The sequence below is a fragment of the Desmodus rotundus genome, chromosome 9 (genome assembly GCF_022682495.2).
Source record: "Desmodus rotundus isolate HL8 chromosome 9, HLdesRot8A.1, whole genome shotgun sequence".
In the NCBI taxonomy this organism is placed as follows: Eukaryota; Metazoa; Chordata; class Mammalia; order Chiroptera; family Phyllostomidae; genus Desmodus; species Desmodus rotundus.
The window spans coordinates 21,197,091-21,269,179 of NC_071395.1; the positions used below are offsets into that span (position 1 = coordinate 21,197,091).

Sequence of the window (72,089 nt, forward strand, 5' to 3'; positions counted from 1 at the left end):
AAATAAAGTCCTTTTGAAAAAGTAAATCACTTTTGAAATGGTCTTTTACACGTCTCCAGCCTATGACCAAAACAAAAATACATTAAAAAGATATAATTGTTTCCATTTAAAAATAATGAAATATAAAGTATTTAAGGTAATACACATGGAAAAATACTTAGGCATTTGAAATGCTAGAGTTTAGTCCTATTTTGTTAGTATATACTAAAAACATTTAAGACATAATAAGACATAATTTTTAAAAGTCACCAAGACAAAATGACATGTGGTCATTAAAATGTAAAAAAATATGACAATTATTTCATATACACCTAGGAAATATGCAAAACTGTTATTGCATGACATAAACAAATTGTAAATAACTCTGAGTTCAATAATTTGGGAATACAATCCAAACTAAGTTCTAATTTCCATTTAAGTCTTAACATCCTTAATAAAAGACAAAATTGATGAATATGGTGAGAGAAAATGAAAAGAAACTTTCAGGAAAGTTTCCGAAATGTTGTGAGTTAATAGAAATGAACAGTGATTCTCAGGGTAAACCGCTTTCGTCATACTCTATTTCAACATGGTGTTCCGGGCTGACCTGTTTGGCTCCCCCAAGCTGGTGCTGCTGCCCTTGTCCGATGGTGAGTCTGTTGAAGGGAATTATCTTCATGGTGGTTTTCTTCATGGAATACCAACGAGACTTCCAGGTGGCCCAAATAATGCCATTATCATAACCATTAGGAGTAGATGCTTTTGAGTAAGTGCCACCTAAGACAAATTGTAGATGGACATATCATTGCTCCTGTGTTTCCGTACCTCAGAGGGTCTGTAAAGAACTGTCAGTTATGATGCCCATTTTCACATCAAATTTATAGTGCTAGCAATTAACTGAAAATATCCCTAAGGATTCCTAAAACCTCCACTTACAATGAAAATAAATGGATTCTTAAACAACCCCTTACATCTGTGTTATACTTTCTGGTCACATTCATACTTTAAATATATTCCCTACTAAAAGGGCTAGAACCCCAGTTTCCCCAGTTGGTCTCTCTCCCTGAGTGTGACCATCTGGACTCAGCTACTACGGACCATCTTTCTGCAAGTAAGTTGGAATGGCAGGAGTCACGATTCCTGATCAGATGGTCTCAAGTCATCTGAAAACACAATCGTACTGCAAAGTATGAGGGACTTTAGAAAACAGTTCCAGAATGTTATTTCACATCTCCACTATACAGTGGAGAGTAGGTTGATGGGCCTTATCCTTGTCCTTGGGCAGCAGATCTCATGTAATTTTGTAACAGAATATCTGGGTCCAATACTGGCCATCAACATGGCTACTCCGGGGCATACGGGTCAACTCCTTCCCTGAGAATGTCTTCTAATTACATGGTTTGTAGGTGCAAAGATAAACTAGGTTTTTAAAACAAACAAACAAACAAACAAAAAAACTTGTGAAAGCGAGAGGTGAATTTAAATCATTTTTAAAGGACTTTAAGGCATCTATTGGCCAGGGCAATGCCCTGAGGAGGTAACTGCTCATCTTAATGGATCTTTTAGCATCAGTAGGGCTTCCTCGCACATAAATGTTGTGTAATAACAATAGTTTGTCAGGAAGTAAAACCAGTGTTTGTAACCACTCCAGCCTTAGCGCAAACTATAGCTCGCCTTCTCCCATCCTGAAGTAAGGGTCTAGACTCTTAGGCTGGACTGTTCTCCTCTCAAGCTCCCATGGACTCCTGTCCTTACCAACACTTCCTGCTCTTTACTCCATCCCTCTGGACACCGGTTTGCTGCTCACTGGTTGTACCTGATATACTGCTCATGTGTAGCTGAGCCAGGCTAATGTGTTAACTAGTATAAATACGGCAGGGTTAGTCCATCCAGGTCATAGATATGGGAAATCTGAAGGAGATACCATGACCCAACGTGTCAACTCTGATGGTGGTAATTTCAGGCGCAATGACAGACCACTGGCTGTTTTGCAGCAGGTGGATGGAGTTCTGATAGAAGGACCAATTTGAGATATAAGCATAGTTATCCAATTCCAGCTTAAAATCAAGAACTATATAATAAGCCCCCTAATATCTTTACTAATTATTTCTCACTTCCTTTTATCTATGTATACCTTTTATAAAAATATAGATTACACATTAACTCATACATCTAAGGAAGAAAGTCATACCTTGGTAATAGTTTCCATTGAGGTGACCAGCATGACACTTGTTCATCCACCAACCAGATCCATCCTGTTCAGCACAGTTACCATCAAACTTATCATTGTCATTGTCCCAGGTACTGAACTGCATGCCATTGTGGGATGTGAAAAACTTGTCGCTAGGATCATCACCAAAATCAAAGCCATCAAAGGCATCCCCAGCATCTCCACTGATGAAGTAGGCATATGTCAGGCGGTATTTGTCGCTTTCAGGTCCCACCCTGAACATGGCATAGTCCGCAGTACTATAAAGAAATAGACACATCATATCGTGAGCCTCATTCGGGACCTCAGAAGTATCCTCTCCTATAGGACAATTGTTTGGAATTTTTAACTTTGCTTCTTAAGTCTGCAATGTGCTCTTTGAATGAAGTCTTCTGCAAACTTGGTAAGAGGCAATGGCTGTATGAGCCAGTTCAGAGCTCATCAGCACCAACCAGAATGGTCTAGAAGCCTTCCTGGCATTTCAAAGAAAACTAAAAACTTCAGCCATTTTAATGCTTTTTGCCTATAGGATCCTATTATCAGATGTGTGGATGAATTTGACTGATTTTATATTTTCACTTTCATCTAAGTGGTTAGCATTGTTCACACAGTTATCATAAACCACAGTAATTAGCTGACACTGAGTAACCATTAACTAAAGCAACAAACTCAAAGGAGCTACAGCCCCTTTAGCTACTCATACAATTTGAAGGGTGAGTCTTAAAGGGACTGTTTTTTCCCAAGGCAACATGGTAGTGGCAATAAGGAGGGCCTCCTAGAGGGCCACACAGAAGAGGTGGGCCCTGTGTGGCCCACAAAACATGAACTGGGAGATCAGAGAGAGATTCTCCCCTGGGAAAAACAATATGAATAAGGGCCAGAATTCTATGGAGCTCAGGGAAGAATGGGCCTTGGTACATGAACATGGATTTCCAGAGAACATTCAGCTTCTTCCCTGATCTCCAGTACTTGTGAAATGGAAGATGTTTTCATAGGAGCAAATGTACTGACTATGGCACTTTCCAGGTAAAAATTTAAAATAATAAAAGTATGTGTTTGGCCAGAAAGCATAATTCATTATCTCATATAAAGGGAGTTGGGTATTTTTCTGAATTTTCATTAGGTATCCAACGCTCAAAGCCCCCAGGTAGCTCTGAGCATAGAGGGGGCTCCCCCTCACTAAAGGAGCCAGCTGATTTAATTTTAAGGTATCTGGGAAATCGGGAAAGGATGGATTCACTTTTCAACCAGGATAGTCTTAAGAAGACAATCTGTAGAGTCAAACTACCTATGTTCAAGTCCCACCTTTACACTATGATAGCAATATGACCTTGGGAAAATTAATTTGTAAAATGGGAGTAATACTATTATCTGCTTCATGAAAGAGTTATTAGGACTAGATTAAATTATAATTTCATGCTTGATTTCTGATAAATACTAAGTGTTCAGTAAATATCAGTGATTATTCTGTACGGTTCCAGGGTGAATAGATTGCACCAAAATACTCGGATCCATCCTGCACAGGACCTGTCTCTTTGGGCTGCCCAAGAACCAAAATGCCTTGTGGGGGAAGTGGCTGGCTGTGCTCTTGGCATGTGTCAGAGTGTCTTTGCCATTGGTCCATCGTTGGTTGGAGAATGCACATTCCAGACAACAAGAAGCCCTTTCTAAAACAGTACCTGGTTCTGCCAGTCCAGTCCTCCAGCTGCACTCTTAACGCATATGGGATGGTAGACTGTGTGCTTATCAAATGAATCTTCTCATTTCCCAGCCAAAATTCTGTGGTGCCATCAGGAGACAGATGTCCAAACCCTTCTTTGTACTGAATCCAGTTTTTCTTGAAATCCACACTTCCATCAAGCCTCTGATTACACAAGTGCATAGGCAAAAGGAAAGAATGGGCGGATGATCGGCACACATAAAGAAAATATTATAAACATTTGTTGAAAATGTGGACAGTATGATCCCATCATTTATTAACTAAATGACCTTGGTCAAGCTGCCTGGATTTCCTCATCTGCCAAATAAGAATGATGATGCTTACTTCTTAGTGTTGTTACAGGATGACATGAGACCATGTAGGAGAAACACTTAAAGGATGCCTGGCACATGGTAAATTCTAAATTAGTGGTAGTTTTTAGAAGACACTTAGAGGACCTCAGAACTTCAGCTTGAATTTGCTGATTTTTGTACCGATGGTGGAAAGGTCAACTCATTGCTCAACCTGTCTGCCAACCAGAGGTTCGATCAAACACGCCCTCTGGGCGCCCCCTGCAGGATTAGTTGTAACCGTGGTCAGAGGTAAACAAGAAAGCATTGCCGAAGAGGCCAGGGACTGGCAGATAGGAAACAGGGGGTCCTTCCTTGGAATAGCCCAACTTTATCCTCTGGGGCACGTTATATTTTTGGAATTGGCAGCCATAGGTCTTGATCTAAGTGATGAAACAGGTCCCTTCTAGTTTATTTTTTGTCACAATGATTCTGTGACTATGTGGTATCATGTATCTACAATAGCACTGAGAGCAGAGCGTCGAGTCAAAGCACAGGCTCTGAAACCAGACTGCCCGGTTTCAAATCCTAACTTCGTTACTACTAGTTAATTGTATGATCTTAAGTTACTTTACCTCCCGTGCCTAAGTTTCTTCCTCTGTAAATAGAGGTAATAATTGTGCCTACCTCACAGGGTAGTTTCGAGGATTGAGTTAATGTTCACAAGGCACTTAGAAAAGTATCCAGCATAAGGCAGATGCTTATATAAGTGTTTATTAAATGCACATGGTGAGGGAAAAATACCTTCTGAAGCACCGTCCATCCATTTCCAGATTCATCAATTTCACAGTAGACTAAGAACTGCTGCTTAGCTTTCAGAGGTTTGATAAAGTACAGCCCACTCTGTTTGGCTCCTTTATAGGCAATGTCTTGACAATCTGAAGAAGAAGAAGAAGAAGCATTTACTATGGCTTGAAATCCAGGTAAGACTGTTCCAGCCTTGAACGTGAGCTTTTAACAAGCTGCCAACTATTCATTTCCCATGAAGTTTTCTGTTACTTCTCACATTATCATTCCCTTTGAACTATTTTTAACTACTCGAAAAAAAGTCAAAGCAATGGGACGTTTTAGATTTAATGACTGGGCACTTTCAAAGTTATTCCTATACATTCCAAAACAGGAAATCTTTTCGCTTTGATGAAGGCGACCCCGTATCAATCTGTCACTTACCTTTCCCTGTTATATCATGTATTTGCACTGTGTCTCTGCAAGGTTCCTGACACTGATCTTCAAGCTGGGCTACTTTCTGTTTCAGGGTAGCGATCTTCTGACTGTTTGAATTATATATGTCCTGCAAAAATCTACAAGCCGAAGAGTGAGATAATAATAGAGCATTCCCTTCAGAGGTATAACTTTGCATTTTCATTTAAAAACACTACCTTATCTTTTCGGGAATTACTTTCTGATGCATTACTCCATTTCTTGGGAAAACTCTAAAATGGTGTTGCTTCACTGAGGGAAGTTAAAATTCTAAGCAGTCTTGGAAAGAAGATAAGGAAGGCCTTGTCCATTATCATTAATGCCATTGTCATTAAACAGGGTCATTCTGATGTTTCCCTTCTGTATCGGGGCAGCAGATAACGACCTGATTGAGTGAGAGCCTGGTTAAGAGGAAGGCTGCCTGGTGATCGTTCTTTAGACCTGATATTCTCAGGGAAGAAAAGGCTTTGTTCATTAATTCACATGTGCTGCATTATGCTTTTCACTTGTGAGTCCACTGAGGACCTCTTTAAGGTCTGTAATCTATAACTTACATGGGGAAAGGACCTGGGACATTATCTTACACGTAATAAGACAATAGACACTTTCCTGACCACCTTAAAGTTTCTGTTTACATGGCTTTGGGGAAAGGCTGGGGGAAGTAAAAAGCCTGCCTCTGTAGTTCGTGCAAGGTTGCCCTACATATTCAGAAATGCACCAAAACTGTCTACAGTGCACAGACTATTGTGTCTTTCCGTGAAGACGGATGCAAAAAGTATTTGACCACTCTTACATGACACCTTTCTCTACTACACCTTAGAAAGTTTCTGCATGCTAGCCTTCTCAACTTCAATGATGGGCAACAATAATGCAACTTATAACATTACTAACCATGGCCCTCTGATACCAGAAAGAGGAGTGATCCCTTCTGGGCCATTTCTCCCAAGCCACCATTTATCGTTATTTCTGAAGCTGTTTTGAAAACAATGTAGAAATAAAAATTGAGGAAATTACAACTGTCTCTTAGACTCTATGTTCAGGAAGTTAATGAGTCTCCGGGAAGTTGTTAATAAAGACATTTTACTTTCAGGGGAAGGCAGGAGAGTACATAATTGCAGGTTCATTGTGCCATGACCAACACAGCTTTATATCATGTTTGTTACACTTCGACTTTTAACTTTTGTAGCCAATATCTTTGCCATGCCTCCGCTTGCTTATTCCTCACCATCAATTTGTTGACAATCTTATAAAGAGAATTTTAGTCTCCACACCCAAATTCTCATTTGAACTTATTTTGTGAGACAAATGGTGGTGGGGGGAAGAAACATTTTGATAAATAAGGCCATGAGAGCATTTGAAGACATTTGATTGTCTTCAAATGTCTTTTCCCATATGACTGTTAAAGAGCGATTAGAACCCAATCCAATTCACAGGGCACTAACATGCTTGCTCCACCATGTGGTGGAGGTGCAATGCCACTTGGATATTAGAAGTGGAAAAAAATTATTTTCCCCGTAGTGTGCAATATTAAATAAAACCTCAATCCCTCTTGGAGAGTAAGTTAAAACAGAAATGCGTACCGAATACTGGAAGCATGTGATATAATTGATTCTTCAAATCGCAAAATATCTTCCAGTATTTTCTTGGAATTCTTGGTGGCTTTTTCTACACCATCTGTAACATGAGATAAGAGACAAACATGCTCAGGCAAAGAGAACCACTAAAACAACAGCAAAAGAACTGTATAAATTATTTCCTCGGTCAGTATTCTCCTTAAGTCCCTCACTTGGTTGTGATGGCTCATCGGGATTGTAGTTCACTTGGATGGCTCTGATCAGTTCTTTGGCTTCTGACGTTTTGTTTTCAACTTGATTTAAGATGTCTTCCAAAGACTGCAGATCCTTTTCTACTTCGTTTTGGTAGTTGGACAGGAAATCTGCAATTCCACACATAGTCGGGCAATAACTACCCTGAAAGTTCAACAACAGAGTGATTTAAAATCTTGATCCAGGCTGCACTTAAAATCTATTCATAAAAATAGATAAAAGCTAGACTATGTTAAAAGAGTTTAAAATGCCAAATAATATTTGTGACAGAATTCCTTTTATTCCTCTGCCCCTCTGCAGCCCAAACACAGCAAGAAACATAAAAACTACTTACAAATCTTTCATCTAAGATGCAGCAGTTGTCTCTGGTGGCAACATACTAGAGGAGAAAAATACAGAAATTTCACTAGTTTACATATCTTTTCCTGTTTTTCAGCTTTCCATTGAAAACAAATGCGCTTTGGAGAGAGCACACTTACAGCTAGGCATGTTGAAGAGAACAACAGAAGAGTGTAGAAGCAGAAGATTAAACTCCGGGGGTGCAAGGACCAACTCATGATGCCGGGGTGCCTTGTGCTCCAACCTTGTAAGTATGAGCACTGTGGCCTCTCAGGCTCCACTTGTCCCTTTATGTAAGCTCTGCGGAGGCCCAGGACTGCCACTGGCTGGAGCTGATCACGGGGCCTTCTCACCTGGGGGATGTCTCTTTTCCCTCATCCCAGCCCCCAGCCTATGCTCAGTCAGGTTCCCAGATTTTGCACACCAGTTTAAGCTCCTCCTTTTTTGGCTCAGTTCAACCTTTCTCCTCCGCAGCCAATTCATCTGCAATGGCTAGTGAAGCATGAGCCATGGCTAAGAGGAGGGAGGAGCACCTGGGAAGTTGCATGATGCAACCTCTTCCAGTATGCGGTGGGGAGAGCAAACACCGACAGCTGACCTCCACCAGAACAAACCCAGCCAGCTGACCTCGACCAGAGCAAACCCAGTCCAACCTTAAGATGGAGCCTGGTGCCATAACCCAATTCCTGAAAGCCCTTTCTTAGCCCATGGATTAGGTCATATAATTATTTTTTAACCTGGGGCTATGGCAGGAGGAGACTTTGCTTTCTACCAGGTCCCAATTTGTTCCCCAAACAAATGACCCTGGAAATATATCCCTGCCCCTCTGTGTTGATCGTTATCTTTTTCCTTTCTTTTTTAAAAAATTGAGATGCAATTGGCACATAGCATTATATTAGTTTTAGCTGTACAACATCGTAATTCAGTATTTTTATATACTGTGAAATGATCACCATAGTCAATATCCATCACTACACACAGTTACAGATTCCTTTCTTGGAATGAGAACTTTTAAGAGCTATTCTCTTAGCAACTTTCAAATACACAATATAGTATTGTTAAGTATAACATGATATATCCAGGGCTTACTCCTTTAGTAACTGAAAGTTTGCACCTTTTAACCCTTTCCGCCCCTATGTTGACCATCTGCATGGGTTTTCAGCCCTCAGTGCACTCCTGAGCCCAACTCTCCCTTGGTCTTCCAGCCCTGGGGGCACAGCAGCACCCGGCAGGCAGAGGGGAGCCTCTCAGGAGCCTTCTTTGTTTTTCTGAGGTTCCATCTCCTCACCTCAGGGGAAAGCCTAGATGCAGGAGGTAGGGGTGAGAAAAACACACCTCCCGTCTTGTGACTAGAAGCCTAAACTGGAGGAAAAGGGGTAAATGAGCTACCAGGGAAAGGCCAGCCTGTTGGCTCTGCCCTCACAGCTTCCTGGTGTGTTGGGAAAACACATTTGTCACCATCTCTTGTCGATCATCTGTAATTGTGTATCAGTGCTATTGTTAATATTCCTGTTCTGGTTATCACTCGTTTCCTCCCCTGAAACCAAGCCTCCTGCAGATTTTGGTTAAATATATTAGTAAGAGAAATATGTCTAAGATTGAAAGAAATGCTAACACTTTACTTCTAAATCTTTACAAAGGAATATTTATGTGTTGACTTGAAGCAAAGATAATGTTCCTACTCAGTAAATAATTAATGATATTATAACAAGGTGAACATATCAAAACCAGATTTGTGGCCTTTTCTCTCCTCTTTAATGGTTCCTCTCTCTGACTTATCAGTTATTGCCAATCATGTTATCGGACCTCCAGCCAATTAAAGTCCACAAACTTCCTCATTCTCCTTATCTACTCATCTAATGAGTTGTCAAAGCTTGTTGTTAAAACTGTTTTCACGGTGCCACTTGCATTTTATTCCTTCTTTCTATTTCCACTGCCGCCATGCTGGAGGAGGCTCTCTTATTTCTTGTCCAGACTGCGTGTCTGTGCTGCCTGCTGACTGGTCTCCCTTCCTCCACACCAGGCACTTCCTGCTCCAAACTGTCACCCTGATGACAGAATAGTTTTCCTATAATGTAGCTTCGAGTATGACATTCAGCTGATCAAAAGCCGTCAGTGACTCCCTATCTCCCACCATAATGAATGTAAACATAGTCATTGTCCCTTTGCTGCTTTTTCCCTCTCGATTCTGTTTCCTGCATCCTCTAGTCTAACCAAATGGAATCACATAAGTCCCCTCAACGTGCATTGTGTTTTCCTTTTTGTATGGGCCACCCTCTACCTGGGTTGCCTTGGTACGCGCTCCTGCATCTCTGCCTGTCAAATTTCTACACAACCTGAAGGTCCTGTTTCATGATTCCTATTCCCTCCAAATAAAACCCCAAAACTCTGCAGGCCAGCTCGGCCTCTTTCATAGCATTTATAGAAACCTTGTAATATATATATATATATATGTATATATATATATATATACACATATATACACACACACACATACATATACATATGTATATATATGTATACACATACACACACACATATGCAGTATGCACCTCATTAGATGGTAAACTTATTTTATGGGTGCCACACCTAGCATATAGCAATATTTAACACTCAATAATGAGTTGATGGTATTGAATTGAATTGAGCTAGAAATAAGCCTTTAAAGTTTATACTTCTAATATCCCTCAAAACGTTCAAATGCAAAAAAAAAAAAGACTTTGTCAAGGATAATTACGTAAAAATAAATAAATAATCAATCAGAAAGTACCTATGGATAAGGTGAGTGTGTAAAAATTACTAATCAGAAATCAATAGCCATCTTCTATTAAAACAAAGCTCATTTGGAATATATAATGGAAGAAAAACATCGCATGTAATTTCAACCATACAAATATGACCAGATAAAATATCTAAGGAAAAATGTAATAAGTAATAGAATGAATATCATTAAAAATTCCAAACAATGCTTTAAGGTTATAAAATAAAAATTGGAAAAATAAAAATCATGCTCTATTTCTAAATAAAAAGAATCATTAAAAATCTCAGCAATTTCCATAATTTAGAACTGTATTAATATTCCAATAAAACTATAAAAAGACTTTTTTCATCTTACTTTCTTCTTTTTTTTAAAGAATTAGATTAGCTGTTTCCAAAACTCAAATAAAAAAAGAGAAAATCATCTCAGAAAATTTTAAACAAGAAGACTGAGGACCAAAATATCTAATATTATGTCAAATATTAAAACATATTATAAAACAATATATTTAAACAATATGATACTGGCCCATATTAGGTAGATAAGTATTATCAAGATATTGGCCTAAGTATATTTTGATGTTTTGTATGATAAAGTTGGTATTACATATCAGTGAAGATATTAAAAATTATTAAATATATGGCATTAGTATGGCATTAGAACAACTGGGAAGTTATCTGGGAAAAAAAATTTGGCATGCATACCTAACTTCTTATGCCAAAATGAATTACAGACTAAATAACTATTGGAATATAATAGAGTAATCCACAAATATGCTAGAAGAAAATATGAGGAATGTTTTCTAATATTTCATTCATAATATTTGAGCATGGAAGGTGTATCTAAATATGAGATGAACTCCCAGCAAAGATTGATGAATTCTGACCACATTAAAAAAAAAGCCTTCCTAGCCAAACCATCCCCCTATAAAAGAACACGATACACAACATCAAAGGCAAAAACCCTAAAAGACAACAGAATACATAAGCACACATGTCAGCGTGTACATTGAAGATCATTTCGAGATTACATGCTAGAGCCTACCACTGTTTGCCTCTGTGGAGAGGGATGGGGCAGGGAGTGAAGCGGAAAGTGAGGGAAAGGCTTCATTTCCCTATATGAGCATCTAGGCAAAATACATACCATTAAATATATACTTACTGATTATTCACAATGATTTATTTGTTGTACTAATGATTATTTCTTGACTATTTTTTATTCGAATATAAAAGGTGACTAAGGCATTGCTTTTCAAGGAAAGGATAGCTCAACCGAAGAGAATATGCGTCAGTAGTTGTCAAGAGCTCTGGAGCTCGAAGCCCATTTGTACAATTTACCAGCTGTGTCATTTAGGACAAGTTACTTAACTTCTTTGAGTTGCAAAATTTGCATTAGTAAGATAGAAAAATTATTTAAAATAATACTTCATAGGACTGTTACCAGGATTCAATGGAATAATGTGCTGAGCACATTGCCTGATTCACAGAAAGTGTTAAGTGAATGTTTATAAGGCTTATGAGTCACCAAATGTTTTAAATTGACAAGTGGAATTTGTTTAAATAGGTATTTTATTACATGGAATTGTAGAGGGACCACTATTGGTAGATCTGGCTTGTGGGGACCAAGCTTCATTGTTCCAAGTACAAAAAGTTTTCTCTGATGATGAATGATCTGCCACTACTGACTGCAGACTGGTTCTGTCACACTCTCCAGAGAAGAAAGCCTCTGGTGTCTAATTTAGGCGGAGATTCCACCTCAATTAACTCCGCCAATCAAAGATGAAATGATAACAGGAGACTGCACACCTTGCAAAAAAGGGTCATTATTATCAGAGTTTAATCAAAGCGTATCAAATAGAGCATGTTGTCATTGTGGCTCTTCTTGCTGAAGACCATAAAATATTGATACGCTTTGTTGCAGTTAAGATACTAATTCATAACTTTGTTTTACATCTTACACATGTATTATATATATGTATATATACACACACATATACATGCATACATATATATATATAATCTCATATGCATGGGGTTGGTAAACACTTAAAAAAATTGGAAATTCTATCTTTTTCAACCCCAGAGGTATAGTGCCTGTATTCCTGGCTTTTCGCTGACTTGCATTGGAATCTGAGATGTGTTATCACAACTTTAAAGAAAAGACTTGATTTGAAAAGACTTGCTTTTTACCACAATCTCAAGTTGTAAATCTAACCCTATTAGATAAGATGTTTTCTGAGAGAAAACGGCCAACAGTGATTTAGTGGCCTACTTGGCCCTACTCTCAGTCACTGGGTTTGTTAAATTTTAACTTGTTCTCTTCTACATTTGAGCTTGTTTTTTTTCTTCTGATAAATTATAAATGATTGATGAATTCCAGGAAAAAGAATATTTCTTAAATCAAATTTCCTCTACTTCCAGGTTTGTCTTCTGAGAAAAGAGCACAGGTAGTATTTAAGCCAAAATAATCATTTAATCATTTAATTCAGAGGTCAATGGGCTTGCTTACTGAAATGATAATTTCTCAAATTGCCTATCAACCATTTGTGCTCTGATTTGAAAATATAATATTTACTGCGAACAGTCTTCACGTGCATGGGCAAGTCACTCTACGAACTCCTTGTCTGTTTTGTTCATTTATGCTCCCAAATTCTTTGCTGAATTCAAATTTGATTTGGAAGAGTTACTTTAAGACTTATTGACCTGGGGAAGAAATGATGTAGGCCTGAAGGAATAATAGAAAGAGCTACCAATTTTGAGCATCTTCTTAAGGCTCAATGTCATGCTCTAGTTTAGTTGCTGCTATTTTGTATATTCTCTCATTTAATCCTCACAACAGGCCTAGAGGGAGATGTGATTATCTGCGTCTTACAAATGAAGAGAGCCTTTGAGAGGTTATGGTGATATATGCAAGGTTATTGCATCCCAACAAGGACTCAGATCCATGGGCCCAATGCTGCACTCTTAACCATGCCCCTAAAGTACTCACAAAGCCCTTCTTGATCTAAGGTCATATACAGATACAAGATGTTACTATGAAAGTGATTCATGGACAGAATGAGCTCCTAGCAAAGGTTAAGGATTCTAAAACACCATGTGTGTATGCATAAGTGTGTGAGAGATTACAGGAACATATGTTGACATCTATCTGTCTGTCTGTCTGTCTGTCTAATCTGCCTTTCTAACTCCTTCTCTGGGTTAGAGACAAGGTAGCTGGATGGTCTTTTACAGTCTTTCTCAAACCTGGGTTTTAATTGTTTTATACTGCTTATATTGTCTGTCCAATCATAGACAGAAAGTTTTTCAATGCTAATTGCATGATTCAAGTTCAATAGGACTTCAGTTCATCAAGTCTTTCAGTACTTTAAAGAAAGATACATCCATTGGGAGATGCCAGGAAGCTCCAATCAATGCTGACAATGATATGTCCATATTTCTAATAAGTAAACCATTTATAGACTCGAGCTAAATTTACAACCTGACTCCTCAGAATTGGATTTCCTCAAAATAGAAAGAAAATGATTTGTTGGCATGTTGAAAATCAGTCCAACATAATAGTAAAAATACCCCACTAAGGGAAACAAAGTTATCTGTTCGTCTATTTGCTTTGTTTATAAAAATAGCACATGGAAAGTGAAAATAAAATTTTTTTGGAAGTCTATGAACAATGTGCTTTTAGTTTCACTGTGTAGTAAATCAAAGACAGAAAAACAACATGGGCCGTGTCATATGGAGTTCTCACTGGGGGCAGGGCAGCCAGCCATAGGGTGGGTCTTGAACTTCTTAACCTCATAAAGCTTCATCAGATGTATCAATTGAGCCATCGGGCCAAGGGGCAGGGGAGTTCAAAAAGTGCTTTGATTAGGACTTAGAAAATTAAGCAAGCGAGTGTGCCCAGAAAAAGGATTGTCCTAATCAGAGTTATATCCAGAAACAAAAATGGCCAAGAATCATCCATGTTTAATATTGGCTGGAGATTAAGGGATTTCGGAGGCCGCCCTGGATCGAGACAAATTGGAATGGAGATGTTAGGTTGCAGTACCAAATTCGTCTGTTACTGAGTTCATGGCTTGTGTTCGTTTCTAGCTTCACAGAAATTACAATTTGAGACCCCTAAACCTTTGAAAGAATTTTTGCCACTAATGTGATCAGCAGAATAATAGCTGGAGCAAGTAAGTGTGGGAAAAAGTAAAACAAAAAGGCATCAAGTTACATTTCTCTGTTTGATAAAAATTCTGGTGATTTTGTCAAATAAATTACCTTGGGAGAAAAAGAATTATGTAGTATTCCCAAAGAAAGAGGGAGGGTAGAAAGAATAGACAACGTTATGAGACAACAAAATGACATCTTATCTTCCTTAATGCCCGCATTTGCTTGAAGCTTCTGACTTGAATGAGGTAAATGAAATACTTATGAGACTTGTTGCTGTGTGTTAAATTCTATCTAACTCCTTGGGTTAGTTTACTATCTAACTGGGATTGCACTACAGTCCTTTCCATTCAAAGTTAAATCCAAAAGAATAAGTGATGTGTAAAAGTTAACTTTATGTTGACATTTTGAAGGACCTTTCTTCGCCTGTGAAGGTGACACAGATCAGCCTTCCTGAAACCGGGGCTGCTGTGTGTGCTTTACCTTGAGTGGCGGAGCAGTGACCTCCGAATGGTAAGCCATGGCACGATTTGTAAAAAGCCAAACATTTACTGAATGTTTTGCAAGGAAGACCAGAGTGTCAACCACATTCTTGGCTGATACCTTTTGTGTCAGTAGGTTACTGAGCAATGGCCTTCCTGCAGGACTAACCAGGACACACTCATCCCTAAAGAAACAAATTAAGTCAAAATTCAGAACACAGTGTTTCATCTGTTATAACCGACACAGCGGAAATTCTATTTACCCAAGTCCAGGAAACCAGTTGCTTAACTGTGTACCCCTCTAGGTCAGAAAACTACCCTATAATCTAATATCAATACTTTTTGTGGATCTTACCCATTATAATTTATTAGGTGAATGACCCCATTAGCACTTTATGGGTATGCAATACGGCATCATTTCATTATGGGATGGAAGGCTCCTTTCTCACACCCTCTCTTCACATCTTCCTGAAACGAACTGTCTGTAGCTCTGATACAGAATCTCTATAGAATTATCCTAGGAAAATTCCTGAAATAATACTTAATAAAATATGCACCCCCTCCCCCAATTGGTTAAAGGGTAGTTGCACACTGTCCCATGATGTTCCCCTGCAGGGTATTCAAACCGGATGTTTATCGGGCGTGTACTACTGGCTAGGCCCTCCTCATCCCGCACAATGAACAAGTTAGACAAAATCCCGCCTGTCAAGAGGTTTATGCTCTGGTGGAGGGAAAGAGGCAGTAAATAACATACATAAAGTCAACGGATGATAGAGGCCGTGATTAAAAATAAAGAAGGTTTAAGGGAATGATATAGACTCCTGCCAGGGGCTGGTTGAGCTATGGTGGTCTGGGAAGCATTCTACTATAAGGTGACGTAAGATGACAGGTGACTTACGGTGATTTACGGTGACTTGTCAGGTTTAGTGTGGAGGTTAGTTACAAAGCTCATGGCTGGCTCACTACTGCCACCTGCAGGCCTCTCGGAATGTGGCCAGTTTGAAGCCAACGTGTTTACAGACCGGTACTTTTTTATTTGGGGCTGTCAGAGAATTGACAGTCCAGATAAGTGACAGAGTGAAAGCAAAGCAAGCAGAGGAGCCCCGTGAAAGCTGGCCGCCAAATACCACGAAGCCCATCTGTACACTACCGTCTTAGCTGGTGTCCTGAGACGGAGCCCTGATGATGTCATTCTCCTCATCAAAAACCAGCAAGGACTCCCTATCTGCTAACCAATTAAGTACACACTTCTCAGCCTTGCATTCCAGGTCTCCCCGCCCACCCCCGCCCAAGAAATACATTCAATATAACTTACTAGCCATATATTCTAAATGAGGTAGCACAACCCCATAAGATGTTAAGATATTATTACAATCATGTAAAACTAAATTAATTAAAATAAATTTTATGGAAGCCCCATGAAGGCAAGGGTTTTTATCTGCTATTATCTTCAGCACTTGAAATAGTACACTCAATAAACATTTGTTGAAGGAATAAGGTATATTTTAGTAAAATATTACTAGATACTAAATACTACTAAAACACTAAAATATTAAAATGCAATGTGAGGCCAAGCGCATGACCATTAAGGCCTTACAAGATCAGTCAAGAGAAGACAAGGCAAAGTACACCAGGCTCAAAAGCATCTGTCTCGGAGGAGAAGCTGTTCTTGGGAGTAACATGGTCATCAGATGCCACAGGGCCGGTCAGCTACGGAACTGGGGCTGAGCAGTGAGCGGGCCACGGACAAACCACAGTGATGTTGCTATGGTTCCACCTGAGTGGCAGCAGGAGGGGAGAGAGACATTCTGTGTGACTTTTTGACTAAAGGGGACTTCACATGTATTTAATGTTTGGGAAACATATAATGCTTTAAAACAAACCCAAGTTTAAATGGTATCCATAAAATGGGCTGGACAAGTCCCAGAATGCCACAGCACTAGGAGGAATTTCCAGGGGCTACTGGGCACTGCTTCTGACCCACTATATGAAGGATGAGGAGGGAAGGCTATGCCCAGGCCCCTGAGCTACTTTCATTGTCCGGAATAAGTGGGCCCGCACCAAACCGTACAACCTTAACAAAGTTAAATAAAATCCTGGCAGGTGGGGAAATGAAGGGAGTGATATAGTATTGTGTTTTGGAGCTCTATCAGGCACTTGCCCTAACCTAAGGAAAACGTCCAGAGCACACAGGATCACGTAAAGAAAGGCAAGAGGCCTTCACCTGCCCCTTTCCTTAGCTTTGTCCTGGTCCCATGCCTTAGCCCAACTCACTCACCCATGTCCCATGCCAGCACTAGTGAGAGGGGTCATGGCCTACATTTGGGAAGTTCTTGCAGGGTGTTGGGTTGCAGGATCTTGGGTCCCTCCCCACACACCCCTCAACTACAGCTTGGAATTGAACCTCAGACCCCACACTTCTGTCTGTTGTAAGGAAACCTGCCCCTGACTCCCGGCTGGGCCCCAGCATCCTGCCCTAACCGGGTGTGCAGTGGTACCTTCTTCCTCCTTTCAGCTCTCCAGAGAATAGGACCTGAGAAACTCACACTAGTGAGGTATGAAGGACTGATCCGGCCTATGGTGGTACTTCTACCAAGATTGAAATTTAAACTTGAGATAAAACTAGAAACCAAAGAGATGTGCTTCTACAGATAAAATTGAAGGGAACAATCAGCTATTGGGAGAGAATTATAGGATCAAATAGCACAAGTTAGGTGACTAAGAGTATCTGTATGAAGCAATTTCATGATGGAAGGACAATATTCTAAGTACTTAGACTTTTCTTCTGCACAACTGTTTCTTAAGATGATTCTTAGGTTTTTCTTTTGTTTAAAAATGCAGATTCCTTGGCCCCTTTCCAGACCTACTGAATCAGAGATATCTGGGTGTGGACCCCAGGAGTCTGCATTTTATTAACAAGCTTCCCTAGGGGATCACTACACCATGTGCAGGGAAGTAGGAGACCCACTGCCTTATGCTGTCTGCAGAGGAACCACACCTGCTTTACACGAGTAGTCTTTCTATTCAGCAAGTTCAAAGCTCACATAATTCCTCTGCTATATTTTATACTGAAGGCATGCTGAAATTATTTCTTGTTACAAACAGAACCTTTAAAAGACCAAGCTATATCAGTTTCTCCTATTTAAGCTAAAAATTAAATTTTGGATAATCAATTTACTGGCATGTGTTGCTTTAAGAGGATTTCTTCAATGCTGTCAAAAGAATGGCATGCAGACTGTTACCGAACCCAATGCCTTAACATGCCACAGAAGTCCTTGCACACGGGAGGCGCACAGGAAATAGTTTGGAAACATTCCAGCACTTTATAGGAATAGACTAGAAAGAACTAGACCATTTAGGAAAGGGTCGAGTTGTGAGGAAGACACAGGGAGGAAAGGGTCGAAGATAATAGCTCTGAGGAATCAGAGAGTTGACAATGAACATACATAGCAACATAAGAAGGAGGAACTGGGTTAGCGGAGGGAGAAAATGAGTCTAGTTTCCAACATGTTAAGCGTGGCGAAACCTCTAAGGCGATGGCATTGGAATGCTGAAGACGGATTTAGGAATGAGATCCAATGTTGAGTCAATGGGGGACATGAGAGTTTCCAAGAAGAAAATACAACGTGAAAATAAACGGACCCGAGGACAGAACTTGGACCTGAATTTACAGCTAACTGCACAGACAGAGGCTGAAGGAATGGCTCTGCCCATGCCTCATGCCCCAGTCCTACAGACATGCCAACGCCTTGCAGATCACCTCAGTGAAAGCCTGTGGGCTTGAGTTCACCCGTGCATAGGCCTCGGAATGCTTTCAAATGAAAGAATGGTAACGATATCCAATGGAGAATACCTCTACTGTTGGCTCATATGTCTCATCATACAGAATGACCAGTGGAAGAGCCATTTTACTTATTTCATGTTCTGTGGACCCAGAAGCAGGGGAGCTGGCTAGTAAATACATTTTGTTCCTTAGTGTATTCTGTGAAGTTAATCCCCTAGTTGTGCCGAATTTCCTGAGGAGCTTGGAGGAACCTGTTGGATTGCACAGTGAACGGGGTTAATATAGCGTACATCATTATCGAGAGCTATGATTACATAGCACTTCCTGCAGCTAGTGACAAGAATATAAGCCATTTAGCAGTATGTTTTATTTCAGGCCCTATCTTGGGAGCCAGACCCTCTCTGATACATAATGTAACAGAGACACCTGCTGGTGAAGTTATTTCACTATTAGGTAACAGGCACAGGAGCGTGGACACATACAGACCTCTCCACTCATGCTGCCTCATAGATTCATGTAGGTAATGTATCCTACAAACCATTCCTTTTGTATGTGTATAATTGATTGTCTGAACATTAGATTCCTCTGCTTTTGTGCTGATGAAGGAATAGCAATGTCAGAATGAATCATCAGCCAGCGTCAAACACCAGCATTCAAAGTGCGTCAGTCAGCACCCTGAACTCAGACTTTGGGTGTGTGGCATGCCTGGGAGAGGCTTGAGCCTGGTGGAGCTGAGGATTCTGGGTGTGTTTGGGTGTACTTCCTACTGAACCTTAGGATGTTACATTAACAAGCCAAAGATCTCCCGTGTATTGGTTCCTGGGTTGTTGATTTCTTCACAACAGGCTGGGACCCATGAATGCAAAAGCCTTCGGGCAAAGCCAAATGTTCTTTAAAACATATGCAAATGTTTTAAACACAGCCCAACTATGCAGACCTTTACTATTGAGAACCAGCCTGCTTTGCATACCCTGAGAAACTGCATCCAACACCTGATGGCCATAGATGAGATAAACTTGGTAGCTATTAAAGATCCCACTCTGCTGCTGGCCTTGGGAGCTCCCTGATGCACAGACTCCCCAGGGGTAGCTGAGCAGCCTCACCCAGAAGTATAAGTCCCCTCTCGCATTCCCCTTATCCCCCAGGAGTGTTCCCTTACCTTCCGATTCTTCTGGATGGTGGTCCCTGTGCTGCCATAGTCTCTGGATGGTCCTATGCTGCCTGGGACTCCTCTCTCCTGCTCCTGCAAGAAAACTGGCCAAAATGTCCAAATAAAGCTTGCTGCGTGCTACTCTCTCCCCATGGTTGTATCTTTTTCCTCGATCATCCCCAGAATCCCTCAAACTCATCCATTGAGCGAAAAAGGCCTGGCCTCTGCAGGGAGAAAGAAATGAACTTCCTGAACTGAGATAAACCAAGCTGCTAATTTGGGCATGGCCTTACACATCCTCTGTGTCTGCCCTTCGATGGCTCTTGTCTCAGAAAGCTACGTTGTTTCCCAACTAGGAGCAAAGAGGGTTTGGTGGTACTGGTGCCCCTGGTTACCCCTTCCCAAAGCATCCTGGAGGCCTGGCCACGAAAGGGATGGTGCTCACATGTGTAGGCACTTTAAATGTAGTATGCCCAACTCAGGGAGGAGTTGTCCAGCTATTGGCAAAATGACCGGACCTTGGTGTGGCTCTGCATTGGGTCTAGGGCCCCTTAAGGTATTGGCAAGGCCGGTGGAGTGCAGGGATGGTGGAGCTACTTGGACAGGCGGTCCCGCCCTGTGTTAGGCCAGAGGAAGGACACCAAGGGACTGAGCCTAATGCCCAGGGACTCAGTATTTGAAGGTTATGAAAGATTCATACACGTTCTAAATGATTCCTTCTCTCTCTGTATGAGCAAATATACAAAAATTGCACCTCCCCTCCCATGGTAGTAGTTAAGGATCAGACAGGCTCCTAGCGTCTTGCCTGCCCCACTTTCTAGCTTCCGGTTAGCATGTCTGTGCCTGGGTCTCCTTGTCTGTAAGATGGAAACAATACCAGTACCCACCCGGTAGGTTTGTTGTGGGGATAAAATGAGATTGTAGTGAATTTGTTTCTGACGGAGGCAGTGTAACTTCAGAGCTGAGAGCGTGGGCATTGGAGCCGACTGCCTAGGTTTCAATTCCCACTTTGAACTTCTAGCTGCGCCACCTTGGGAAAGGGACCGACTTCTCTGGGTCTGTTTCCTCAACTGTACAACCTCGCTGGGTTGTTTTATTTAATGTGTTAATAAATGTAAACAATCTAAAGCATACGAGCTTATTTTTATTTTAAAATGAAGCTCTTAAAATAGTTTCTCATAAATACACAGTTTCTTCGCGGGCCTGGCTGAAGAAAGAATGCTGGCGTTGGTACAGTTCTCTAGCTCCTTGGAAGAGAAGTCGGGCGGGGGGCGGGGCGCGGGGACTCCCCCGTCTTTCTCCTGTTGGTTTTTTCCTTTTCAAACCCAGAATTTGTAAGGGAATGGGGATTGCTGGAGGATCTTTAAATCTTTGGTGCAAACTCCAGAGACAGAGAAAGGAGCTGAACCAGTAACGCTCCGCGTCTGTTTTGCGGTGATGGCTGTCGCAATCACTGGAGCGCAGGGTGTCAGGGACTGGGGCCTGGAGACCCTGGCTAGTACGTGGCGCGGGTGGGGCCTGGCTAGTAGGTGGCGCGCCGGGTGCCGTCTATGCTCAGAGCCTCTGGGCGAGCGCAGGGGCAGTCGGGCTCTCGGGTGTCGGTCCGGGGGTCACGAGCTATGTCAGGCCGCTGCGCCTGCAGCGAGCGGCCGTCCGGCTTGGCCTTGGGCTCCGGCCCTCGCGGGCGGCCGATTGCAGCGCAGGGCCGCGGACACTCCGCGCGCGGGTGGAGGCCGGCGTAGCTGAGCAGCCGATGTTGCGGGGCTGCGCGGTTCGCATCGGCTGCGCCTTTGCCATCTGGGGAGACGCGGCGGCAGCAGGTAACCGGGATGCGATCTGCACCCGCACCCATCCCCACTAAGCTCCCCTCCGCCCTGCATTTCCGGAAGGAAAGGTTGGAGGGGATGTGCAACGAGTTAGCTGCAGCCCTGGAGGGAGGAGACTCCTGGTGTGGGCGCTGGAGTCCGAGCCCTGGCTCCTGGAATCTGGAGAGTTTAGAGCCCCACGACTGGGCTTCTCTCCGCCAGGCGTCCCAGCCTTGCAGCGACCTTTTCTCTCTCCCAACACAACTGGCCGGGTGCCAGCCCTCTGCTCAACCTGTCCCTGGAAAATTGCCTGCCTTCCTCCTTCACCGCCATCCCTCCCGCCCTTTCACCGCCCCCAGTCTTTCCTTTGGAATTCTTCCTATTCTGCGCAATCCTTCCGCAGACGTTGGCCGCACAGTAGGCTTCTTACACGATCGAGCCTCCTTGGTTGGTGGTGGTTGTGGACTGAAGGCGAGCAGCTGGGACTGTTAACACTGGCCTTCGTACCTAAAGGGTTCAGGGCTCTCTTGTGCCTTTGGACCCCTAAAATTTGTTAAAATTTTTAATCTTAAAATTTAATTGAAAATTAAAATCTAAAGTGAAAATATATCCCCCCCCCACTTTTGGGCAGCTTGATAAAGAAATCAAGTGAAGGAAAGAGGATGGGGAATGAGAACCTCATTATTCAGACCCTGACTACACACGTGCTAGTAACATGGGAGTGGGCCTGCGGGTGTTTATTGATTTCTTTGTTTACATGGAAGTCATCTAGTGAGATACCATGCGCAGAGAACTCCTTGGAAGTGAGGGAAACATTTCTTTGGATTGACGTGTGTTTTGACATCTGGGCGTGCAGCATCTGTCTGTTTCACTTGATTTGAAGGACGTTGTGTCTGTCACGAAACACTAAACCATTGTCTCACTGTCATTATGCCCCGAAGTTCTAATATTGATGTCTGTTCCTTTTTGTTTACAGTCTGCATGTTCTTTTAGAGTCCCCCTCCTGCATCGCAGTCACCAGGGGCGATGACATTATAATGTGTCATTGAAGAGGAGCCTGCTCTGGGATTCCAGAAACACGGTAACCTCTGAAGGCTGGTGTTCTGTGTTGGGTTCTGGGCCTAGCTCTGCTGCTAACTGGCTATGTGAGTTGGTGTTCAGTTTTCTGCATCTCTTGGAACCTTGTTCTTGTTTCTGGGAAGCTAGGACTAATAACCTCCACCCATTTGGTCAATGACTACTAAATTCAGGGGTCAGTACCGGCTCTCACCTTCCTTGACCTATCAGTGGTATTGACCAAATTGATCACTGTCTCCTTAAAATGGTTTGTCTTGAAGTCTTGTGAAGTTTTACTTTTTCCTCCCTGCCCAGTCCTTCTCAGTCTCTTTGGAGTGTCCCAGGCCTAGGCGCTCTCCTCCGTGATACTTACCATCAATACCTTGATAGACTCCACATCTGTGCCTCCAACATGGACTTGTCCTGCTCTAAAATCCACGTTTGGGTACCTGGCAGCCTTCTTGACATCTTCTCAGAAGAAGCATGTTTAAAGCTGAACGCCCTAATCTGCTCCACCCATCGTATCTACCTCAATGAATGACAACCCGTCTTTCCCTGCTCGGGCCAAAACCCCTGCAGGCCAACTTGCCTTTCATCATCACTCAAGTCTAAACCACCGTCTCCCTAATTGCACAATAGCTGTAGCTTCCTACCTAGTCTCCCTGGTTTTTCCTTTGCCCTTCTGCAGTTTATTCTCCTCATAGCTACAAGTCATCCTGCAAGTCAGTCATGTCCCGAATTAGATGAAAACTGTCCAATGGTTTAGCTCATTCAGAAAGAAATTCAAATTCTAGCAGTGACCTAAAAAGCCATGTGATTTAGTCGCAGCTTCCTTTCTGACCTCATCTCTTTCCCGTTCCCCTCTTGCTCACCAGCATCGCTGGCACACTGACCTCCCATCTCTGATCTCAGTACGCCAAGCGCGTTCCTGTCTTGGGTGCTTAATAGTCGTTCCATCTAGAACACTCTTCCCCCAGACGAGGCAGGGCTGGCTTCTTCACTTCCTTCAGTTCTCTGCTCACTCAAATGTTATCTTGTCAAAGACACCTACCCTTGACCACTTTGCAACCAATAGCTACAATTCTACCTGATGCTTTGGGATTTCCTAACTTCTTACTTGCTTTATCTTTATTTACTGCACTTGCCAGATAACAAATACTTTGGGGCACTTATTTCCCTCTTCGGACCACCCCCCACATGCCCCCCAGAATGTAAACTCCAAAGAGTTTGGAGGGCACAGATTTGGACAGTTTTGGTCACTGCTGTGTCTTTAGTGCTTGGCATGTGTCTCTGCCCCATTGGGCTGATATAACAAAGTACCTCACTTGATTATGAGACTGGAAGAGCAAAGAAGATTTTACACCTGATGAATTGGAAATTTATCGTTTCTTTTTACAAAGAGACCCTTGCCATCTGAAGGAAATAATTTCTAGAGAGCACTGGCAGTGGGGAAATAGGCTACCACAGCTACAGATATTTTTCTGTTTTCTTGTCTTTTCTGTTACCATGTAATAATTTGCTTTTCCTTTAGTCAGCGTGAGGAAGTATGTGGATTAGCAACCCAGTGTGGCAGTGCTTGAATGTACAATACAGTGAGCAAAAACTTATTAAACTAGAAAGGGTTCCCAGGAACATGCCCCCCAAATGCATAAGTATATATATGCACAACTTCCAATTTTAGATAATGTGTAGAAAATAAGCCCTGGCCAGGTTAGTCAGTTGGTTAGAGCGTCATCCCCATACACCAAGGTTGTGGGTTCAATCTCCAGTGAAGGCACATGCAAGAAGCCACCAATGAATGCATGAACAAGTGCAACAAAAAACTGATGTCTCTCTCCCCCTTCCTCTCTCTCTAAAGTCAACACATTTTAAAAAGAAAGGAAGAAAAAAAGGTTTTACTCATACTTTTAACATTTATGATTAAATTATTGTTGATTACACTCTGTGATTTACTTCTAGTTCCTCCGCTAATATACAGAGAGAAGCTGGATTTTTTGGTTTTTGATTACCTCTCAGAGGTAACTACGGGCCTGCTAACTGCTGCAAAAGGAAATCACCTGTAAGTTAATTATTGTGATCATTTTAATGACAATGTAAGCATACCTTAAAGGAGAATTATATAAGACAATGTTTGCATCGTGACATATTGTAAAACTTTAAAATGTTAAGTTTTATTATTAGAGAAAATATAAGTTGTTTGTTTATTTCCTGTCACTTAAGTTAGATAAAATTAGACTACAGCTAAGTGTGAAAGAGCTTTGCTCACAAAGATGGATAATGTAGCCTTATTTGTAACATTCACGAAACACTAAAGGCTTAAATGGCCAGCAATAAGGACATGGTTAAATACATGGTGAGAGGTCCAGGCAATGAAATCTTACATAGCCACCAATATTATAGTTATGAAAAGCTTGATTAACATGAAAAATTGCTTGTGCTGTCATATCTAATCCATGATACATTTCTCAGTCCTAACTTTGACATATTTCTGTTAGTCCTACTGAATTAAACTTTTTTTTTTGTTTTAATTGTAAGGCTAAGAAATTGGCTTGAAGCATGGAGTACCCCAGCAGAAATTCCATTTAGACAAGAGAACCATTCAAATTGTGTAGCTTGTTAGAGAATACATACCGGTCTTGGTGTAGCCATGTCATCAGCTTTGTGACATTTAGTCCATGTAGGCAGCTGCTTTTACTTGGTAGAATTAATTTGAAAGGAACCCATAGTAACATAACTAATTATCTAGTTTGTGCTTTAAACTACAGTTTGACTAAAAATGAGACACTTATGAGTAACTACATCATCCATGGTACCTCTTCTGTACTCCACCCTTTTGGACACCTGCATTTGTTTCTATAATCTATCAACTAAATGTAAAATCATTAGCTTCCCTTGAGAGTTAGTGTTAGATGTCCTCAGGATGTGTAGAGTGTTGGGAATGTTAGTTCTTACTAAAACTTTCGAGTTAAAACCACTATGGATCACAAAGGAGAAGTGACTAATTTGTCTAGTTGTCATCCTTATGTCATCTCTTTGGTAATAATGCAAGTTAAGTTTATTTTGAACATAATGTCAGATTTTTTTCCATTGACTAGTTATATTCTCAAATTCATTAGGGATTAGTTCTGTTTTTAGACAACATAAATATTACAGTTACTTAAAATTTAATGTAGCCTTGCAAGTAATTAAATGATTGACTAGTCTGTTGCCTTTGAGTTGACCAAATAAACTCACTCACTAGTGGATAACACATTTATCCTTATAATTTAGGACTTGGGCTATGTTCCTGATTTCCTATGGACTGCCATGGCCCCATATATAAAGGACAGTCACAAAAAGGGTAATTTGAAAAATGTTTGTCTTCTAAACATCTTAGAAGATGTTTAGATCATCTTAATTTCCTGTATTTAATGGCATGCCAAATTTTAAGAGAGGATATGCATTTATGTATTATATAATATAGGTAAATATACATATACACATACACACATATATATTACCTATATTTTACCTTATTTTATATATAAAAGTAAATAATTAACTCATTGAACATTCAAAAGCCTTTGTTAGCCACCTTGGTGTGGTTCTCAGGAAAGAAGGTAGCTGCTATTGGGTGAAAGAATATTTAAAAATATAGCCAGTGTTAATCCACCAGCATATTTGGGTTGATTTCCAGTCAGAGAGTTATAATTATACTTGATCACTCCTCTCCCCTGGGTCTCTCCTGGGGTCAGATTGAAACTTGTGGCTACGGGACGCCTAAAAGCTGCTCGCCCTGCTTGAACCACAACCCAGTTTCTGGCCTCATTATCTAGTGCTGTGGTTTGTTGGATGAACACAGGAAGTCTTTTGCAGCTGGGTCCTGAGGTAACCTCAGGTGGCATTACTGAAGATCTCTTAAGCACTGAAACTGTATTTCTGCTTAAGAAGGATAAATGCCTTACAGTATACTGGTGTTTAAGATCATGAAGATGAAAAGCTTCAGGAGGAAGAGCTTTGGGTAAGTACTAGTCTGATGTACCCATGGTTTTATTGTTAATGCATCTCAGGATACATGTTAGGAGGGTCTGTTTTGTAAAATATTGTTATTTTACACTAGAGGAAGCTATATCCCCTTTTCAAAAAATCAGTAATCCTGAAAAAGAGGAGAGCAAGGTGTCAGTCAGACTTGCCAAAACTTCTTATGAACCTTAAGTATTGGTAATAAATCTGTTCTTTGTAAATTACATTTTATTTTGGAATTATAAGATGTCAGTTAACACCCTTCTTCCTGGGTGAGAGGGTGGAAATAGAAACAGGTTTGAGGGTGGGTGTTTCTTTCAATAGAAGGATTGGTTGATGCTGTTATTGGGAAGGATTTCTGAAGGTGAGTGGTGGGAATGGATATAAAGGAGAGTAGGTTTGGGCTTTAGGGAAAGGCAAGGGCTGGTGGAGGCAAAGAATGAGGTGTAACATCTGGAAGGAAGGGGTGGACTGTGGAAGAGATGGGGAAGAACCTGGAGAATGCATTCCCCAAGACCCATGAAGGGAGGGCGTTTTTCAAGAAAGTGTTGGTGGGGTGGAAAGAGATGGGAAGGAGAATAGGTTGAAGAGAGTGAAAACAGAGGAAAAAAATCATGTCTTTAGTTAGAAAGAGGATTCGTGGATGTAAATTCTAGTCGTTTATAATTAATAATCATTCTTTGGCCAGGTAGTAGGAGTGGTTCCGCAGAGCATTCAGAGCCCTTTGCAGATTTTGTCTGATGGCCGTTAGCCACCCACACAAGTCCATATAGGGATATAGAGTCGAACAGCACGGATGACAGCAGACAGGAAGTGGGACAAGCAGGGTTTTCATCCTGCTGTTGCCCCCAACAAACTTCATGACCCTGGACAAGTCACGTAGCTTCTCTGCACCTAATCATCTGTAAATGAGGTGGTTGGATTTGGTCAAAGTTTCTTAATGTGGTATCCAAGGATGGGCTTTAGGGATATCTGACATAACCCTGAAATTATAAACAAAAAAATGTTTTTCCCTTAAGGAGGGAACCCATAGCTTTTATTGGATTCCATAAAGGATAATGAATCTTTAAAAAGTAAGAACTCCTGGATTAGGTGATCACTAAAGACCTCTCTACTTTAGAAACCTGGGATTTTAAATCTCTAGTTTAAGCCAAGTCTGTAATGGTCTCTATAGTCTCGTGGCCTGTCTCAGCAAATCACTTTCAGAGATCAAGTTACAGGAGCTTTTCAAGTATAATTGATTGGATCAGTCCTCTCTAGAAGATCATTTAGAAAAATCGGGAGAATTTTTAAAATTAGAAATAGTCATTTTTTAATTGACCACAGATATTTTTATTAGGACCCAATGGTGACATCTCCCTCCATGTCAGTTACCAGTCAGGCATCTGATGAGCATAAACACCGGAAGTAGCTTTGGCCACTTAAATATTGTGTAGGGGCGCCATCGCCTTTGGGGTGTTTACCTCTAAAAGGAAAACAAAACAAAACAAAACAAAAAAACAAGGGGGAGAGAAAGCAGTTCAGTGAATGAAAGCCGACGATGGAGCATCAGAGCGATTGCCACGGTGTCTGTCCCAGCAGGCGTGTGTGTGATCAGCAATGCTGGTGCCACCAACCCTCTCGTGTGTGCTGCCTGCCGCCCTTGACAAGATGGCCAGGAAGGCCGGCGTCCACTTGAACATAGCAGTGGTCACTGGAGATGACATCATGGGAGAGGTTATTGGCCTTTGAGTGATATGCTCCTAAGCAAGGAGCCATTGTATTATGTGATGAACAATTAGGATTGTTTAACTTGGTCTAATTATTGGATTTTGGTATAACTCTTTGGGCTGAGCTCTAGAAATCTCTTTCTAATCTGTGTCACTTCAGTCTAGAAAATGTGATATGTCATCTGCCTAGATTGGTTATACATTTACGTTTATAAACCACTTATGTGTGTGGTATGAAAGATTTGTGGATTCACTGAAGACAGTGTTTAAAATAACTTTGGACCCTTCTTTGGACATGGAAGTCTAAATTCAGATTGTGCTTCTTACAAAAACATGATGTCATTTAGCACAAGTCATTACTTACCTTTCCAATCTTAACATCGCTTGGGTTCCACCTGATGGATCTTGCTGTAGGTGATACCTTCTGTGCTGCAACAGGAAGGGGAATGGAATGAGTAAGTTTTTATTAACACTTCAATTTGACAAGGTAGATGTTTCAGGCAAGCACCAGGTGCTTCACTGGCGCTGATTCCTTAGTGCCATCTGAGCTTGGCTCCCTGTGAAATGCAAAGGGTGTCACATCCCTCTTGTGAAAGGCAAACCGTTTTTGCAGGTCCTTGGATACTTGTATTAGCTGTCGGGAACACACAAAATATCAGTCGACTTACTTGTTTGAGTGTGAACAGAACAGGTCTGTTAATTAGCTTTATCTTATGAGAGCTTTGGCTCCCTCATCTAGGCCTGCTAAACGTCCTTCTCTCTGTGCAGGTTGAGTTTATGACACGTGAAAACTGCTGTAGAGATAACCTGGCAGAGCTGTCAGATTTCTGTGTCAATAGTACCTTTTTACCTCATCTGCATCCTCCTTCTAACTGCTCTGCATGAATTTGCTGCCATAACTGCACATTGATTTATTTTAAACATGATGTTACCTTAGCACGTGGCAGACTTCTGCTTGAAGCATCCCAGTGTGATGACAAACACGTAAGACCTTATCCAAGAGAATTAAACTGTAGACCTGTTTGTCCCTTATGGAAAGGAAAATCGCTCTGGAGACATTTTAATTTAATACCATGTAAAATGTGACAACTTGTTCTTTAAATAATATCAAGAACATTCAAAATTGATCTACTGCTTCTTCTCTAACAGTGGTCCCAAGGGTACTACCTTAGGCATCGTCCTTATAATCATCATTGTTGCCATTATGTGTTGCACATGGCCTTTTAAAATTTATAATTTGTTTTTATGATGCTTAAAAGTGCAGTGGTCATAATGCAATTTAAAATAACTTCAATTAGTATATTTATTCTTTTTCCACTTCGGTCTTTAAAAAATAATCATAAACTCCCAGTGAACTTTTACTCTGTAAATGCCCTGATATGACATATTTGAACTTACCATGAACTTTCTCATGAACTTTTAGTTATCCTCTGAGAAATATAACAGATGGAAATTAGGCAGATTGTTCAAATATTTTTAGATGTTGTACTTTGACATGTTTAATAGGAACGACAAGGCCAACTATCTCTTTCCAGTGTTTACTTTTCTGACTTTATGGTACTACAAGCTGTTTAGTTAGACTATATGCCTGAATTAAGAGGTACAGTTATATTTTTGTTTGACTGGCTTCTTGATTTTAAATCAATACTTGTAAATGCATTTAAAGAAAAAGCTAGCTGGGTCATAAAATGTATGAAATTCTAAGAGCTTTATTGAACTTATTGAAATAATATTGTTTCCAATGATTTAGATACTAGGGTCTTTTAGAGATTCATTTCAGGTTGTAGAATATGAATCAGCTATGTTTCTCACTTTGAATAGCTTGCAGCTAGCAATTCAGTTCACGATGCACATGGTTTCTGAATAGTGACTTGAGAAAGGAAAAGGAAAATTAATTGAGCATCAACTATTACGTTACTACTGCCATGGTGTGAGATAGGCTCCTTATAGGTATTTACGTAATCTATACAGCTCTCTTCCGACGTCATTATGCTCATTTTGCAGAAGAGGAAAGGTAGACAAACAGGTTGAGTAACTTGTCTGGGAACATTCAGCTAAACTGGGAATTAAATCTAGCTCTCCCAGATTTGCAAGTCCTGGCCCCTTCAACAACTCTGCGCACCAAGAAATAAAGCGTTTGTTTGATCAAATAGATACCAAAGGTAGAAGTGTGATAAAACTATTAATACCTTTGTAATCTTTGTTCTGAGAACTTAAAGTTGCTTTATATTTATTGTACAACATTGTTAAATAAGTTAGATTAAAAACTCTCAGAATGATTTCAGTGATATGAAGATAGTAACTAAGATTTTTGCTTCTCTTGAAAATTGCCTATTGTCTGCAAAAAAAAAGAGCTACCTCATCACACTTACCAAATAATGCAGGCATGCATATTATTTACCCACGGATACACATGTTCTTGCTTAGAACCAATGTTTATTAACACACGCTTTATCCTGATGCCATGCTTTATTCATCCTGAGTAGTGTTTTAGATGTTACTTAGTTCAGAGGGAGAGATTGTATTTCATTGACAGAGACATGTAAAATGGCACACAGCTGCATTTATAAGATGAGGATGTGAGCTGTATTAGGCTGTCATCAGCCCAACTTTTCTGACACTTCACTAAGTAATGACAGTTCCATCAGTGAGGCTGATAAAGATTCTTCATTTCACAAAGATGTATTCAGAAGCTAGAAGGCCTGTTGTGATCTTGTCAGTGACATCATTTAAATAGATAGCAAGTTAGAATAAGTTGCATTTCTTGTTTTAGAGGAATTTCTAATATTTTTCACTCTTTAATGTTTGAATTCATTTTTTTTTAAAAAAACAGGCGTATTAAAAGTAATGAACAGCCATGGCTGGTGTGGTTCAGTTGGTTGGAGTGTCGGCCCATAGGCTGAAGGGTCACCAGTTTGATTCCCGGTCAGGGCACATGCTAGGTTGCGGGCTCTGGCCCCAGATCGGGGCACATGTGGGAAGCAATCGATCCATGTTCCTCTCTCACATCGATGGTTCTCTCCTGTTTCTCTCCCTCCCTTCTTCTCTCTCTAAAATTAATGACCATGTCTTCAGGTGAGGATTAAAACAATTTTTAATAAAAAACTGAAAATAATAAGCAGATTTTATATTAAAATAAGTGGTCCTGTTTTTCTTTTTAATGTTTAGGTATTGAAGGTGGAGCAGTGCGTGTTCAAGGAGCAAAGGGGTCACTTCCTTCTTCCTTTTGTAAGGTCTTTTCTCTTGTGTGATTTTGTTACCTGTTTAGAATTGAGGGAGGAAACAGTAACTTCCCTCTGTACAATAGATAGCATTAGGCATAAAGTTAGGTGTAATATTTAATTAGGCATAAAGTATTAATTTTCCATAAAAAGCAGGCAGAGAACATGAGAGAGGATAAGCCCACAGACCATCTTTGGTTTCTTGATGTTGGTGAGATTAATCGGTACATATAAATTTCAGAACTTATAATTACACCTATGCTATGGCAATTCCTTAAATTTAGGGTAATCACTATTTATATGAAACTACAGGCATGTATGTATGGTGGTACCACAGATACAAAACATCATAGAAAAGGACCATTGGGTAGGTTTTCAAGTATTAATACAAGGAACATATATCTGCATGATTATAGTAATAATAGTAACATTATTTTTAATGTTACTATTTTAGATGTGATATGTTCATGGTAGAAAACAAAATTTAAATGTGCTTCTTTTTTTTATCTTGTTGCTTTAACAAGGATTCTGAAGGCTACAAAGTGATGCTGTTTCTAAAAGCAAAGCATCAGTTTAAAAAAAAGCAAACTGAAGTTTTTTAAATGGATTTTTCATTAATAATCTACAAATATTCTAGCAAGTAACAGACAATTTAAACTTGCATAAATGGAAAAGGGTGGCAGTCATGTGCAAATATAAACACACATATTGAGATATTTTGATTATATTAATTTCACACTAGGGGTATTTCCTCATGATTCAATACTCTTAACATTATTTCAAATGTGCCCCATAGCATTACATCATTAGCATATATCATAATTTACTTAATCCATTACACCCTTGTTGGACATTTAGATTGTTTCCAATAGAGTATCTGCAAATTCTCATCCCAAGTAGAAGGAAGAGCTTTATTGGAAGCTTAAATAGCAGTACAATTTAAAGCCCAAAATTTTTTCCCTTAATTCAGAAATAATGGTCAGATATAGCTGTAATTACTTAGTTAGTTAGTTATTTAGCTAGTGAAATTTTAAAAAATTTATTGAATTCAGTGTTAACTCAAAAGTAGTTTTGAATGAACATTATTTCTTATAATGAACTTTAAATCTCAGTTTACTCTTGAGTTGTTGGTATATTGTTTTTGTCACTTGGTAACTGGACAATCCCTTCACAGCTGGTTCAGTTTCTTCCATAACTTTAAGCAGTACTCATAAGATCTATACGAATGTTTGAAGCTAGAACCTTAAGTTCCTTGAAATTCTGTGTGATAGACCTATTCTCTGCCATATAGCTCCGTTAAAAATAAAGCCATGTCTCAGTTTAAAACAGGTTTCATGTATTTTTCTAACTTTCTACAATGAAATTACATTTCTATTATAACCTTAACCTCCCATTTATTTTTAAAGCTTTCACTTTACCTCTATAAAAGTTGTTATTTCATTTAAGAAAAGGCAACTTTACTTATTAATGTACTTGGAATGGGTGATAGTTTCTGCTCAGGAGTTACATAGTCCATTCTAGGGCATACGATTGTTGGCATAGACACACCATTGTTTATATCTGTAACCTTGTGTCATCAGGTAAGTGCGTGCTACCACGACAGCCACTCTCTGCCCAATGGGAGGACCAAAGGCAACTGAAAAGGGAAGGAGAACGGCTGAAAGTATTTTGAAAGGTTTGTGCATGAAACTAAAAGATGGGTTTTCCAGTTTAATTAAATTGAAAGCATTAGTGACCAAGTTACTTAACCAGAATCATTATTATGATCACTTAATATTCCCCCTGAATGTATGTACGAGCATGTGTTCACGTGGCACATCATGTGTAAGTGACAGGTGCTGATACAAATGAGCCCTGCACCAACAATTTTATGGGTTAGTACACATACATATCTAGAAACAGATATTAGAAGAGCAGTATGGATGCCGAATTCTGCTAGAAAGCCTATGCTTTTTCCCCTTAATCTAGAGATTATGTTCAGGAAGCTAACACAAAGTGTGCAGGCGACAGAATAAGAAGTGGCCGCCTCGCTCACAGGTCCTGTACCACCTACCAGTGTTTGGTGTCTGGAGGTCGCTTAGTTTGTCCCAGAAAGTCCTCTTTTCTTTAAAAAAATCCAAATAAAAGAAATTTCTGTAACCCAATAATATTTCTGTAACCCAATTTAACAACATTGAAAAACTTTCTGATGCTTGACTCGAAGAATTGATAGCCTATCCACAGGATAATGGTCCCTACTGTGCCCCGCACTGAACACACGCTACCGTGTTAATCAAGAGTCTGCATCAAAGATTGAAACCCTAAGTAGTAAAAATAAGTAGATATTGGTGAGAGATATAAAAAGGCAAATTAGTGCTAATTTCGTTTTTATTAGGAAGGAACTCATATCACATGATTTCATTCTTTATCAGCAATGGTGATCATAAAACATTTTCAAGTACAAAAAATATACAAACAGGAAAATGAATGAAAATAGCCCATGATCCCATTACTTGATATAGAATCCAAGTGTTTTTAAATTAAAGAAAACTACAATTTGAATTTTTAATTCTATCTGTTATCAATTAATTAATTATCTCTTTCAACTAACATTTGAATCACTTACTATATGCCAATCACTGCTAGGCCCTGGGTATGCAGTTGTGAGCAGATAGATGCCTCTCCTAATGGAGTTTAGTATTGGGATAGACATTAAACTATTAACCCACAAATAGAGAATCAAAAAGTACTTTGAATAAATATTAAAGGGTGTTATAAGAAAGAATAATAGGGGAACATCATTTAAATTAAGCAGTTAAGTGATTTTTAAACTGAAAAAATTTTAAGATAAGTACCTTCTTAGACAATAAAGTAAAATAAAATAAAATAAAATAAAAAGCCACGGAAACATAGTTACATATCACAATATCTGACACACCTTATTCAGCAAATATTGAATGAATGAGGGACTGTTCCAAAAGTCAGAAAATAAATCAAACATTAAAACAACATAAAACAAGCTCTCAACTCAAAATCATAGTTGTGTAAATAAACATAAATGTTATGAACTGCTCAGTTGAAAGATAGTCCCTTACAATAGATTCAAATCAAAGAGCAACTATGTGTTGTAACATACATTGAAATAAAACAATTGAAAAGAGTCAAAAATATCAGAATAGGCAAGGAATAAGAAAAAGGAGGAGGAGGAAAATGAGAAGGAAGAAAATAAAGGAAGATGGTATTGATAGTAAAGTATGATTTAAATGTCATAAAACGTATCAGACACAATAAAGATCAAGTGGTCATACACTTTGATGTGCTGAATAACACAGCCTTGAGACATTTAGGTAAGAGCTACTAGATACCTAATGAGAAATGGAGAGAAATACAATTGCTGTGGGAGTTTTAACAGATATAAAGATTTATCAAATTGACCAAAAAAGAAGATAGAGTATTAGAATAATATAATAATGTTGAATTAATAGCTATGGATAGAACATTTTCCCCCAAAAGACAAGTATGTACCTTGTGTCCAGGCATCCTCAAGGCAACCTTGATCCATTTTAGAGAGTAGAAATTTTACAGGCAACATCCTTTGACCACATGTAATACAATAGGTTAATAACAATACTTTAAGCAACAACAAAAAATATAACATCTAATCTCTTAGAAATATAAAAAGTACTTCCACATTTAATTATTGGGTCAAAGAGAAAATTCTTCAGTTTTAGACTGTTTAGAAAATAAGGACATTGAGGCTACCAAATGTTGTGGTTTGAAACTAAAGCTGATATTCAGAATGACTTGATACGCTTAAGTGCCCTAAATTTACCTAGTCCTTCAACTGTGATTGATTTTGATGCCCCAACATCCCAAGTGGGTGATATTTATCAGGAACCAAAACTAAGGGAATGCTGGAATTGACCAACCAAAAATTCATGATTATTTTTTGTCACATATACTTTGCTGCAGAACTCATCTTATGTTTGAAAAAGCTGCTTTAGAAGATTATAGTGAAGTTCATGTTCAAATTTTGGGATCTGAAGAAACATATGGAGCACAAGCTAAAGCAAATTTAAACAGAATAAGTAGAACAGCACTTTTCTTATTCCAATATAAATGAACGGTTTGGACTATTCTTAATCACGGATGAAGGTATTTATTGTAAAGACCAACCTTACTAAGATTTAATGGGTTATGAATTCTGGGTTACTTGTATTTTATAGTGTGTGTTTTTAAAATCTATGTTCCTTAACAAGCTTGTTATTTGATTTGAATTTTCTGTTTGCCTATGGCAAAACTTACCCCAATTCTGTCCCCTTTCTTTCTAATTCCACCTTTAATATCTGAGTTATGATGAGGCTCTTGGATATCAAATGTAGGGTTTTCTTCAAAAGTGTTTAGAGAGCTCTGAATATTTAAACTTTTAATTTCTGATGAGTTCTTAATATATGTTATTCTTTAGCAACAAAAACAGAAATAATATTTCTTCCATTCTTATGGGAAATTTTCTAGCTATTTACTAGAAAAGGGGTAAGAGATTCAGAATTGTTTTTGCTTATATTTAAAAAATTCAATATATAAATTATGTCAAATCTTTTGTGACCACCCATTAAAAGTCAATTTCATTAATCTAATTTAACCCAAGGTATTTTGAGATTATTTTAACAGTGTGAATGGTCAAATTAAACAAAATGAGGTCTTATCAATGTCTCTTTAAATTATGGGTAATTAATTTGACCTTGGCTAGATCGTTTTTTCCTCTATTGTCTATTTCTAACAACATCATTATAGGTGTATCTTCTATAACTTTCTATTCACATCTTTGACCCTCCTGAATAACTTTTAGAACTTTTTACCTCAATAGTCGTACTCACAAAGCTTTGCCCATGTTATTTATTGTGGATTATTTGTAGATATTTTGGCCTGTTGTTAATCAGAGATGGGAAGATGTGTGGGAAATGACAGTAACAGCGGTAACAATCACAACATTACCTGAGAGGTGAGTGTGAGTCAAGCACTGTTCTCAATGCTTTGTCTGTGATCATTTCACTCTCACAACAACACTTTTAGGGGCAGTGTTGGTATTTCCATTTGATAAATGAGGACGCTCGGGCACAGAGAGGTTGAGTAATTGCCGATGGTCACACAGCTAATGGGGGGCAGGACCAAATCTTGAACCCCCTACAGTCTTCTAGCATTTGTGCTTTAAACCACTAGAAGCAAGAGTTTCATGTCAATGTAGAGTTGATTAAAAAGATCTACATCTTTTGTAACTGGATGATTAAGACTTGAGTAAACACGAAAAAGATGATTCATTAAATTTTGGAAGAGAAAGATAATATTTTTATAGACTTTATACATTAAATATCTCACGTATTCTATGAGGAAATCTTTTTTGAGACTCTTCTGTTTAGGAATTTTCTCTGCTATATAAAACAGTAAGCTCAATAAACTATTGGCTAAATGTTTTATTTTGGAGAAAGTATTCTCGGTTTCAAAATTTTTGGAACCTGTTATTCATTTCATTTTATAAAGCTCCCAAATGTCAAGAACTCCTGTGTTTTATTTTGTAGACTAGTGTGTGGTAAGGTCAGGATATAAACCTAGGGGCTATTTAGAATTATATGAGAAATTTTAGATGCTTGATAAAACCCAGCAACAGGGACCAGCTATCAAAGTGTAGGTATTTCACTGTACGTAAAAAAATGTGTTCTCTATTAGTTGCTAGATGGTTTAACTGCCATATTTAATTGACTGAACTGGAATTAGTGAATGTAGAACTTAAAAGTGAAAGGTTATGGTGAAACCCAACTTTTAATCTGTTATTTAGAAGGGGCCCTTTATTAAAGCTTGCTTGAAAACAGTACACATGTCTGTTTTTCTTGTTGTGCCCATGAACCTCTAGTTAATCACATAATTAAATTGTCAGATAGATTTTTTAAGTTGGTTTTAGAGAGATTGACAGCACACTTAATGGGAAAAGCAGTTTAATTTATTGGTCTTATTAAAATAATTATATCTCATATTTGTACTTGAAGACGTGTTTCACATCGGATGCCACATTATTTTATCTTAATAACAACTCCATATGAAGTAGTTAGAAAGCTGATATGATCTGTACGTTCCTGGAAAGGAAAATAAAGTTATGGAGACATGAACTGGTCTCCATAACGAAGGACAAGCGGATCTTCAGAGTCAGAGGCCGAGCTAGACCTCAGAATTTCACTCTTTCTGGTGACCTTCCAAATGACCACACGTTTCAAAGAAAATGATTGCTCAATTCTTAAAATTTTCAAATGACATTTTTATTTACATACTTTTATAGCTAATTCTGTTTCAAACTAGGAAAATTGATTCATTCTATAATAAACTACCTGAGGATCACAGGTCATCTGTGTTGGCAATACTCTTCAGGAGAAATTGAGCCATAGAAATTTTATACATACAATTAAAAATCAACTGTCATCTGAAGAAAGTAATGGGCATCAATTAAGTGAAAGAGAGGACACTCGGAGGTAGACTGACCTGCAGAAGGAGTTGGAACCTCCAGCTTCGGCGTGATCGTGTTTCTGCCGTGTTCCCTCAGTGAACAGGGAGACTTGATCTGAACCCTGAAGGAGTTTGACCCTCTGGGACCACAGACCTGCTCCCTTAAAGGGAACAAGTTTGAATCTGCTTTTCATATGTGACTCACTGTCAGGTTATTAAAATGATTTGAAAAAGAAAAAAAAGAGAGGATACATGGAAAAAACAACAAAGGAATTTTACAAATACAATTTTGGCCATTTTCCAACCTGTTTTTACCATGTGTCAAGTTATATTCCTGAGGTAGAAGTAATTATGATTAATTTACAGGGAACTAAGAGTGTTATCACCTGTTTCTAATATGATGTTTTGTGGACATGTGTGACATGATCAGGAAAACTTGTAATAATAAACTGTGTATAGTAAACATGTAAAGCAGAAATATTTCTATGGTCCAGAAAATGTCTTCTCCTGTGGCTCGCAAATACAGATGTGGGCCTTACTTTGATCTCTGCATTTGTCAATGTCTACTCTTTCTTAGCAGGGTCCTGGAGAAGTAGCCCTCTGGCTTTTGGGACATCATGAAGAGAGAAAGCAGTGGACATTTTTTCAAGAGAAATTGCCCCAGCAGGGACTGGAATGGGTAAGTATTCATATTTTTACAGTTACAGCCCTGAGAATCCCTTACTTTCTTATTACCATCATCAATTGTACTATCCATTAATTAGCCCCCTGAGTATTCAAAATAGCAGATTTCAGTGATAATCCCAAACAAAGCAACCTGGTAGAGTTCATCATTGTTTCCTGTGCCCACGCCACCACCCGGTCCTGGGTTCCAGTTCCCCTGCATTAGGGTCCCTTTTCCCCAGAGTGCTCTCCTCCAGTGCACAGGTTTTCAGCTGTCCTGTGCCATGCACACCACCCCCACCTTGGCACACAGCGCCCTTTCCCACAGTGCCCTCGCTTTCCACCGTAGCTAAGGTGCACCTGCCATGTTCCCAGGACCAGGCTTCTCAAGGCCTCAGTTGTGCTAATCCAGTGAACTCATTCATTCATTAGGACATAATGTTTGAAAGGACGTGAATTCCCACGTTGCACAGATGGAGAAATCGAGGCTTAGAGAGGTGAAGTGGGTAAAATGAGAGAAGGCAGGTGCCCTCCTTTGGCTCCGAAGAAGAGAAGTCAAATTTTCTGGTGATATGAGTGCTACGAGAAAGGTTCTGTTCCATTTCCACTTCTCTCCCTTTCCTTTGCCAACGATGAACAGTAGAGGGGGAAATTGACATTTGGCAATGCAAGATTTACATCTTTTCTTTCTTTTAGGCCACAAAGCAATACACATGAGCAAAATACAAAGTGATCTCAATGAAATATTTGTACAGTGTATGATCTACGCCTGTCTCTTCTCAGGCAGAATACTGCTCATCATTTTACTTTTTTATCAATGGTTTGGGATTACCATTTTGAACATCCTGCATAGACTGATACTTCCTGTATAGTCTCCATTAATCTTCAGATTTGAGAGAAATAAAATCTGTAATGTGTTTCAGTGTTGTTTTTTTTTAAGTTTGTGATGCAGCTAAAAAATAATTTCCAAATGATACTGAATTTGGGATGGGGTTTAGGAATTCTGAGTACTATTAAATGTCCTCATTCTAGGACACATTTTTTGTTATGGTTTCTTCTAATGGAACATTCACAGCACACAGTCTGCTTTCTGAGGCACAGCATGGGACAGTTTGACAAAATTTTATATCACTGCATAATGAGAGTTACCAGCTTCCTGCTTTTCAGTCAGTGTCTGTGCCTTTGCTACTCCAAGCCCCACTTCCCCCAGTAATCCAGTCCCATATTTCAGATTGCAGCGCCCCATTTCCAGGAGCCAAATTCTACATAGGTCAATGTTCTCGGTCTCAAATAGGACTCTAGCTAGTTTAAGCAGAAAGAGATTTATTGAAAGTTATTAGGTGGCTCCCAGTATTTTGGGAGAACCCTCACACCAGTTTGGATACTACTCAGTCAACACACACACACACACACACACACACAGATTCTGCTGCACCAGGCAGGTAGGGTACTGTGTGCCTGAGTCCACCAGAGTTGTCTCAGAAGAACACATGGTTCCACCACCTTGCTCCCCAGCAGACACACACTCCCTGCATGCAGTGCCCACCTCGCACTGCTCGTTTCTCATCCAAGTCCAGGTTAGATGCCTATGCTTCCCAGGAACTTAGGCCATATACCGGCACCCCAGCTGCAAGAACATTGGGAAATGTTGGTGTTAGAATGAATGGGGGTGAGCCAACCTGCAGAATCTGCCACAGTTTCCTGCTTCCTTACAATTCCATTGTGAGACTTCAGGCAAGGTGCTTAACCTCTCTAACTAATCCATTTTCCTAATACCTAACATGAGGATATTGGACCTCATGGATTCCAGGAGTCCTTACAGCAAGACGAATTTCCTCTGTGCTAATTAGAATTCTGGCTTCCAGTGATGGAATCCCAACATGACTTAGTGAAAGTAAGTTGATGGGATTTATCGGCTCTTGTAAATCCCATCGACCTACTCTGTGGGAAGACCAGGGGTGCAGCTGGCATTGGCGGAGTCTGGCTCACCTGGCCTCTCACTGTCTCCCCTCTCTGCTTTCTGTGAAGACCAGCTTCTCCAAGAGGCTGGAGCAGCAGCCCCTGACAGGTCCAAGGCTTGTTATCTGAGGGCGTAGAGGAAGAGCTCCTCTTTCCCAGAATCAGTTTGGAAGGGCCAGAAGAAGGACTCTTAGGCAAGTTTGGTTTGTGTGCCTGCTCTTGTGGCCGGAGGAGTGGAGTCTTTAACCAGAGAAGGGGTCCCACAGGCATGGCTGTGCGAGAATTGGTTCGAGGCAGCCAGCCATCCCCTGTCTGTGACCACCGCAGCTTCTAGATCCAGTGTGACGCAGTATGTGATGTGGGGTTTGTGCATTTGTTTCCAGGCTTTTGTTATGTGAATCTCGATGTTGGGGGCTGGGGGTTAGTAGGTGATACAAATGCCATATAGACCAAACACCTGCATTCAGGGAGCTTTAACTTTTATTACAGAGATAAAGCGAATAAAAGCATATGAAGCCTAATAGTAAACAAACAGTAGTTTCAGGGGAAGATCTGAAATCCTAAAGCAGATGAATTGGAACTTGAAGGATACATTGGTCTAACAGTTATGCCAGGCATTTGGCCCCAAATTACATTCCCAAGCCAAATCATATTTGGCTTGAAAGATCACTGGTAAAATATAACATTGATATTTTTTCCTGAATTTTTGGCCTTGACCTTTTTCCTCGGATGTTGACTGTGTTGGTATAGCGACAATGCTTTCCTTCGGAAAATACATTATCATACTGAAATATATTTTGTTTTTAGCAATAAATATGACAATATGGTCCTTTGATTTTATACTTGATAAACATAGCTTGTATAACAGGGGGGAAAATCTACCATTTTCTCCTTGAGTCAGAGAACTGGTGGCTTACGCTACAATTTCTGTGGAATGCAGACAGCACGTTGAATATAGGTTATATTGTGTTGACGGTAGATTGTGGGCAATGCGTGAAAAGTTTCAGCCGGTCAATGAGACGGTCTTTGGTTCGCCGCACAAATGAACTTCCTGGTTTTCTAATCTGAAACACCTGCATATTAAGTACAGAAAACTAATTGCAGTAAATCCTGGCAATAATCTGGATATTTCAATAATGTCGCATTGTTATTTCTGAATTTCCTTGTAACACTGTTACATAAGGGTCTTATTTTTAAATTGTTTTAATCTTGCAGGCCTCTCCCCTGATGATTCAATCAGAGTGATTGAATTAGATTTTATGCTTATATGTCACGTCAAGCTCTTGAATGTATTTTGTACCCTTCTCCTCATGCACAATCCATTTCGATGTAGTTAGTGGTTTATATGTATTCTGTTTAATTATTTTTTCTTGGAATTTCTATTGCGATAGACAGTAACCACTTTTTAGACTTCTTGCTTCCTTGGCTGTAAAGACCAGCCTCACGAAGCTGGAGCGGCAGCCCCTGTCAGCTCCGAGGCTCATGCCTGAACTGCTCTGAGATTACAGAGGAAAGGAGCTCCTCTTCCCCAGACTCCGTTTTGAAGGTCCAGAAGAGCGATCTGACTGCCCTTTTCAATGTTGCTTAAAATCTTCTAACACATCCTGTCCCTTCCCTGCTTCATTTTTCTTGAGGGCACTTATCACTATCTGACTTACTTAAAAATTTAAAAAAATTTTTTCAGTTGCAGTTGACATACGATATTATATTAGTTTCAAGTTTACAACGTAGTCATTAGACATTTATATAACTCACTGATCATTCCTTGCTTTCAAAAGTAGGATATATTCATTTCAATAAGTGGAATATAACGGTTTTATTGACTATCAAAGTACTTTAATGACTGTTTATCCCGGCATCTATGCCCCTTTCTTAATTGTAGGGCAGATTACAGACCTAGAGGAGGCTGAGTTTACAGGGCTGAACTGAGTTAGAGGAAACAAGGGAGAGAGGGGCATCAAGGATCCTTCTGGGATCTGCTGGGACCCTAGGTGGTGGCACCACTCACAGAGAAAGAGAACACGGTGAGGAAGCAGGTTTGGGAGAGTCTGTGAGACACGTCAAGATATCCAATAGGGGGCCCCTGAGGAGATATCAATATTAATTTGTACTAATTTCACATCAAATGCAAAGGATTTCCAAAAGGGGATCCTTCAAAATAGTATTATTTAGAAGGATCTGTCAGAGGAGAGAAGAAGAGCTAGGACAGAAGGCTTTTAAAAATTCAAGGAAAGGAACTATTTCAAAAGGATGCAATGGTCATAGTGTCAAATGCTACAAAGAGGTCAAATAAGATAAAACCCCCCAAAAAATCCCATTTGGTTTCACAGTAAGGATGTTGCTGGTGACCTTGTCAAAACACTTTCAGTCAAGTGACTGGGGCTGAATCCAGATGCAGCAAGTTGAGGAATATCATTGCTTGAATCCTTACAAAAAGAGTTGGTGTGAATAAATTAATCTTACATGTGGAAATGCTATGCTTGAGTATGGAGTTGAGTAAAGATAAAGAGAGGCCTGTCTTTATCACCACCACAGAGGTAGCACCCCTACCAGTTATTTTCTAGCCCGTTACCCTACTTCTTTTTATCAGAACTCAACAATGTCTGCAGTGATACAATTTATTTGTGATGTCTTTACTGTCTGTGTGTCCCTTCCAACATGTCAGCTCTCCAAGGAGGACAAGTGATAGGTACCATTCACTACCAACTCTCCAGCACCAAGAGTCATGCCTGGCTCCTAGTGGGTGCTCAATACATTTATGTTCAATGAATGAATGAATGAAGTAGGTGCAAAGGACAGCAAAATACGAACTGGGTGAATGTGTCACTCGAAAGGGCTAAACCTCACTTCAAGGGAACCAGATAGGTACCTTGAAATACTTTTCTTCATTTGTTATCATTTGAATGCATGATCCTAAGCCCTTACTCTTTAATGTGATGGCTAATTGTCATAATAAAATAATCCTGTATGATTCATTATCCTGATGCAGATTAGCAGAATTTTTTAAGGTGAGAGTCAAAATTCTGAAAAAAGGGCAGAGATGAATGTTGGCCAAAAGTAAATGTATTATTTTTGGGTTAAACAATGAACAGAGAAAAAGCTTTAGAAATAAATATATATATTTTTAAAGGCCAACAATTTAGCAAAAATTGGCATGATCTTACAGTGTCATTCCTAGAATAAGCAATGAAGAAAATGACTATGTCACCTTATTTTACATACAAAGAAAGAATTGAATTGGCATTGTGTAGGTGCTGGTTCTCAGGCTTAGATATAAATGTTTCCTAATAATCAAATTCGCAGAGGCCATACTGGGTTGTGTATATTTTCAGTTGATAATATTTTAAATATTAATTTGACATTTTACTTTGCTTTAATTCTATATATTTTATTTGGGAACAATTATGAAATCCCATGTGACCTAGATAGCAGGAGTATGCAATAGGGACTTTCTGTTGGGAGTTTAAGCAGAGTTCAATAACTGTAAAGTATTTCTCTAATAGGAAAAGAATAAGACAAACCCTCTGTTGACCTTTGTTTCACATTAAAATGACCGGAGTTTGACATCAAAATGACAGCTGGTTGAAACAGCTTGAGATTTCAAAGTGCTTGAGTATGTATAAACATTATGACTGATCTCATTGGCGTGTTGGAAAACACTTTAAGAAAGGTCCTTGGTTTAACAGTTTGCTACACTCTCCCCTTTTGGTCTTATCTTGTGAGTTTAGAGGAAATAGAATAATTAAAAACATGTAGTTGAACTCAGCCGAACCAGGGCTGGAGGTTAGCGCTGTGGATGCATATTGCAACTTTGTGCTCTGGGCTCAGACACTGCTCCAAATTAACTTTATGTAATGAGACGTCGATAGTGATAGTATGTAGAAACTTCATCACTGAAACTTAGTTTTGCCACTTTCTTTTCTGTAACAGGACGTGTTGGGCAGGGAGAGCCCCGAGGGGTCAAGGCAGGTCATGAACAGGTCATTTCTGCACTCTGGTCTGACAGTAGTGTCAAAAGGGCGTATCTGCTATCAAGCCTCTCTCTGCTCCTTAAATTCCCTTGACTTTATTTTTTCAAATCTCATTTAAGCTACTGCTTATCCTAAACATGATATAGTAGCTTCTTGGAGACTTCTGTTCAGTTCTCTGTGGGCAAGAAAAACTTGGGATGACCGAGTGAAAAGAATAGGAAGCGAGAGTGATAAACAAAAGTCACAATGATGTATTTTGTTATTAGACGGAACGGATTAGGGTTATCAGCCGTGCAGAGTTCAGACAGAAGCTTTCCCATGAGGCTCGCAGTGTTTCTAAAAGGCATTCGCATAATTAGTGGAGAATTAGTTCAGAGAAGCGGAGGTTCTCTCTCTCTCTTTTTCTCTCTCATTTTTCTCTCTCTTTTTCTCCTTCCTTTCCCCCCTCTCTAAAAAATAAATAAAATCTTTTAAAAAAGAATGAAAAGAAATCAAACAAACCTGTGCAGGTAGGCCCCATTTCACTCCTCTCTAACTACATCTCCTCCCTCACCCCCAGAGGTAACTACTGTCCTGAATTTGGTGTTTACCATCCCCATGCGTTTTTAAAATAGTTTTGCTACACATGGACCCCCAAATCACACTTAGTATTACTATGTTGAAGTGGTGTTGAAATACAGGTCTTTTGCCCCTCCACATTATTATCTGTGAGATTCAGTGTTGATGCGTGTAACCTTTTGTTTTCACAGTTGTACAGCATTCCGTTTACGTACCCATTTCCTGTTAATGGACATATTGCTTGTTTCCAGGTTTTTGATATTAAAAATACTGTTGCCTTAACACTCCACACCAGTGCTGTCCAGGAGAACTTTCTGCGCTGTTGGGAATGATGACTGCACCCTGCAGTACTGTAGCCACCAGCCACACGGGCTGCTAAGCACTTGGAATGCAGCCAGAGGGACTGAGGGACTTAATTTTTAATTTTATTTAATTTTAATTCATGTAGTTAGTGACTGCTCTTTTGGAGAGCAAAGTTTAACACTACATTTCTTTATTTCTTTGGGTTTATATGAGAACTTATCTAGGGCAAAATTCTTAATACCATCAGACCCAAGGTACCCCTCTGTAAGAAATATGGTTTGTATCACCCCCATTTGCTATCTTGAAATGCAATTCATAAATAATTTAACTCATCTACACACATTTTAAAAAATCAGTTTTCACCCCACCTTTCCTCTCTGTCAGCCTAACCAGAATCAACCCTTTCCAGTTGCTCCTTTTCTGAAACGCACTGAATTCAAGATACCTTTTTGTTTCTCTCCCTGAAATGAAGTAACTTAATAAAGTCAACAGCTTGTCCATATCTTCACCATAATGAGAGTCTGCAGAGTTAGAAAAAGAGATTAGAACTTCTTTGACTTTTTAAAACATCCAAGAACAGAATGGATAAATAAGTTGCGGTGTATTATTTTAACAGAATACTGTACAGTCACGAAAATTTACTGTATTTAGCTGGACGATTTATAGCTACATTCAAAAATATATGTGAATCTCACACACATAACATTTAATGAAGCCAGGAACCAAAGAATATGTACTGTAATCCTGTTTATACAAAATCCAAAAAGCAGGCGAAAATAAACTTGTGCTTGGGGATGATGCATGCTTAGGTGGAAGAACTATAGAGAAAAGCCAGGAAACACTTTTCAACCAAGTCAGGGTTGGGCCTACCCTTGTTGGGGGTGACAGTGACTGGGAGAGGCCGGAGGGGACTTTCCCAGCTGCAGGCAGCTGTCTGTTTCTCGAAGTTGGTCGTGGTTACATGGCAGCTGGGCGGGGCTGTTTGCTCCTTGACCTTTTCTCGGTATTATATTTCACTATAACATGGTTTAAAAATGTTTAAGGATCCCAAGATGTTTGGTCCCATAAACTTCATCTTACCATGTAATTTAGTAATAACATACTTTGTCTCTAGTTTCAACCCTTGGTCAGTTTGGTCCACAAATATTCGATACTTTCTCTGTGTCTGTATTCCTGTTTGAAACTTTAATGGGATTTTGTTATACTTTGTTGTCTGTCCACATTAGATAAACAGATTTCCTTCGGACCCTTATACTTGTTATTGAGGTTAAAGTTAAATATTAGATCCTACCCAAGGCCAGTTATCTCTGCCCATGTCTAGAAATTATGCCCTGGCTGTACCCTGACTTCTGTGAGATAGTTACTTGGTCTTACAGGAGACTGGATGAAGGAATGGATTGGTGAAAATCCAGAAGTTGTACTAGAAAAACAACTTTTGTATTCAACTTCTAATGACCCACTAATGCTTGGTTTTTGTGTCTACAAAGGCACTTTCTCATGAAGGATTCTGAGTGCTCCTTGGTCGGCCCAAAGGGAAATGCAGACAACAAATAGATTGGTGTATAAGGTCACTGAGAACACCAGGTAGAGGTGGGGCAGGCCTGACTGGTGATTCAAGGTCTGGAAACCCCACCTCTTTTTCTGAACCCTCAGTTGTAAACCTAACATATATTGTCTCTGCTTCTTTTTTAAAAAATCGTATTCTAGACCTCCTGTTCTAAAACCATTTTTCTTCCTGTATCCCAAACAAAAGGTTAAGGTAAGAGAGATTCCTTACTCTGCTACAATACTGTCTTAATTATCATCACACCAATACTGTGATATTGGTGTTTCTTGGAGAGATTAGTTTTGCTTGTTTAACTGTGTTGTCATTTGATTAAGAGAAGAACTGTTAATAGTCATGGTTGGGGGATGAATCACTCTAAATAATTGTCCCTGTTATGTGAAGATTAACCGCCCATGAACTGGGATGTCTTGACTTCAGACCAAGTATATAACTGCTCAGATGGGCGGACTGCACATTATTGCATCTCGATTTTTTCTCCGGGTCACGGGACTACATTGGTTGTTGTCTCGGGTGTCCACTTTGAAAGGTATTGTACTTTGCCAGTTATCTTTGGTCTAGAAATCAGGATAACACTCACAGTGAAAATATAAAATATAAATATCTCTGATAATTTAAATTAAACAGAAGAAAACCAAAAGGAAAAAAAGAAATGTTTCTAAACCTTCACACATTAAATTGGAAACTTCAGGAACCATAAGCACTCCCAAATACATTGAGTTTCTTTAAAATATGATTGTCAAAGTAATCGAAGTGCTTCTGAATTTTTTAGTCAGCAAAAACAAATTGGAAACTTTTAAAAACCTGACATTTAATGCTAATAAATTGCATTCAGAGAGGGATCGTATCTATCTATTTACTGCTCTATCCCCAGCACAATACCTGGCACATCATAGATGTCAAAAAATAGTTTTAATGAATGAGTGAAGTTCACTGTGGTAGACAACATTAGGTATGTTACTTTATTCAATCTTCACAGTGATGCTAAGAGCTGGGTTGTGGTATCCCCATTTCACAGATGAGGAAACTGATCCTCGGGGAGGAGATGGGAATTTCCCCAGGTCACACATGCACCCACTAGGAAATAGAAGCCCTGGGAATCAAACTAGTATGTGTCTGTGTCCAAATCCGACACATATTCGACGATGACACTCATTGTAGCAAAGACAGCTAGTTGCCTTCCCAACAGCCATTTCCGTCTTCATCCTCAATTAGAGCGCAATTTTGTTTTAGTGTCCTGTTCCCTCAAGTGACTCAGGTAAATCCTGAGCCAAAATAAGGCCCCCATTTCCCATGCCTGCTTGTGACCAGTTTAGGGGATTGGAATATAACTTGGCTTGGTCATTGAAATTGGAAGGAAATATTCTTGTGGTGGAGGTAGGGGGAGGTTCTGGGAAAGGATTTTTTGCCTCTTTATCAAAGAAACACAAGGGTGAAGCCGACCTTTCTGTGACTGCTAAGTGTTGATATGTGGGGATGTGGCGCCTGGAGCTGTTGAATCTTCCTGCTGCCAGGAGGGGAGCCAGAAGACAGCCCTGGGTGCCCGATGTACTGCTGGGCTCCCAGTGCTGCGCAGTAAGTGACCGCTGTCCATCACGTCCTTGCTTATTACTCAGCCAGTTATTTGAGAGCTTGAGCCACCAGCCAGCTAACTGGAGTGTCCAGTTACTCTGTCATATTGACCTTGTCAAAACGAATTCTGCCTCAGTTTTAAACATCTCTATTCTAAGTGGACATGTAAAGTGAAGTGTTATTATAATTTTTACCATTATTTTATGGAAATGGGATGCCTTCATTTATTCATTAATTCACTAAGTATTTACTGGTGCCAGTTCCTGGGGAGCAATGGTAAATACTTGAATAAGCACAAAGAAGGACAAAGAGAAACACTCCACCAGCCTGGCCAGGAAGGTAAAGGGTCGGAAAAAGGTCAGGGAGGAAGGACCAGGGAAGTCTCTATACTGGAGCTGACAAGAAGTGACATTTGAACTGGAACCTAAAAGACCAGGAATAGGAATTATACATGTAGAAAAAATGGGGGGAAAGGGCATACCTTGCAAAGGAGGTAGCATGGGAGATGCATGGGTTCTGGGAAAGTATGGCACAGTCAAGGAAGTACAAGTAGTTGAGTGTGGGGAGTACAGGCTGGGCGAGTCAAGAAAAACATAGAGCGGTGAGAGGGGCCTGCTCACAGAGGGCCTTGGGGCCAAGCTATGGTATGAGGTGTAAGGTATGAGAGCCGCGGGGAGAAACTGATGGATATTACGGATGCATGGAACACTATGGCACTTAATTCTGGCAGATGGCTTTGGCAGCAGAAAGGAAAAAATTTTGGAGGAGAGAAAAGAGATGATTAGAGATGAAGAGAAGCAGAGGAAAATGAAGAGGGTCTTTCAGATTCAAGACATATTTAGGAAGTGGTTTTGGTAGAACTTGGTGGCCGGATGTGAGAGATGAGACAGCAGTGGGTGGGAAGTTTGCAAAGAAATGTGGAGCTGGCGAGAGGCCATGGAGGGGGCTGCCAGACTGTGTGGAGGGCTCAGCTGAGGGCAGAGACCATGAGTGCATGGCTCCAGTGCATGTAGTTGGGTGATTTACTTAGTGCGATTTTAGGGCAATCCACATCAGGGTAAATATTGCAGAAGGAAAATGGGGCAAGAGAGAGGAGTGAGAAGTTGGAGGTGTTGTTTAATGAGACAGGTTGAAGAACTAAACCAAAGCAGGTTTGGTTTAGTGGAGAAGGAAGCCAAGCCAGAAGGAAGTGTGATGCATAGAGAGAAAAGATAGGACCCCAGTCGAGTTCTGGAGGATCAGCAGGTGTAATTGGAAATATGAGGCTGACGGGAGCTGGTGGCAGCAAAGTTAAGCGGTGTGGTTGAAGATGTTACAGGTGGAGCGGCTCCAGGTAACTAATATCAAAGGAAGAAGGATGAGTTGTTGGTATCTGTGTGGAGATGAAGGTCATTGCAGTTGAAGAAGCCAAGGTGATATTGGATATCAGAAGGGTCATCCCTGTGAACGTTGACGAAAGCAGGATCAGGGCAAATTTGGGATGGAGGAAACAAAGCAGAAGCCATGTTCCAAAGTCTCTGGTACATGTCAGGGAGTGATGAGAATGACAACAAGGAAGGGATGGAGGATAGAAATTTCAGAGGCATGAGTTTCGAAGGCTAAAGGATTTTTATAGGAAATTGGAGTAATGTTGAATGGGCAAATGCTAATAATTATTCAGCACCTAACTGTGCACCAGGTTCTGTTCTAGGTGATTTATATTTACTCAACTCATTTCATTCTCACCTATGAGGTAAGTACTATCATTATACCTATTTTCCGGTGTGGAAACTGAGGCTCTGAAATGTTTAATAACTTGCTCAAGGTACACAGCCATGATTCCAAGTCTAGGCAGTTAGGATGCAAAGCTCACACTCTTCCCCAAGTCACCGACCTGCTGATTCCCCTGGATAAGCTCAGCTGTGGAGGAGGTGATGCGTTTAGGAACAAACAGCCTCCACTGAAGACTGGGGTTTCCACTGAAGAGCCATTCAAAGAAGGCAGAACGTGACTGGTCCTTGATGGCATCAACATCTTTATGTTTTCTAGAGTCTATTTTATTTAGTACTTAAACAGGATAGTGTGCCTTCAAACCATGTAAACTGCCTCATGCCTTTTCAGAAGTGGGTGTGTATACTTTTAAAATAAATGGTTACATTAATTATTAACTATAAGTACTCAATTATATAAAAGAATTAAGTTGAATCTCTCAGAGAACTTATACACATTCCAACTAAGAATGACCAAAAATAAACTAAAATAGGGAGTCTTGAATTACATGGCTTTGTGGCAAACCAGTTTATTTGGGGTTCATGACTACCTGTTGGGAAAAAATTCACCTTATTTCTTAAACGTGTTTGTTACCTGTCAGACACTATCCTAAAGACCAAGAGCCCAGGAGTGTTAAGGGGCTTTATAATCTAAAGAAGAAGTCTGTTTTTCTTGACTCATATTAAGTTCCTTTTTTAAAATTGATTTTAGAGAGAGAGTAAAGAGGAGACAGAGAAACATGGATTTGTGGTCCCACTTATTTACACATTCATTCGTTGCTTCTTGTATGTGCCCTGACCTGCATCGAACCCTCAATCTTGGCATTTTGGGGTGATGCTCTAATCAATGGAGCTCTCTAGCTAGGGCCTAATTATTTTTATTTTCTTAGAATTATGGCCCAAAGGGTCTTTGAAGAAAGTGCTAATCAAGTGAATCACTGAGAAATTAGCTTCTTTGTCTTATAGAGTTATACATTCTTCCTGAAAAGGGTAGCTCTAAGAAGTGTAAGCATGAGGAAAATATGGATTTATACCAAAGGAAATTTATAGTGTAATTATAAATTAACTATACCATAGACTCATAATGGGAAGCCTGCATCTCACAATTACATTTAAGAACTCTAGTATATATACAATACAATACATTCTTTCAAAATGTGATTCAGCTTTTATTTAGAAATGCATCTACTGAAATGAAGCATAGTGCACAAAGGTTATGCTAATCATGAATGTGATCATGAATAGTTTAATCCAAATTAAGAGTGAATTTGTCAGATATAGAGTCTCAATCACGTAATTTGTGAAACAAAATGATTTTTTTTTCCATCTGAAAGTTTCAGAGAGGCAGCTTTTGAAAGGTGCTGTCGACTCTTCAAGGTAGCTATTATGAAGCTTTGGTTTCTAGAAAAACAAGGTTTATAAACCAAATAGTTCTACATATGAGGAGAGAAGAGAAATTGGAGAATTATTGGCAAAAAAAATTATCCTTTATTTCTACTACCACTCCACACTTTGGGGGAAAAAAAGTGTTTTGTGAAGTTGGGAAGTAAAGGCAGTAAAATCCAACACCAACCAGTTTATCCATCGCTCTTTCGGTGTTCAATTTGCAAGGTTCCAAGTTCCCAGCTAAACTGTATGTGTAATAGGGTGCAGGGAGTATCCCCCACAATATTTGATTGGGGAAAGAGAGGAGTGGATGATACGGCTTTAAGATACATTGCATAACAATGGCAAGTTAATAGCCTTGCCTTCCATTGTGTGTGTGACTCAGAGAACATTCAGGGACTCGTGAGGTGGAGGGTGGGATGCTTATACAGCACCTGAGCAAGAGGCAGGGGGCAGATGCCCACCCCAGAAGGGAACTTTTGCCCTGACTAAAGATGGCAGCCAAAAGAAAGTAAAAGATATGGGGGAACTGGCAAAAATGGCAGACTCTAACACACCATAGGAGGGGTGGGATATGAGATCACACTGGAAGTTCTGGGCAGAGCATTTAAATGAGGGCAGGCTAAAGAGGGGATCCACCACAAGGTTTGGAATGTAAGAGAGGAGCTCCACGGGGAGAGAAGAGAGAGAGATGCCGTGAGGTCTGAAGTAAAAAATGGGAAAAAGCACCGAGGCCTGGTTTGTAAGAGAAGCTGGAGAAGCCATGCAGTGCAGAGTAAGAGGAAAAAGAGCCATGTGGTCTGGAGTAAGAGAGAGGAGGTCTGAAAGTCAGCAGTTCAGAGTCTGCAGAGCTGGCAGTGCTGCAGGGACCTGCCCAGATACCCAGATTTGAGCAAGCTTGGAGAAGACCACAGCAGAGCTGACATAGCTGCGTAGGACCTGCCTACCCACCCAGATTTGTGAGAGATGCTTGGAGCTGAACTTTCAGTGGGAATGCTGACCTCTTACTGGCATATTCTGAAATTGGCCTGCTTTGGCAAAGGGAGGCAGGACTATGTGTTTTGGGGTGGTTTTAAAGGGAGCAGGACTTTAAAAAATCTGCCATTATTCTAAATCTGTATAGCTTTTAAATAAATAACCCCTTTCCTTTTTCACCAAACTCTTGCTTGGGAGTCACACTTCTCGGCACCGGGCAATCAGACCCCACAGCTATTCCAGAAAAACATTGGTGGGGTTCTGTAACATATCCATGTGGTGGGGGTGGTAGGAGGGACATTAATATATTTGAATTGTATGTTTATTATTCTCTGCTTGTCTGTATGGTTTATTTATACATTCCTAAACAACCTATTGCTTAGTTTACATAATTTGTAACTTTATGTATGTGGAATGGAGTTGTCTTTTTCTGTAACTTGGGGTTCTTTTTTCCACTCAAAATTATCTTTTGAGGTTTAAGAGTATTTGAGAAAGAGCAATCATTTATTCATTTTTTATCACTATAGATTCTTCCATTTTATGAATATGCTATAATTTTTTTACAAGAACACTGGAATTTTTGTAGGTGTCTGCTTTGCTCTTGCACACATGGCTGCCTTGAACACCCTTGTACGTCTCCTGGTACCCATGTGCAAAGGTTTCTCTAGGTATTTTCCCAAAGTTAGAATTGTTGAGTCACTGGGTATGTGCCTCTTTAACTTTGTTTACTGGTAATAATGCCAGCTTGTTTTTGCAAGTACTAATTTATGTTCATCCCTTCAGGATATGAGTGCTTCAGAGTCTCCCCAACACCTGGGATTAGCCAACTTCTGAATTATTCCCAGTATGATTGGTACAAAGCAATATTTCATGTAGTTTTAATTTGCATTTTCCATGTGTTTATTATCCATCCTGTTGCCTTTCTAAAAATGCTCATTTTTGCACTTTGCCCTTTTTATTTTTCTGTTGGATTGTCTGTCTTTTTCTTCACAATTTTGAGTTCTTTTTTGAGTACCATATATTCTGGAAACTAGTCCTTTGTTATTTATATGCATAACAAATTATTTCCTCCCAGTTTATGGCTTTATCAAATTTATCAATGAATACAATTATTCATTTCAATTAATTCACTGCATCAGACATTTTTTCTTATGATTTGTGCTACAGATCTTTTTAAAGAAATTCTTACCTATTCTGAGGTTATTTATTCTTCTGTATTTCTAAAAGCTTTAAAGTTTTGCCTTTCACATTTAATTGCTTAGTTCAACTTGAATTTCTTTAATGTGTTTCCAATAAAGTTTTATAATTTTCCTCATAATTGTTGTACATATTGAGACGAGTGTATGTTTACTCCCTTCATAGTCTCTTAAGGCAGTCTTAGAGTAATAGATTCAATGTTATTAAACCTGCCTCTATTCTTGGAGTGAGCCTGACTTGATCATGATTACCTTGCTCGATTTAGTTTGTGAATATTTTCTTTCTGATTTCTGTATATGTTCATATGGGAGATTGACCTAAAATTTTCCTTAGTTTTCATATCAAGTTATTTTAGCCCACAAAAATTAATTGCAGAGTGTTTGTCTTCTTTTTCAGTATTCTGGAAGAAGATTGAAATTTCCTTTTTTTTCTTATGGAACTTGCCTATAAAACTGTTTGTACCTGGTGCCTTATAATTTGGGAAAATACTTCATTGATTCAGTTTCTTTAATGGTTATAAAACTATTGAGTTTTTCAAATGTTTTTCTTGAATTGAGTTTTAAGGTATTTTTTTCTAAGAGGTTTATTTTTTCAAGTTTACTACCATAAATGAATCATAACATAATGACACTATATTGTCATCTCTTTTCATTTTCATTATGATATTGCTTATTTTTCCTTTTTGTCATGATCAAAACTTGAGAAAGATTTCTCATTTTTATTATTCTCTCAAAGACCAGTGCTTGGCATTTTTATTCTTTTAATTGTACATTTACTCCTTATTTAATTATTTTTTGCCCTTGCCTTTATTACTTCTACTTTCTTTGTATCTGTTTTGCTGATCTTTCTCTGACTTCTCATGGTGAGTGCTTAGCTCATTAATTTTCAATTTTTCCTCTTTTTTCATGTAGTGTGTTAAAGCTACATAGACTCTACATATTTTGAAATTTTATGTTTTCGCTGTTTCTTGTTGTATTTTCTAACTTTTATTATGTTCCCTTTTACTCATGAATTATTTAGATGCACATTTAGGTGCATAAGTAATTATAGCAAGGTTGAAGGACACAAGGTTAATAACATAAAAACCAATCATTTTCTCATATACCAACAATGAACAAGTGGAATTGGGAAAATATGCTATTTACATGAGCATGCAAAAAAAAAAAGAGAGAGATAAAACACTTAGATATAAAGCTAACAAAATGTGTCTAAGATATATATGAGAGAAACTCTACAACTCCCATGAAAGAAATCAAATAAATAAATAAATGGTGAGATAGTCCATGTTCACAGATAGGAAGACTCAATATTATCAAGAGAGAGTTTTTCTCAACTGAATCTATAGACTCAATGCAATCGCAATAAAAATCACAGCAAGTTATTTTGTGGATGTCGACAAACCAATTCTAACATTTATATAGAGAGGCAAAGGACCCAGAATAGCCAACATGATACTGAAAGAGAACAGAATTGGAGGGCTGACACTGTCCATTTTCAAGACTTATTATGCAGCTACAGGAATCAGAACAGTGTGGTATTGGTGAAAGAAGAGACAAATAGATTAGTGGAACAGAATAGAGAGCCCAGAAGTATTCCCACACAAATACAGTCATCTGATCTTTGACAAAGGAGCAAAGGTAATTCAATGGGGGACAGTCTTTTTCCAACAACTAGTTGGAAGTGCTCCAGCGCGGGAGCAACTGGACATCCACATGCAAACACACGCACGCATTCTGGGCCTTTCGCCTTTCACAAAAATGAGTTCAAACTGGATCATAGATCTACAGGGAAATGCAAAACCGTGAAACTTGGAGATAACATAAGAGAAAACCTGGATGACCTTGGGTATTGTGATGACTTTTTAGATACATCATCAAAGAATGAAGGGAATAATCAATAAGCTGTATTTCATTAAAATGAAAAGTTTTGCTCTGTGAAAGATACTGTCAAGAGAATGCCACTGAAAGAGAAGCCACTTTCAGAGAGAAAATATTTGCAAAAGACATATGTGATAAAGGACTATTATTTAAAACATAAAAAGAACTATTAAAACTCAGCAATAGGAAAACAACCTGATTAAAATATGAGCAAATAACCTTAACAGACACTTCACCAAAGAAGATGTACAGGTGGCAAATAAGGATGTGAAAAGATGTTCACTGCCAAATGCTGACCACACCAGTGGTGCTAACACCAAATGCTGGTGAGGATGTGAAGCCACAGGAACTTTGATTCATTGCTGGTGAGAATGCAAAGTGATACAGCTTCTTTGGAAGAAAGTGTATCAGTTTCTTAGAACACTAAATATACTTTTACCATGTGACCCAACAACCATGTTCCCTGATTTTCACCCAGATGAACTGAAAACATGGCTACAAAAAATCTAGCACACAAGAGTTTTTTTTCTGTAGCCCTGTTCATAATTGCCAAAACTGGGAAGCACCCAAGATGTCCTTTAGTAAGTGAATGGATAAACTGTGGTACATGCAGACAGTGGAAAATTATTCATTGCTAAAAAGAAATGAGCTATCAAGGCATGAAAAGACATGGAGGAAATTTAAATGAATATTACTAGATGAAAGGAGACAATCTGAAAAGATTACATACTGTGTGATTCCAATGACATAATGCATAATGTTCTAGAAAAGGCAAAACTATGGGAACAGTTAAAAAAAAAAAGAACAATAGTTGCCAGGAGTCAAGGAGAGGAAGGGATGGTTAGGAGCACAGAGGTTTTTTAGGACAGTGAAACTAATCTATATGATAGTATAATGGTCGATTCATGTCATTGTACATTTGTAAAAACCCATAGAATTCACAAGAGTGAACCCTAATTTACTCTATGGACTTTGGTGATAATGACGTGTCACTGTAGGTTCACTGATGGTGACAAAGGTACTTTTTTGGTGCAGGGCATTGACCGTGTGAGGAGAAAGGGTGTGTGAAAATGTACATTTTGCTCAATTTTACTGTGAAAATCAAATTGCCCCCCAAAAATAAAATCTTAAAAATGAGTTTATTCCTCCCCAAGTTTGAAAGAAAATTTTACTCAGAATATCTGTGGGCTGAAAGTTATAACACTTTGATTTTTCCCACTACTGCTGCTGAAAAATCAGCTGTCAGTTTGGCAGTCCTCTGGTGGTTAATGTCTCTTTTCTGTTTCGGCTTCTTTTTTCCTTGGCATTCTACCATTTCAACTGGTTGTGTCTAAGTATCCATTTACTCTTACCTGGTTTGGAATTCATTGGGTTTAATGTATCAAAGAATTTGATCATTCATTTTGGACATTGTAAGCCACTGTCTCTCTGAATAATTCCTTTTCCCTTCCTATTTTTTCCTCTAACATCAGGTGGAAGTATGTGAGACTCTTACTCTCCCTCAAAGTAGAGTTACTTCATCTTTGTCAAACGCCATAGAAAATATGTCCTATGTAGGAGTTTCTGGACTTGTCCTTATAATGCACCTGAACCATGGCCTTCCTGAATTGTCCTCTGTTGTTAAAAGCCATCTGCTTAGAGTTGCAGAAAATACAGTAACACAACTTGTTTTCCATTGGCTGGATTCACGGTGACCAGTATGGCTGCCGAGTGTTTGACTTTAATATTATTGAAATTTCAGGTTATCCAGTCTCGTTGGTTACGGAAAATGATAAAATGTTCCATGATGGAACACGAGTGGACAGTGTCACCAATCAATGCCATCTGCAGATTTTAATATCATTACTGGAAACTTGGGCCATAACAACTTGAAGGAACTTCTAGGGCTGCCAACGTATGGCGTAAGTTTAAAGCTCATTTTTAAAAGGGACTTAACAACTCACTTTTTTCAATTTGTTTCAAAAAGCCTTTTCTTAACCCATTAATAAAAAGACAGGACCCCTAGTCAGCTCCTCATAGGCTACCATGAAGTCATAAACAGCAGGGAAGTAGATGATAAGCTAATTAACAGCTAAAGAAAGTCTTGATCAGGAAGTATTTGAAGGATAGCTTGCCAGACAGATATTCAAATGCCTCGGCTTCAGTGTATTCCTCAACATCTGGAAGGAAATCCTGAATAAGAACCTGTACCTAACACATGGTAATAGCATTTGGTGTGGCCACATACGCTTTTGCCAGAGCACCACCTAAAATTATTGAAACCTGTTATTTCCAGGCATCTCAGTTTTGCCCGGAACTTGCAATGGCAAGAAGCATGAGCAAGCTATAAACACTGTACATATTCAAATAACAGCAGCGCACAGTGCAGTCAGCTGCTTCTGCTTTAGTAACCTTAAGCAAGAAAAACTAAGCAGCGGTTTTAAGCAGGCTGAAGAGAATGGGGTGGGGTCAGGGAAAGAATGAGGTTGCCCTTTGTTTAGATGAAACAGTTTAGAGACAAAAAAAAAAAGAAGAAGAATCCAGGAGTAAGAACAGAATACGATCTCAAGTGATACTCCCTGCCTGTTCCTTACAGCGCGGTTCCAATTCTCATAGCACCTGCACTGGTCATGAAGGAGATCAGAAATAATGGCAAAGGCCACCCTGGAAAACAGCACGTAACTCGTACTCATACAGTTTGGTACAACATTATGGAGAGATTGTGTGTTGCAGGTGCTGACTGTGCTAGGCATTACTGTTACAGAACAGGCCAGGGGTGGGGTGTTCTGTAATGATATACTACTACCTAAAGGAGTCCCCCTTTTTCTCCAGCCCCCCCCACTAGGTTCGTTTTGCCTGCCACCAGAGGAAAGACACCTCTCAAAGCCAGAGACTGTTGAAAGGAAAGAAATTATTTATTCAAAAGCTATACAGACTTAGAGTAATGACTTAATGTCTTCATTAAAATACTAAAGTCCTTCAGAATACTCACAGATGCACACAGCCCTTCCTTCTCCTTCTGCTCAGTCTGGGGTACCGTACCTCAGGAAAAGAAGAAGCAGTCCATGGTTCAGGCTCCCGGCACTATCAGCTGTGTCATCGCCACAATCTCTAGTTAATCTAGAGCCACGTGGCACCTTCTCATGGCCCACCAGCAAGAGTCCTTTCACCCCTTTTCTTCCCGGCAAAGTCTCTCCTGCTTCCTAAGCTGCATGGCAAAAAGGAGCACCCCAAAGCTGCGTGGTCCCCCTTGGCGTGACAGCCATGCCTGGTTTTAAATCCCAGCACCAGTCTTCCTCTGCAGCCCTATTTCTGACTCCTCCCACAATCAGTTACACCTGCCAGCATTCCCAATTCTTCCAGCTTTACTGGTCTGCCACAGTAAGTCTGGGCAGGTGTGACCCCATGGCATGAAGCCAATCATCTCCACGCTCTCACGCAGGCGCAGTAACCAGGGGGAGTTGCTTCCCAGTTGCATCATGGGTTGAAGTCACTTCCATTCCCCTGACTCAAAGCATGGCCGCAGCTATTTAACATATCCTTGAAACCAGTTAAAGGTTGTATGAGTGAAGGTTAAATGACCGTGCCAGAGGTTAGCTGCACAGCTGTTGCTGTACAAAACAGCTCTCAATGGCCCTGCTCCGTGTGTGCCTTCCCCCAGCTCAGACTGGTGGGGGTGAGGACATCATATATATATTTTTTTTTTCTAATATTTCCTGGACACCTTGAGTTCTGGACCCCATTACATATCCCTATTCGGGCGCCCCTCTTGGCTGCACCCTCTTACATTAGGACACCAAGATGAAAAAGACACGACTCCACCCTTATATAAATGAATGCACTCGTAAACATAAATTTAAGACATGCTATTCTAGATTCCTGCCCCTGTGTGACTTGACTGTACACTGGTGTGTGAGCCAGGGCGACCACACTCTGAGGAAATCATAAGGCTGACGCACTGCTTATGGCACACAAAGCTCCATTGTGAGGCTCTGGCACTTGAAAGGTGTGTGCCTCAGACCTGATTCAATTCTCTGAGGACTGGGTGAGGGAGCTAGAAATGCTTTTTCAGGGAAATTGTATGGGTGAGGCAGCCTTCAGTCACTAATCTACAAGAAACAAAGAGTCTTTGATTCCAGCGTCAGCCTCAGGGCCCTGCTGGTTAGTGCTGCTCCTACTGGGTTTGCCCCAGGCTATCATGTAAAGTTCAGCGTCTCCCTCTCCTCATCCCCAACCAGAGCCAGAAATTCTGGAGGAGGAGTACTTGCCCAGAAGCAGAAGAAAGTTTTTTTTTTTTTTTTGGGGGGGGGGTTCTTTGCTCTGAGAGGAATGACAAAGCAGTATGCTTCATGTAGTTCCATAAAAGCATCATGTTTTCAAAATCTAGCATCAGTTTCAAGAACAGGACACCTTAAGGTGGGAGTAAAGAACTGACTGATCATATTCCAGTTAAACTAAGTTATAAGTACTTGTTTCTTCATAAAATCTTTCTTTTCCATTTCCTCTTGATTTTTTTCAGGTTGACATCCACCTGATTAATGGAGGGCGTGTTGAAAACTTCCACGAAGATCTCACCTTTACACTGGACACACTGGCTTCACCAAATTTACCCAAGAGAGATGAGGACCTAAAAGGTATGTTCGTATGCTCTACTGGTATGTTCTGCCACAGCAGTTATTCTTTCCATTTTTCATTGCTTTTTCTCCCAGTGTAGTTGTAGTATCTGTGAAGAAGATATGGCAAGCATGTAGGACACTTCGGCAGGGAGGACTAGTGTCATTTTTCTGAGGCCAAGGCCTGGCTGTACCTGGGCATGACATACAGGGTAGCTGGGAGTTTGGTTCCACTGAATAGATTGGAGATTTATGCAGAAAAATGATGACCCTACAACTCAGTTGGTCTCTTTGTTGATGAGAGGACCCAGGCAAATGTAATGGTTTTTGTTGCATAAATCAAGGATAGCCCTGCACAAGGGGAAATCTGCATTTTAGGAGGGATTCAGAGACACACTATCAGAACAGTGATTTATCCTCTGACACTCTTCATCAAGGGAACATTTGAATCAGAAAAAAAGAGCTTTGGAAAGCTCTCAGCCTTTTAGAGACTCCGCTTCAGGAGACTAAAGTACACCCACAGGAATACGGCAACTCTGACTTGCCCTATTCCTTTCTGTGCTTGGGTCAGCCTCCAACATTTTACCCTTTGCACTTTGCATTGGGGAAGATCTTCAAGAATTCCTTGTGTGAAGGTTTTCTTTTAGGCATCACTTCCTTGGGGACACCTTCATCCTTTTAGTCACAATCTCTTCCCTCATTTAGGCTGATAAATTTACCTTCACTCATATGTGGAATCTTATGAACAAAATAAACTAACCATCAAAATAGAAACAGATAAAGAACAGACTGACAGCTTTCAGAGGATAGGGCATTGGGACTGGGTGAAAAGATGAAGGGATTAAGCAAAAAAAACCCACAAAAGACTCATAGTCACAGACATCAGTATGTTGATTATCAGAGAGGAAGGAGGTGAGGGGAGATGGAGGAGGGGAAAGGCGGAAATAAAGAGTGATCGAAGGAGAGGGGGTGGTGAACACACAATACAAGATACAGTTGATGTATATGGAATTGTACACTTGAAACCAGTATATTTTTATTAACTGGTGTCACCCCAATAAATTCAATTAAAAAATCTTGCCTTCACCGATTTCCTCTAGAGTCTGCATATCTGAAGTCTTTCAACAGTGTCAACATTTCTACTTGGGGTCCTTCTGTAATTCCAGTTGTAATTTTACTTCCCCTGTTAACCACTTATTGTTTCTTTGCCACACTCTCTTCTTTCTTGGCCAGTTCTCTCTTTCAACAATCCATTTTTGTAAAATCTCATGCAGATTTATCACTGGGAGACCAAGGAGGCAACACAACTACACACTTTGCTGTGCGTGCATGGACTGAATAATAATTATGCAATCACACCCAGTTCATATACGTGGTAATGGAAACTGGAACCGTGCTGTGCGGGGATTGGTGTTAATCTTGGTAGCAGAAATTCGTGCATATTGGAATTGTGCAAAGTGGGAACAGAATATACAAAGGGTTTACACTATAATTGTCCATGTGCTTCTTGACCTAATTTTCATTACCACATGCTTATGAAATTTGCTTTGGAGATGTTCTACAATCGAGGATTTTTTCCCCACTTGTTTGAAAGGGTGTTCTTGCTGATTCACTTTAAGGAGGCCGCACTGGTTTTGCATACCCTTTACCGTGATCTTAGGGTTAGGGTAATTATTGTATGGTCCGCTGCGTTAGATTAAATGCTGTTCATCTTCGTGAGTATCTGTAAAGTGTCGGTCTCCTGTAAAGATGAGATATGGATCCGCAGTATGCAAAAAAAGTTATTCTTCCCACAAAAATCATCATAAAGAGAAAAAAATCTGAAATGTTCTGCTTCCCATTTGTTAAATAACATTGTAGATGTTTAACTTTCTAGCAATTATGCAGTTACACCATTTAGAGTAGTACAAATATCTCAACATTGTCATTTTCATTTTATTGTTGTTCTACATAAAAGTTGTAATTTTTAAGCAGAACATATATTTATATCTCAAAAATGTTTAATGTTCTTAGAAATCTAAAGAAACACATATCCTACCTAGAGTGCTAAGCCTTCCCAAAAGGGGCAGTCAGGGGTGATCCAATTGTGACCAATCACGTTGCCCTGTGTAGCTTCCTTGTTGGAACCACCACATCCATGTGACCATCTTTGAAGTTTTTTATAGACCTCTTCAACTGTCTTCCATTGGTGGACCTACCAGGAGGCTCCCTGACTCACCGCTTGGAAGATCTGGCCTATACAAGAAGTGGGGACAAAGGCAACTCTGCAAATATAGATTAGTTTTTGCTTATCTAAACCGTTTTCCACATCTCTAGAATTGATTTCAAGCATTTAATAAGTTTTCGTTGGGCTTCGATAAAAGCTTTTGCTTACTGTGCTGGTTAAAGTATATTAAATTGTCCAGTGCTATCTAGTTATTTTCTTACTAACATAACAAACAAAAACGTGTGCTTCAAGTGAACTGTGCCCTTCGATAGTACGTTTCCACAGAAGATAAACAATTTAAGCATACTTGGGGCCAGAGTATCCCCTCTTTTTAAAAAGATTTTATTTATTTTTTTAGAGAGGGAGGAGGGGTGGGGGAGAGGGAGACAAACATCAACGTGTGGCTGCCTCTCATGTGCCCCCCACTGGGGACCTGGCCTGCAACCCAGGCGTGTGCCCTGACTGGGTATGGCATTGGTGACCCTCTGGCTCGCAGGCTGGCACGCAGTCCACTGAGCCACACCAGCCGGGGCCAGAGTGTCCACTCTAACCTCGGAGTATTACAGTACGTTTGTTTTATGGATTGGCCTTTGACCAAGAGCTCCCTTTTAATCTTCTGTTCCTTAATGTTCCCTAGATAGTGCAACACTTTATTATGACCATCTTTCCGTTTTTCATTTTTCATGTATATTTCCTTCATTGGTATATTTTTAAAGAACAACTCCTCACCTCTTAAAAGTCCTTACTCCTTTTCCTCTCCAGAAATTGCCAGATCCTTCCTTTTCTCCTTGGAATAACTTCCCTGGTTCTTTGTTCTTTTTAACCTCACAGAATGTCATTTACTCATTTCTTTACTGAAATGCCAAGAATAACCAGACTATTGTTTAATAAATGCCTTTAGGTGGACTGTAAATGCCTTTGTCCTTTAGTAAAAATAACATATAAAAACCAGAGTGGACTCAAATCTCCACTGTCTAGTGAGTGTGTAAACTGAAAAGAACACAGACATGCTAACACCCGGTACAGGTGCCTGTCTCTGAAATCTGGTAAGTAATGACTCCATTGACACCTGTCTATTCCTGGAAAGATGCCTGGATGACGGCCAGGGACAGTGGATGTGCTTCTGCTTCGCCATTAGCTGCTCTATTTATTTGAGCTGTTTGAGCTGAGATGACTAAAAGAAATGGAGTAGCCAACCTTTCATTTCTGAACATTCCCTAGAACAGTGATTTTCAACCTTTTTCATCTCATGGCACACATAAACTAATTAATAAAAATTTTTGGCACACCAGAAAATATATTTTTTGCTGATCTGACAAAATATAGGCATAATCTTGACTGATTTACAAATAATGATAATAATAATAATACTAGTAATTACATATACTTTTTGCTCCAAACTAGTTAATAAGGATTTCTGGCACTAAGAATTAACCAATCAGATAGATCCTTATTAGCAACCTGACCAATAAGGCACAATTCCATGAGATGACCTATGTATTTATGGTTTAAGACAGAGCACTCACACTGGAGGGCCACAGTTAGGTTGGCTTTTTTTGTATTTGACAATCTAAGGGAAGAGAGGCCAGTGCTGCTGACTAAAGAGCCAGGTACTGCATGTTTTAAAAATTCTGGCGGCACACCAGTTGAAAATGGCTGCCCTAGAACATGAGCTGTAGGTGGAATAGAGCAGTGAGCATGATTGCCAAGTTCCATGACCTCTGAAACTTACAGTCTTTGATGTTAATATTCTCACATTTTTCATTTGCTTTTGCATCAGTCTTCAATTCTCTCTTCTCAAGTTGCAGCTATGTGGCATTTGCTTAGTAATAAAAATAAATTGTCTTAAAATTTCATGATACCCTTTGAAATAATTAGAGTTGCCAGACAAAATAAAGAATGCCTTGTTACTTTGAATTTCATATAAATAATGAAAAATTATGAGTACGCATGCCCCATGCAATGTTTGGTATGTCCTAAATTCGACATAGCTAAATGTGGCAACCCGAAATCAGAGGAAGTCTGTACATGGCCGAAGCAGGGAGAATGGCATTCACCACTGACAGATTCACTTTGAGGGCTACAGTTCGTCCACTATAGCCCTTCAAATCCCCTCTTCCCCACCCCTACCCAATACACAAAGCCCTCACACAAAAAGGTTAAGATACTTCAAAGCAGTGACTCACACTGATCAATCTTCAGCAGCTGTGCTTAGTAATGTGGTGTTTTGTATACAATAGGCATCATAGCACGGCACCCTCTCTACTACCCATACTTACAAAAATTTCTAACTGCTCAAGCCATAGAAGATTTCTTCCAGCATATTCTGCATGAAGAACAACCTGAGGGAAATTCTGTGAGAAGGTATGGTTCACCGTAAGCGACTGAACTGCCACATTTATCTTTGGGCCTTATAATAATTGAGCATGTTGATTTTGAATTAGGAGGTCAATAACTTTTATGGTGACTATAGAACTTTTACGTGTAACTTTTGCCCACATTATGGGACATACAAAATAGTACAAGACATGATTGCTAACCTTCAAAATGAACTGGTGGCCTTGCTAAATTGACACTCTTTGAACACTTAAGTGACAAGATTTGGAGCATCTAGAAGGCAGTATGAGACCCTTCATTATATGCTAAAGTGGATGGTGCAAGCACCAGACCTAGGAGATGGGAGAGAAGTGTGTGCCATGGAGCAGAGAGACTGGAAACAGCACATCGGCCTTTTAGGTGTTGCCTCAGTGCCAGAATCCTAATGTGGCTGAATCGTATGCCAGGGAAGATGTATTAATGCAGTGTAAGTCTCTTTTGGTGGTTTTCTCTAAGTGAAATGCAAATAATCTAATTTTCTTAAAATTGAAGCAGTTTTAAAAATATATGAAATACATTCAAAATATGGGATAATATGTACCTTTTTAAACTAAATTATATATATTGCTTATAATATATAATTGTTATATATTTTTAAAGATTATTTTCAATGAAAAATAAATTATATGATTTTTCTGTTAATCAGATTACTATTTCATTATTTTTAATTTCTATTTATTTTCTGGTAGCCAACTTTTAGAAGTTCATATATCTTAACAGTTTGATACCAAAAGACTGAAATAACTAGATGAATTTATTTACCATCCAAAATGAACAATTTGAACATTCAAAGCTAAAGGTGGTATAATAGATGCTAGTACTTCTCTATAAATAATCTTTTCTGTAGTCTTTGACTTTGGAATATGGTCTTAAGAACCTGCTTTAATAAAGTAAAAAGCTTGCCTTTGTCTCAAGTTGGTATATTATGAATGTGGCACAGTAGATAAAAAGTTTATGCACAAAATATTTTATTAAAAGAACCTGCTTTAAAGTACACTGCACGTTTCCTCTGTTTCAGTTCATTAGTATTTCATGCCTGACTAACAGCAACATTGAGGTTCTATGTTCTGTCTGGCACTCCTTCGCCCCAAAGGAAAGCTCTTTGGCACTTTTCATACTGTAGGTGCACCTTTTGAAATGCCTTGACCTATTACCTATTTCAGATGTTTGGAAATGTCGGGTCAATAGTTATTAGAGTGGAAAATGCTACCCCACTTCAACAAAGGAGTTGGTGGAGACAGGCAGGGACGAATACCAAACAGATCACTATCAGTGTTTCTAGCGGGAGAGATGTTTGAGATAGGGTGGGGCTGCAATGAGGAATCGCTGGGGCAAGGCTTATCTGAGGACTATGACCCAGTAGACTTGGGTCAAAATAGGGTGACGCTATTGGCAGGTGGAAGCCTGTTGGCTTACCTCTACAGGACAGGCTTCGGGAAGGCTGAGGTCATGAGCAGGTGAGTTAGCAAAGCACATTGAGAATTTCTTAAGGAACGTGAGATAGCCAGGTAAGCAGAAGCTGAGGTCTGGCTCTGAGATAGTACTAAATATCAGTTCCTCTAAGTTTATTTCAGTTGGAGCCTACGTTTAACTTAGACCTTTCTCTGTCCAGGCAGACACACAGGACTTCCACAGACGGCTCTGCCACTGTGTCAGTATTTCTGAGACTGCGTCTGTTGGGGCAAATCATCAGCTGTATTTTCAAACTACCAAAACCATGTTTGTGTAGGAGAGCAGTGTGCTGCCTTGAGGGGCTCTCTTTGAGACTAAGTCCTCTGATTTACTTTAGATTCCTTCTAGAACTTTCACTCTGGGCCCTCCCCACGCCCACATCCTGGGCAAAGGGCCAGGCTTATAAAACCAGGCTGTGGGTCAGGGTTTAGACATGCATAGCCTATTAAAAATGTCTGATTTGGCAATAATTAATCTCCTTGACAACTATATTTGTCTTTAGTAATTGCTCTTATGGAAACAGATCTATTGAAGCAGGTTGGGGATGATATAAATGTTCTCAATCGATGGGGGGAAAATCTAGGGACATTTCTTTTACTGTCTCCTTATTAAATCTCTTAAAACTACTAAACTCTAATCTTAAATTCCTAAGTGTTACTGGAGAAGACCATATATTATTAGTGTGATTTGATTCTGTTGTAATGTTAACCCATTTAATGTCAGCTAAGTGATTCTCAACCCCGGGCATTTGGAAATTAGTAAGGGTCTCCTAGAGGTTCACAGAAGGTATGCTAAACAAACAAAGAAGCAAAGAAACAAATAAGTAACTCTCCAGGAGCAAATGAGTTTTGGTGATGGATACTAGATCAGATGAACTTAAGAATCTACTTTTACTTAGTACCCTCTCCAAACCTTTTATTGGCTAACCTATATTGCAAATATCTTTTTGTAAAGGCAATATATGTTATACGGAGTTTTCCAGATTTATTTTACTATGGAAGCATTTTTCTGGTGCTATATCAACTTCACATTTCCTTGATGAGAGGTCTGTAGAGCATAAATTTGGGAAATACAGAGCCAGACTACTATAATAGCGTCCTGATTGCTTCAACTCATCTTTTTTCCCAAATCTGTCATTAAAAAGAGTACTCAAACTTTTTGTCCTGAAACCTAGCTCTGATAGAAGAAATTCTTAATGGTTCCCAATGACTTACATAATAAACTTTTTAGATGTTATGCATGAACAAACAACTCACAATCTCAGTGGATTAAAATAAGTGTTAATTTCTTGCTCATGTCATATGTCCGTCACTTGTCAGCAGGGAGACTGCTACTTTTAGTGGCTCAGGGACTCAAGCTGACGTAGTCTTTCCAGAAGGAAGAGAGAGCTCTGGAGTGTCTTACACCAACCATTAAATACTTTGACCAGGAAATGAAACGTGTCACTTCTGCTCAAAACTTAGTGGCCTGGTCTAGATTTTGGACCCCGTCCCATCATAAGAAGTGTAGTCATGTCACGGCCAAAAGTGGGTAGAACTAGACATATTTGGCCAACGACAGTGAGGACTGCTGCACGTAGCACTTGTGCCCTTTGTGATCTCTAGTTTATCTTTCTTGGTTTATGTCTTTCATCATACACCCCACACCTCAGTCACGCCAGGTCATTTCTGCCACTCACTCAAGGACCAGCAAATATTTATCATGTACTTACTGTATGTAACGGGCTATGATAAACCTGGGAAAACAATGGTGAACAAGCTCCAGGGAGAGGGAGAGACAATGAACAGTCAATTCCATTACTGAATGATGAGGGCCATCTGGCCCCAGGGGAGCACAGAGGGTAAGCACCAAACCCCAGCTCTTGTACATGGGGCAGGCGTGGGAGCTGTTGGAAGCAGAAGTGGGGGAGACTGCAGTTGAGTCATGAAGAACACGTGGGTGTTCATTTGCTCAGATATAGGTGAGGAGGTGGCTCAGGGAGGAGAAGGGAATGAAAGAAAGGGCATTCCCAGCTCGGGGAACAGAGAAAGAATTTCCAAGTGGTAAATAGAGACAGATGAGGCTGAGGATGGGAGCCTTGGTCAGAACCTGGACAGCCTGTTTGCCACACTAAAGAGCTTGGACTTGACCATCCCCAGAACACAGTGTGTGCTTTCCCAACTCCATGTCTCAAATCTCACTATCTCTTTCAAACAACCTGGCTTTCTTCCCATCTGGCTTTTCACAACAAAATACTCATGTCTATCCTAACAAATCCTAGCTCAAAGGATCCTCCCCCTGTGAACCATCCTTAACCCTCCCAGGCGGACACAATCTCTACTTTTTACTCTTTAATCACCGTCTTTGCTTTGCCATGTGTTTGGCTGTATCTTGTTTTGAAGTTGTTGTATTGACTTTCTGGCACTATCGGCCCCTTGAAAGATAGGGAGTACGTTTTGTTCTCCCTCAGTCCCATCCTTACATTCTTTCCTTCTGGGCACTAAGCACCAAAGGAAAACCGTAGTGGATGCTCAATAAATATTTGTCACCCTCAGATCACTTTTTCATAGATTTTTTGTACCAATTTATAAGCTAGTATTTAATAGTGAAAATATCTTTAGTGAAGGAAATCATTAAATGCAGCTAAATTTTTGAGAGATTTTGGAGAAGAGGCATTTAAAATACTTTGAATTATTAAATTGAATTATTTGGGGTCCATTTTCTTTGATTGGTATTAGAATGAATTTTTGAGAATGGAAGGTAAAGCTTTTGGAGGAGAGATTAGAAAGTTTTATATAACTGTGAGAAGTATAAGGATTACGTTAAGATGTCTTAGTTCCTAAAGGTTTACTTTTCAAGTTTTATTTTTATGTGGGTGGAGAGATTCATCCAACTGTTTTTTGACATGTGTTGTGAAAGTCATTTGTGAACAGTTGTGTAATTAAATAAAAGTGCTTTAAGAAAGGGCTACTTTGGACGTCCGCTCACCCTCGGTGCCCCGAGTACCTGGCCCTGGGCCGTGCATTTTGTTTTCTCTGCTTCCAGGCCCTCTGAACTGGGTCCCAATGGCCACTGCAAGTTCTCCTCGGTGAATGTAGGTTACAGCAAATGGCAGGAAGAAGGTCCAGACTTCTCAATGAAATATTTCACTGTGAAGCTGCTCAGAACGAAGGCCTTCCAGAAGCCATCTGCACAATTTTCCACTTAACCAGGAAATATTTTCCCTCCAAATGCATGAAATTATGATGATGTATTTATGTTGAGGTTTACACCTATTAACCAAAGATCTGCAACTTCAAAAATATATTTTAGGAAAATTTATATATATTTTTATGAGTAAGAAAACCTCTTGTCCCCAAGGAGTTCATTTGCATCATAATTGAGGAATTTTGTCAGAAAAACAAGCCTTATATACAGGGCGGGGCAAAAGCAGGTTTACGTTTGTGAACATGAGAAACAGTGTATCCCTGTATTATTATTTATTAATTATTGTATTAATTTCCATACAAACTACTGTGAACCTACTTTTGCTCCACCCTGTATATACATTTAACAATATCAAACAAGAAGTACATTATTAAAATGATCTCTAAGAATATTATATAAAATAATTATAAAATTGCAATGTATATCTTTAGGTTTCCTTATAAAAACCATTTAAAAGCATCAGTAGGTAAAATCATCTCCTTGTTATGGTAATCAGATTTAGTAGGAAGAACGTGAGTTTTAGGTCGAATGGACCTTGGTTTGAGTAGAAGCATCCCAGTTACGGTCCGGTTGCTTCTGTAACCGTTCGTGGCATACCAGTGTGCCCCGTGGCATGCAAGTTAGGAAGCTTTGCTTTATGTACAATTTCTGCAGCCTTGTTACCGTACCCTGTGGAATTCTATTTCTGTGATAAACTTTTGTTCATATTTAACCTTTCTTCTCTTCAATATAACAAAAACTCTGAAGATATCAACTCACTTGTACTCCCCCCAATGAAAAACATTCTTTCTTCTTTTCTCCCCTTCCTTTTGAGATTAAACAAATGATTATTTGTTACTATGTGACAAGGTCTGGGGATATAACAGAAGAGGAACTCTAGTGCAGAGATAGAAGATTAAACAGCCATGTTTAATGTGGCTACAATAGAATGTTTGGCAAAGGGACAGGGTCAGACTGTTAAAGTCATCTAGGTCACCAATTACGGTGGCCTAGGCTGAGATAGTAGCAGTAAAGATGAAAAGAAGTAAGGAGATATGATGAATTTATGAGGGACTGGATAAAGAGGACTTAGATGTGAGGAATGAGGAAGAGGGAGAAGTCCACATTCCTCTTGGACTTTTTTGGGTTGAGCAGCTATCTGCATGGTGTTGTCATTCAATGAAATAGGCAAGGTAGAAGGAAGGCAGTTTTGAGGCAAAGATGAGCTTAGTTCTGAACGTGTTAAGCCTGAAGTGTACCTGTGTTATTCAAAAGGAGACACTGAGGCATTTGGATATGCAGGGAGCTCTGGAAAGAGGTATCTACCAAAAAGATAAATTTGGGAGTCATCAGTACAGACACAGTAAACAAAGTCATTGGATAAGATCACTCACAGTAACCAGGATAGAACCTTAGAAACATTAATATTTGAGAAAAAATAGAGGAAGAGAGGATAACAAGGAGACAGAAGGTGCAGTCAGAGAGGTTACATGTGTGGTTACATGAAGGTCAAGGAAAGGAGGGTCGAGAAAGAAAGGTCAACTTTGTTAAAATCATGTAATTAAATGAAGTAATATAAAGACAGCACTATTCTTTACATTTATCCATAAGGAGTCTATTTGTAATCTTGTAAGGAAGTTTCAGTGGAATGGTGGGGAGGAAGGACAGATGTCAGCAGATTTTAAAATGAGTAAGAGTCCAAGCCCACCCAGGCACCCACTGTTGGCCCTGGCCACGTGGTTCAGTTGATTAGAACACTGTCCTGATACTGCAAGGTTGCAGGTTTGATCCCCGGTCAGGGCACATACAAGAATCAACCAATGAATGCATGTGTAAGTGGAACAAATCAATGTTTCTCTCTCTTTCCTTTCCCTTCTTTCTCTCTAAAAAAAAAATTGAAAAAATGAGTAAGAGATGGGGGAAGATTGTGAGTGGAGACAGCAGTCACTGTGGAGAGTGAGAGAAAGCTGCCTGGGGCCTGGGGCTCCTGGAGCACTCGATGCCTGCATGGTACTTAGTAAAGGCTTGTGGGGGTGATGGTGAATCGGCACCCAGCATGCATCCCATTCCTAGTTTGTCTTCTGATCCTGGAGAGGTTGGAAAGCTGAAAAAAATTAAACTCAGCCATCCTGCAGCTAGGTTTCTGGATAGGAATTAGATTTTATCACTCAGATGCCTCCAAAAAGGTTTGTAAGGTGGTAGTGTGGTCAAGTCTGCATGACAGTTGAGGCGCTGCATTGTGGGAGGGGGGTGTTTCATCAGCAGCAGGAGAGACCTCAACATTCAGCAGCTTTATAGGTGCTGAGAAGCAAGGCACAGGGCATCTGTTTTGCCATT

General features: G+C 39.8%; 1 protein-coding gene and 1 long non-coding RNA gene across 3 annotated transcripts in view; one reads left to right on the forward strand and one right to left on the reverse strand.

Annotated features, from left to right (window-relative positions):
* The window catches only part of FGG (fibrinogen gamma chain), an 8,062-nt gene extending 161 nt beyond the window's left edge, over nucleotides 1-7,901 (reverse strand). Inside the window, exons 1-10 of one of the 2 annotated variants that reach the window (XM_045202792.3) lie at nucleotides 7,743-7,901; nucleotides 7,598-7,642; nucleotides 7,224-7,407; nucleotides 7,018-7,111; nucleotides 5,408-5,538; nucleotides 4,982-5,115; nucleotides 3,868-4,052; nucleotides 2,171-2,448; nucleotides 587-756; nucleotides 1-60 (exon numbers count right to left, since the gene is read on the reverse strand). The exon at nucleotides 1-60 is cut by the window's left edge and continues 161 nt beyond it. In XM_045202792.3, coding sequence (XP_045058727.1) covers nucleotides 46-60; nucleotides 587-756; nucleotides 2,171-2,448; nucleotides 3,868-4,052; nucleotides 4,982-5,115; nucleotides 5,408-5,538; nucleotides 7,018-7,111; nucleotides 7,224-7,407; nucleotides 7,598-7,642; nucleotides 7,743-7,820 — 1,314 coding nt within the window. In that variant the 5' untranslated portion in view covers nucleotides 7,821-7,901 and the 3' untranslated portion in view covers nucleotides 1-45. The other variant, XM_024568739.4, reaches the window with a different exon arrangement.
* A 14,801-nt stretch (nucleotides 7,902-22,702) lies between these two features.
* LOC123480580 (uncharacterized) lies at nucleotides 22,703-31,838 on the forward strand. Its single transcript, XR_008425171.1, has 3 exons — nucleotides 22,703-22,810; nucleotides 24,745-24,844; nucleotides 31,665-31,838. It is a non-coding gene; the product is annotated as an uncharacterized lncRNA (long non-coding RNA).
* Nucleotides 31,839-72,089: the final 40,251 nt, after the last annotated feature.